Source organism: Dendropsophus ebraccatus, chromosome 9, assembly GCF_027789765.1.
Source record: "Dendropsophus ebraccatus isolate aDenEbr1 chromosome 9, aDenEbr1.pat, whole genome shotgun sequence".
NCBI lineage: Eukaryota > Metazoa > Chordata > Amphibia > Anura > Hylidae > Dendropsophus > Dendropsophus ebraccatus.
Window position 1 is genome coordinate 45,356,111 of NC_091462.1, and position 72,089 is coordinate 45,428,199.

Here is a 72,089-nt window from a genome sequence, read left to right on the forward strand (position 1 = left end):
GTTGGAGAGGACCAGAACGAATGTGTTGCTCTAGTGCTGGGTTCGCCTATATGTGAAAGAGTGTCAAAGCTATATATTCCCAAAGAGATGTTGGTCTAGTGGTAAGTGCATCACTTGGCCAACGAGGAGATTAAAGTTCAAATCCTGTCGGGGGACAAAGCACTCATTCAAATTAAGTTTTTATTCGAGTTAGATAGTTCCTATTGGTTATATAGATGCGTTTTAGTGAGTGTTAATTTATCAATTCACGTGGAGGAGGAGGGGATTGGAGATGTCATTACGTTATTATTTCTGTTGCTTCGTTCAGCCCATTGGGCTGTAATGTATCCATAGAATAGATCCAGAACATCTCTTTTTTTACCAGGTTACTGTATCTGCTGTTACAATTCTCAGGTATTTGTTCGACCGGATATATTTTGAGGTCCTTAAAGCGTAACTGTCATGTTTTTTTTTATTGCAGAAATCAGTAGTATAAGCGATTTTAAGAAACTCTGTAATAGGTTTCATCACCCAAAAAAGCCTCCTTGTGTACTCAAGAAGCAATCTCCCAGCCTCCCCCCCTGACTTCTTATCTGTGCATTATCAGGCAAACACGTCTTCATTACAGAGAAGCCAGTGAAGACGGGCTCTGCTCTCTCCATTGTAAGCCTATGAAGGGGGGAGGGGCTGAGGGAGATGAGGGAGCAGGAAGAGGTGACATGAAGGTCAGCTGTTTGTAGACTCTCTGGGCACCTAAAACGCTAAATTCAGGTGTCAGAAAGGTCAGTGCTTATCTATGAACTTACTGAGAGAAGATTGCAGGGTGTTGTGCTTTGCAGAAATCCTCCGTGCTCAGTCACTCCTAACAGCCCCTCCCCTCTCCATAGCCACATAATGGACACAGAAATCCTGCTTCATTTGATGTGAGGGGGGAGGCTGGGAGATTGCTCTTTCAGTACAGAAGGAAACTCTTTTAGTACATAAAACCTATTACAGAGTTTCTTAAAATCGCTTGTACTGTTAATATTTAATGTTTTCAGAAAAATGACCCTGAAATGACAGTTACGCTTTAAAATTACAATTGTGTTTCTCTAAAAAATGCAGTGAAACACTATGTTTTAGGAACCCTCTTTTGATGTTGGCTCTATGGTTATTTAGCCTAAGATGTAGAGGTTGCGTGGTTCTTCCCACGTATTGTAAATTACATGTACACTGGTCGTTTTTTGTTTAATGTTGAACACTTTACCTTTCTTGTTGGAAAAGTTGGTTATACCTGTTTTAATTGAATCACAGCAGAGGCATCTAGTGGAATTACATTTATAAACTCCTTTTACATTTGATTCATTGCACACTGTTGCTGTATGTTTCCTAATTCGGCTTGAGGCTAGTATTCCTTTTAGACCTGGGGCTCTTCTGTATATGATTATTGGTTTATTTGGAATTACTTTTTGTAATAACGGATCCAACTGTAATATGTGCCAATGTTTGGTCAGGATGTTTCTGAGATGTTGGTGATCCGTAGTGTAGGTGGTAATAAAGTTCATTGATGAATCAGATAGTCCAGGTGTCTCTTTCTTTTCTTCCTTTTTTGTAGTGAGGCATTCCTCCTGTGATAGGGTAGCCACCTTCTTAGCTGCATTCTCAATCAGTCTCTTGGGGTAGCCTTTGGCTAAAAATCGGTCTTCAAAGCGTCCCATGAACAGGTTCGCGTAGGCGGTGCTGCCCTTGTCCCCTCGTAATACGAGGAACTGCCATAAAAGAAAGGTTCATCCTTTCATCTAAATTACATTAGTTTAATTGTTAATTGTCACCTTCAAAACACCCAATAAACTTAAGTTATCAGTAAATTAGACATCAGTAGATTGGACAACGCTTATTCTATATCTGTTTTTTTTTTATAATCTTTCTTTGTGTGGTGTCCCAGCACAGGGTGCTGTCTATGACCTCTTATTAAGTCATGTTCACACAAGTGGGAGATGGTGTGCTGTTGTACTCTCTACTTGTCTTATACTATGCATGGCTGAAGGAGCAGAAGGGTTAAATTGTGTCACATGTTGAATATTAACCAATCACAGGTGCAAGTTCTTTACTGTCCAGTCCCATCTTATCTCACTCACACACTCTAGTGGTCGTTTACACAGACAGATTTATCTGAAATATCTTTGAAGCCAAAGCCAGGAACAGACTATAAACAGGGATTAGGTCATAAAGGAAAGACTGGGATCTATCCTCTTTTTAAATCCATTCCTGGCTTTGGCTTCCAAAATCTGTCAGATAAATCTTTCTGTGTAAATGCACCCTAAGCCCCACCACTCACAGGAGGGCTAACATAGCTCCTGAAGGAGGAGTAAGTTGTTGGTGGGAGAAGTTAAAAGGTTTGGAGAGTTAGTGGCTGGAGGTCCAAGTGGACAGATGTGTGAGAAGCAGCTGAGTCACAAAGTTCTCCTACTAAACCCTAAGACAGCTATGCAGTGCTAAGCTCTAAAAAGGGGAGAGAAGCAAAACAGGAAACACCTTGCCCATGCCAGAAACCTCTCTAAAACATGCAGGACAATTATCTAAAGTAATAGGAACTGACCCCAGTGGGACAAAGAAACTTACTTTAAAGAAAGGTCTACGTATCCTACTGCCAAGTGCAGGACAACTGGGTAATTCTGGGAGTCTGCTACACCCAGATAACTGATGAGGCTCGAATCACGCACCTAGGATGGGTAGCCTTCAAATAAAGGAGTCTAAGTAGTCCTCTCCATTATATTTCTGAGCTAAGTAGTCCTCTCTATGCATCAACATGCCCAACTTGTAGGCTTACAGCAGTGAAATACAAAGGAGTACAAAGCTACAAATTATATATTTGGAATCAGTATCCTTTATATCTGACTTGCAGATGAATTTAGTTTAGCGTTTTCAGGAACGGTGGGTTTGTGGGTGACAGAGTCCCTTTAAATTATTGTTGTTAGTTCTAATCTGTGTAACAAAAAATAAACATGTATAGAGATCCAGCATTTCTCCATCTTAGTGTTTGCATGCAAGGACACAGAAGTGTTTCATATGCATGTTCAGCTGGACAGAATCAGCCTCTTCTCCAAGGATCTCTCGAAATCTGTAATGATAAAAGATTAATTCATCAAAACAATAGAAATTAATATAACTTCATGTGTATTAAAAGAGAAAGTCCGGGGTAACAAAAACTCAGTCCTGGCAAGGGGGGGGGGGGCGGGAACATAATAAAGAATGCATATTTACCGCTCCCTGTGACTATGCTGCATGGCGTCCCGCTCCAGAGGCACCCATCAGCATTCTGCAGCTCTCAGCTCTTCCACAACATGACCCGGTTGATGGATGCCTTGCTCAGCCAGTCAGTGACTGGGGCGGGACACAGCTGCAATCACTGATTAACTGATGGGGCATCCATCAACCGGGTCAAGCATTTTCCTACGAGTTGTGTCATCATCTGAATCGGAGGAAAAACTTTTGCGGCAGGGGTCCAGGACCTTTTAACACGGCAATTCGCAGGCACGTGGAGAGGTAAGAAGTGGTTGCTTATTATGTTCCCTCCTGCCCCTACTAGCTGTTAGAATAAAAAAAAAAAAAAAAAAAAAAAAAGTTGGACTTCTCCTTTAAACTTTCTAATATGAAATATGGTAGGTCTTCTATTTTAAAAAGCATTTATATCTATATGTTATTATCCATTGTACAAATACCTTATTTTCCTGGATGTTTACATGGGACGTTTACCATATGCCACTGCTAGATTCTTCTTTATGTCAGTCAGCTCTAAGGTATATTGTATTGGGTTCTCTAATGCTTGCCTATGACAATGGCAGTATTACTTTTTGTCCACAAGATGTTCCTAGATATTTTTCTACTACTCATTGCAAGCACATTGAAGATCCCATGGGTTAATTTATTCTCTGTATAGTGTAACACTGTGGGGGACATTTATTAAGTGATGCATAGGGCTTTTTCTGGTGCAGAGGGCCCATTTGCGAATAAATTTGTTCGAAAAAGCTTGTTTTGCGAAAAATTTATTTACAAGTGGGCTTTTTGCGCCACTTGTTGCCAAGGGGGCATAGTAGGGCATAATAGGGGGGGCAATAGAAGTTATATTGTGATTTCCCTACGTCAGGGTTCTTAGAGAAAAGAGGAAAACCAAATAAAGTAACCTCTAAAGTTGATGGGTTGGTAGGTAATATTAAATACATTGAAAATAATAAGCAACAGATTATCATGAAAGTATGTCTTTATACTGTACCTCTTTTCAGTAAGAATAAGCAATTCTTCAGCTCCTTTTTTATCTTTCTCTACAAATGCCTGATACGGATAACCCGACTCGATAAATCCCATTATTTCAGGAAGAGATTTCTGAAATGTCATTGGTATATCTGTGATCCTTTAAAAGAAACATGTGTTTCAGTATACAGTGAAACCTCACAAGAGAACCACTACTTTGAGAAGACTTCTCCCCTTCCAGACATTTTTTTTTCCCTTTGTGACCAATTTTTTAACCATTATTTCCTATGGACAATACCTCTATTTACTTTTTGTACTGATGTTGTAGCTCAGTCATGTCAAACCCTGGCCCGCAGGCCAAATCTGGCCAGTGGTGCCATTATTTTTGGCCATGCTTTTCCATTGCTGTATTAAATTTGGCCCACCTGATGTTGCAGCATATTATAATATGGGTGGTCCTTAGAGCTGCTTGGACCACCCATATTATAATCTCATAGGCCCCAGGCAGTTTTAAGCCTGTGGCCTGAAGGTATTTCAGTAGTGCCCCAACGCTGGCAATGTGGTGAAGTCATCGTGCGCATCCTCCAACAGGTGCCTCCTGCAGCCTTTGGAGCCGCAGGAAGGGTGAGTCCAAGCTAAGGGGGCAGTCATGAACAACTATCATAGGGGCTGGCTTCTATTTTAGAGACTATTCTTGAGGACTGGCTTCTACATAAGAGACTATTGCGGTGGGCTGGCTACTATATAAGAGACTATTTTAGGGACTGGCTTCTATATAAGACACAATTGGGGAGGGCTAGCTACTATATAAGAGACTATGGGGGAGGGCTGGATTCTACATAAGACACAATTGGGGAGGGCTGGCTTCTACATAAGAGACTATTGGGGAAGGCTGGCTACTATATAAGACATTTGGAAACGGCTGGCTGCTATATAAGAGACTATTTTAGGGACTGGCTTCTATATAAGACACTATTGGGGAGGGCTGGCTTCTATATAAGACACTATTGGAGAGGGCTGACTTCTACATAAGAGACTATTGGGGTGGCTGGCTACTATAAAAACTATTGAGGAGGGCAGACTACTATATAAGAGACTATTTTAGGGACTGGCTTTTTTATAAGAGACTATTGGGGAGCGCTGGCTACTATAAAAAAAAACTATTGAGGTGGGCTGACTACTATATAAGAGACTTTTAGAGACTGGCTTCCATATAAGAGACTATTGGGGAGGGGTGGCTACTATATAAGACAATATTGGGAGGAGTGGTTACTTTCTAAGAGACTTTAAGGGACTGGCTTCTATATAAGAGACTATTGGGGAGGGCTGGCTACTATAAAAAAAACTATTGAGGTGGGCTGACTACTATATAAGAGACTTTTAGGGACTGGCTTCTATATAAGAGACTATTGGGGAGGGTTGGCTACTATATGAGACACTATTGGGAGGAGTGACTACTTTCTAAGAGACTATTTGGAGAGCTAGCTACCATATAAGACACTATTGGGAGAGCTGGCTTCTATATAAGACATTATTGGAAGGGCTGGCTACTATATGGAACACTATCGGGAGGGCTGGCTACTATATGGGTCATTATTGGAAGGGCTCGCTAGGGAGGACATGTGGTGAAAGGCAGTGCCAGGAACGGCGCACACTTCTCTGACAGTGCCAGAAACGCTGCATGCAATCTTCATTAAATATTATGGTTGGCCCGCGACTTTGTCCAATTTTTTTATTTTGGCCCACTGTGTATTTGAGTTTGACACCCCTGTTGTACCTGAAAAACCCCTTAAAAAACAGAAGTAGGACTTATATTGCTACCCGGCATCACTGACAGGGAGGGACTACGGAAGTAGGATGAGAGAGGGTCGAGGGCAGAAGAAGGAGGTGTGGATTAGCTGGAAGGAGGAAGAAGGACCATCATAGCATCCAGAAACAGCACCCACAGTGGACTGATGGCGCTGTGCAAGAAGTAACTCAAGCAGCCACCAGGACCTACCCTGACTCACCCCCCTCCTTTTGTGGTGATAGCCAAGGCCCACCACAACTCTCAGCACTTGAGCCACTCTCCGGTGCTGACAGTTAATTCTATAAATATTGCGGTCAGCACGACCGCAGCATCAACACCAGAGAAAGGGGAGGGTCGCGAGAGAGGGGAGGCTGACAGGGAGAGAGGGGAGGCGTATCCCAACGGTTTACAGAGGCTGCAGAGAGAGAGAGGGGAGGGGTGGCCTGGCTGTTTACAGAGGACACAGGGAGAAGGGAGGGGTGTTCTGGCTGTTTACAGAGGACACAAGGAGAGGGGAGGGGGTGTCCTGGATTTTTACAGGGGCCACAGGGAGAGGGAAGGGGTGCCCTGGCTGCTTACAGAGGTTGACACGGATAGAGGGCAGGGCTGGCAGAGTGCACTGTCGCGGTCTCTGCCCCCTCCCCCCTCTTCCCTGCCACTGGCAGCTAATACCAGTGATGTACCTTAAAAGAATAGTGTATAAATCCTGATACCAGTGATGTGATAGAACGGTGTATGCAGCTGATACCAGTGATGTAACAGAATGGTGTGTAGATCCTGACACCAGTGATGTAATAGAATGGTGTAGATAATGTCTATGTGTAAATTAGCATTTTTCAGCCTTTTTTTTCAAGTTGTTCAATAGAAAACCTAAAATCACATGATAAAGAATCACATGACCTGTACTGGAAAAAAATGCAGGGGATGAAGCACTAAAGATAAAAATGCCTTTATCAATTTATACTAAAATAGGAAACTGGCAGAAATATGGCAACAAGCAGGAAAAACTGCCATTATTTTAGGTGGTTTTATAACTTTTTTTCAGCTCACAAAAACGCTATGCAAAATTTATGTGTTAGGGAAGCCCGAAGGGTATGTGGAAAATTGACCTCACAGCCCTGGACTAGGTCACTGGTCTGAGGCCTGGCTTAGTACTCAGTCAGCTGAAGTGCAGCATATTTTGAGGATCTTCACCTTACAGCTGAGAATTGCAGTGCCTAAAGTTAGGGTTAGGAAATACACTATCTGAGATTACTTGGAGATAAATTGTGAACCAAGCAATCGTGTGCCTGCTTTGGAGAAACCTTACTACTTAATTTAAATGTTCTCTGGGGAGCAAAAGATGGCTAATGCCTCCTGCTCCAGGGGCTCACTTTCTGAGATTCCATGTTTTGGAAGCAAGTTTTACGAGATGTGGAAGGGCAGGGCTAAGTCACAATTATTGCCTACGCCTGCGCGTGATGTCAAATAGCTGGACACTGTCTCTGCTATTGGGAAGACACTGCAGCTATTGGACATGTCTGGAATAAAGTGGCCATGTATTTGTAGATCTGGATAACCCCTTTAATTGCCAGCAGGAAAGTAACCGGCTATGCTTTTATTTATGAGGATCAAGAGCCCGGTCCAGATTCCCATTGGACCAGCGCTCTGATCCTCAAGGTTCTGGACAGGCAGAGGCATGTGTCAATAAGAAAACACTGCTCGGCTGCAGCGATCAAGGCTAGCAGTGAGCAGTGTAACTCTTGCATTCCCAGGAGGCTGAAAGGCAAGCGGGTGTGTCAGCCAGATTCATGACACTATCCAGTAAGGTTATTCTATTTATTTTACTGGGATTCAGTCATCTCTTCTATTGCACCAGCACCTATACACATCCGCTACACACCTTGGGCCATTTTACCCTTTCTGTAGGTGGCAGTAACGATAGTTCAGGTGGGTCGATTGCCACTCAGGACTACCATGACAAGAGCCCAAGGAACCCATCATAGCCCAGCAGGTCACTGACCATTTTGGGGAGTACAGCTAGCCTCTATAAAAGCAGGTACCAACATCACACCTGTGTGCTGGACTAGCACTGGCGTCACGACACTACCAACTTTGGCTGAGCTGTACCATTACACCGACCAACCACCACAGAAGTGGCGTCACTAGTAACAACTTAGCATGTCACTGGTCAAGTTGAAGTGCATCACCACAATACCCATCTTCGCTTTGATCACTCCCCAAATTTTTTTACCCTAATGTTGCATTCACATGTCACTCCAGTGTTGCTGAGTAAAACAATCAGCAGATCTTTACGCCCTTCAGTACTATGTAGACTTTAGGAATTACTGTATGCAGTTTCAGTCTTGAACTAAGTAGTTACGCACTGAACTGTGTATTATCCACTCGCCCCATAGTAATAAAAGGTGGCAGAAATAAAGCTGCGCATCCGCTAAGGGTTATAGGTAACAGAAACCAAAATGCAACCATTAATGGATGAATGCACTATGAGGCTATGTTCCCACTACGTTTAGAGACCGGCCGTTCCGTGACCCGGCCGGATGATCTTTCGGCCACAGGGTTCTGATGAGGGCACATCAGCGCGCGCCCGCATCAGAACCTCCCATAGCACACAGTGAAGCAAGCGGACGGAGCCGCTCGCTTCACTGTGTGAACTGACAGGTCTTTCTGCAGCCGGAATTCACTGAATTCCGGCCGCAGAAAACTGACATGTCAGTTGTTTGCAGTGACGTATGGGATCCCGGCCGGAGTGTGTACGATGTGTGTACGCTCCGGCCGGGATCCCATAGCTTAATAGGCTGTGTTCCGCTGCACTAAAATTGCGGCCGTTGTTGCCATTGGCACCAACGGCCGTAGTTTTACGTAGTGTGAACACAGCCTAAGGCTTGGTAACCTGCCTTTCAGCAACAGATAGCAGCTGATAGTAGCTGTAGAGGTTTCTTATATGACGTTTAGAGGACATCATCCTCTGTGATATATACCCCATCAGGAACTCTTCCTATAGCTTAAAAGCACTCGAGAAATCACAAGAGCACTTAAAACATCACCCAACAAGTAACCTATCAGGAACCATTGTGCAAGCTTTAAGGACTATTGTGATATCTTAAAAACCCCAAGAACAGTATGGGTCCAGTTACCATGAGTGTCTTGAAAAATGAGACACGAATGTTAAGATTCCTCGGCACAAGTGCCAGGGTTTAAACCCTACTGCTATGTTTAACAAGAAGGGAAATCTCTTTGTGAACCATAGTCATGGGGATGTGTGTCTGGATAATCCTGATCTTGGGGCATGGGTTGCACATTGGATTGTGGCGAGGCATTAAGCTGGTGTTGACAATATGGGCTATGTTGGTCGTGGACATGGGCACTACATTAAAACATTTGGGGAAGGTCGGGGCGAAATGTATCAAAGGGTGAAAAGTTAAACTCGCTCAGTTGCCCCTAGCAACTTCAGAAGCAACTTCAGATTCAGCTTGTCAGTCCTCACACATTTCTTGGAAAATGAAACTTCGAAGCTGATTGGTTGCTAGGGGCAACAGACACAATTCTACGTTACACCTGTTTGATAAATCTCCCAAGGGTTTTAAAAATATATATTCATTTACTAGGGGTATTTGCTAAAGGACTATACTAATAACTTAAGGGCTAAAATTACTTTGTATGTAAAAAAAAAAATAAGATTGCTTAAAGTGGGGGAATAATTTATTGGGGACTTGGCTTGGGGGGAGACTGGAATTTGCCCTGTGGGTCACGGTTCTCCCAATCTGTTCGGTGGTGGCACTCCATATGTTGCTGCATGGAAGTGGTGCCAGGGTTTCGATCCTAACTCTGACCCACTTTCAGCTAGCAAATGTTGCAGGTGAAGGAATTGTCTCTTCCGTTACTTGAACGGAACAGCTGCCCCACCACTATGCTCAGTCGGCGGTTTTTCCTGAGGTGGCACACTGTCAGGCTCCTTCTGCAGGGCTCCTCCTGACTGCTGCAGGGCTCCTCCTGACTGCTCTCTCCTAACTCCTCTTCAGCAGCCATACAGTACGAGCCCACCGCTGCCTCGCTCCCATCATTGCTCTCTCTTCTGTTATGGCTGTCTCAACATCCGATGCCTTCATGAGAACTTAAACATCTAAGTTGTCTGGGTCCATCCATTCTAAGAAACTTAGCAGCAGTTTCTGTGCAGATGGGATTGGCACTGCAGTGCCAGAAGGTGAGGGGGAGGTGCTAACATCACAAAGGACCCTGCAGCTGATTGGACAGGCTCTAGGGATTATGGTCAATATCTTTCTCCTGCCCAGTGACGCTCCAGACAGCTATCATTTGCATCCACCATGTTTTTTTTTTTTTTTTTTTTTAATTTTCTTAACAAATCCGTTTGAGTTCGCTTCGCAGAACAAAGTGCATACTAAGGAGAGGATAGGGGGGGGGGGGTGGACTGAGGAAACACCATGGAAAGGTATACCAAGGAAGAGGGAAGGGGACACTGGAAGGGGGCATAACAAGGTGGAGGGAGGGGGCACTGTGGATGGGGGTATACAAAGGAGGATGTGGAGCACTGTGCCTAGAACTCAAGGGAGAATTCTAGGCAGGGGGCTTTTTTGCCAAAGTGTCGGGGAGGATGAAAGAAAAAAAGTGCACTTAGGTGACACCTAGCTTACAGCCGCTGGCTGGCTGAGCGGACCTGGAATGTCCCAGGTCCTTTCTCTAACCAGAGTAAAAGAGAACAAAGACCTGGATCATGTGCAGGACCGGATGCAATAGGATGGATAAAAATCCAGTAACAGAGTAAAACCGTTTCCCCTCTCACCTGGCTGAGTTATGCTAAATTGAGGCATAACTCTCTATGTATATACTCAAAAAGGGAACCAGTATGCAGCCTTCCTACAGACCCACATCAGGGCGTAGCAAGATGCAATCCTCCTCTCCCAATTCCAGCAGGATTAACAGGCGCAACTACTCCCAACAGATGAAGGGTTTTTATGATTATTAAAATAATAAAAACATATACTGTATAAAAGGCTAAGCATTACGCGTTTCTAGACCGGACCTGTCTCTTCATCAGATTAAATGGCCGGGGACTAGAGCTGTGGTATACCTCAGCACTGGAGCCAGGTAGGTACATGCACATTATTTCTTTAATTCTTTCCGGCACTTCGGCAAAAAAGTCCCCAGCCTGTAATGCTCCTTTAACTTTTACTACTAATATCCATTAAAATTTCATCAGCAAAATCTCACACATAATGCAAAGTAATATCAAAAATACCCTTTTAGCTGATTTATGAGCTCTATCCTTTAGCCTTCTTCTGATCACCCAAAGAACAGAGAACCAAAACTTGTAAACTGACTTCTGTACTGTACAGCACAAGATGAGTTCAGCATGCACTCCTGACCACACAGCTCAACGAGAAGCAGACAATAATTCAATAGAGAAGCAGACAACAAATAAGTAAAAACTTACCTCTCCTTGTCTTTTAGCGGAACAGCTTCATAAATATTATGGTAGTGAGAAAAAATTTGTTCTATGTTTTTATCATAAAACTGGTAAAAAGTATCTAACACCTGCAAAAAAATAAAAACTATTATAAAAATGTATATTAGGGTACCTATAATAGGACCCCTATATACAATGGTGTATGGAGAGGCTTTCACCGGCACTACTCCTGGCACTTAATCAATAAATCAGCTGGACCCCTATATACTTATTTGTCCATAAGCACAACTCCAAAGTTTATACCTAACAAAAAACAACAATGCTGGACAATAATTCCAAATATAACAAAAGTATCTCTTTATTAATTACATACCAAGAATAAGAACAGTTTTATCTAAAATTGCAGGAAGCAAGTACATACATTGGAGGGATGATGGGCAGACAAAAAATTAATTACATATACAATAATGCATACGTATCCATATGTGTATACATGGCTACATATATACCTGGTGGGAAAACAACACATGAAATGAAATGAAATGAAAACAGAAAAGAGAACTGCGGGCTACAAGAAATAACACAGTACTACTCAATGGGTAAAAAAGTCCGCACTTGTGCCCCAGTCAGTGACTACACATGACCAATACTAGACTCCTCACCACCTGAGCTCAAAATAGAGCTATTGCCCAACACCACCACTCACCCATTTTTTTTAATTTTTTGTCTGCCCATCATCCCTCCAATGTGTGTACTTGCTTCCTGCAATTTTAGATAAAACTGTTCTTATTTTTGGTATGTAATTAATAAAGAGATACTTTTGTTATATTTGGAATTATTGTACAGCATTGTTGTTTTTTGTTAGGTATAAAAAATGTATATTAGGGTCAGACTAAACCATAACCCTAAAACTACAGTAAGAGACAGCCCTTTTTGGAGCAGATACTGGTGCCATTCAATGATGAAATGCCTGTGCTAAGAAAAAAAAGAAAATCAAAATGGATGTTGCACATTAGAGATGAATGCAACTCAAGCATGCTCAAGTCTGATTGTTTGGCATTTGAATATTGGTGGCTGAAGAAGTTGGATGCAGCCCTAGGCCTTCCTGGAAAACATGGATTCAGAAATAGATTGTATCCATGTTTTCCAGACCTTTCTAGGCCTTTATCCAACTTGTTCAGCCACTGGTATTCAAATGCTGAATGGCCGGACTAAAGCATGGTTGAGTTGCGGTCATCTCTATTGCACATGTTCTGTATAGATTATTATTTTTTATTTATAAAGCGCTCTTAATTCCAGAGCGCTATACAAGCAATAGGGGGTAACAAACAGGAACATTACACGATCAAAACACATTACATGAAGGAAAATGGCAGACAGGTACATGGGGGGAGAGGACCCTACCCGCGAGGGCTTACAATCTATAAGGTACTGAAAGAGAGATAGGAGGTAAAGTGCAGCCAGTCAAGTGTGATGCTGAATTGTTATAGGTTGTAGCATAGTTTGAACAGATGGGTTTTCAGGTTACTTTTGAAGGACTTGATGGTGGATGAGAGCCGGATGTGTCTGGGTAGTGAGTTTCAGAGTATGGGGGAGGCTTGGGCAAAGTCTTGGAGGCGGTAAGGCAGTATTGGCAGTACAGCTGTCAGGGGCCCAAGCTCAAATTAGCATCCAGGGGGGCCCGGCAGTCCAGCCTCCCTGTATGTGAGCTCCTGACAGCTGTACCGCACAGGCAGGAAGACAGAGGGCCCCCTCCTCACTCCCCTGGACCCCTCCCCCGCCCCTCAGACCTTCTCTGGTTGCTTCCTACTGTGCTGGGATGTCTGGAGGGGGAGGTTAATTGTGATTTTGTATGTACTGACCTATCTTTTATTTTTTTAAAAGGTGGCCATACAATAACTGTCTTTCCCGGCCTCCCCAAAAACATGAGGGCATGACCTTAAAGGGTACCTGTCACAAAGTTGATGGCTCTGGTGTGGTGTGCATACCTAGACGCTGCTGGGAGATTGGGTTCCTGCGTTTTTATTTTAATTAATATGGCTCGTGTATGGAGCTCAGCTGGCAAGCGACGTATCCAAAACAACCCAGTCCTCCAGAGGGATCTGCACGCCACATCAGAGACATCAGTCAAAAATACATCCCATAATTTTTGTTAATGGGGGGGGCCCAGGCACTTCGACTGTATGGGGCCCCAAAATTTCTGATGGTTGCCCTGGGTACAGACAAGGGGGAGCCCAAAAGGAGGTCACTGGAGGATCGAAGGTCCCATGAGGGATGGCAGTGGGATATCAGGTCAGAGATATATAGAGGGGACAGTTTGTGGATGGCCTTGTATGTCAAGGTAATAGATGGAGGGTGGACTCTCAGAATGGTTTGCTCTAGCGGACGTAAGAATTCTCAGTCTGACATTGGTTGATGAATTCAAATATAAGCAAATTAATATCCACCTAAATTACCATTAGAACAAAGGCCCATCATATCATCAAACCTATAACATTTAACCTTTCGGGACAATAATTTAGAGCTTAGAGATTGAACACTAAACAAATGCGGACACTAGTGAAATGGCAAGACAAGCAACTGTATATTACCTCTGATATTACTGCAGTTAGTTCATGTGACACATCCTTATATTCAATCTGAATGGCTGGATAAAAACCATGTAGAGCCAGGCACCCTCTTGTCTTCAATACTCGAATTGCTTCACTGAAAAATTCATCTGCTGTGAACCAATGAGCGGCAAGAGCAGCAGTCACTAGGTCTACAGAAATATCCTTTACAGGTAACTTCTCAGCTGGTGCCACCCTATGGATAGAAGAGAAATATTTGCCAATGTGACTAATGGAATCTAATCCTTTCATTATATCACCAATATTAATAATTCCAGTGTATTACTCACATGTACGACACATTGTTTGCTACAGTATGTTGTTTAGCCAAAGTTATTTGGGATTCACTGATGTCTACTCCCAGGACCTTCTTGAAGTGAGGAGCAAAAGGCAAAGTGTAACGTCCGGTCCCACAGCCAACATCCACCGCCATTTCAAGAGGCCTCCCATCTGTCTGTTGATAGTGGCACATGTAAATGGTAGGTACATAGAATTATCATTTGGTATGTGTTGTTTTCCACTTTGAACATCCTTTTTAAAATACAGAGTTCTAAGGAATAATTTTTTACACATCATAAATAGCACCATAAAAACCTCAGGATCCATAATGGGAAATATTTGACAGAAATAATCATAATTAGTGATGAGCAAACTGAAACTGTCAAGCTTGAGTCGCTTACCCTGGTTCTACAATCTAGAAATGCAAAATAAGACTTAGGACACACTCTTTTTTTCTGGCTCAATGTCTTTTTGTTGAAAATTATACATAAGGGTACAAACCCACTTGACGTATTTGCTGCGTGAATCAGTCTTAAAAATAAGCAGGCAAAACGCAGGTTGGCTTTATACAATTGTTCTGTGTTAAAATACGCAATTGCGTATTTTTGAAGCGTGAAGCTACATGTGTTTTTCGCACAGGTTGTTAACAACTGATGCTTTGCTAACAACAAGCTTCACACTTCAAAAATACGCAATTGCGTATTTTAACGCAGAACAATTGTATAAAGCCAACCTGCGTTTTGCCTGCTTATTTTTAAGACTGATTCACGCAGCAAATACGTCAAGTGGGTTTGTACCCTAAAGCAGTTCCATTACATATAGAAATAAACACATCACCACAGTGCTGTAGAAAATAGGGGACCGGTCTTTACGCTGCAGCCGCAGTGCTCTTCACTTCCCTTAGTCCATCGAAGACTCTCACTCTCCTGGGGAGCAAGACAGTAACATAAAACGCCACTACATTTCGGTGACCTCCCAAAGACCGTGACTATTGTCTACAGCACTGTGGTGATGTGTTTATTTCAGTATGTAATGGAACAGTTTTGTGCATAATTTTCAACACCATTGAGCAGAAAACAGTGTGTCCTAAGTCTTTTTTGTATTTCTGAAAGAAGAAGGATTACATGACCTGAGGATAGCCCCAGGGCTGATTCTAGTTCCTCTGCTGTCGGAAGTGAACGAGAAATCCCCCCCCCCCCCCCCAAAAAAAAAAAAAAAAAAATCATAAAGTTTTTCATAGAGAAAATCAGCAAAGCTGAACATATACCTCTATATAATTGTCATACAGTTACTAAATAATACTACCATACTGTTGCTAAACAAAGCCTACTGTACTGAGTCCAACATTATAAAATGTGACCACATATTACCACCCCACCATAGTTACTAAATATTATCAGCAATATTACCAATATTAACACTACCCAGGTGACAAAAATAATATCGCCACATCCAGTCACATATTACCACCACCCAGGGGCGGATTAACTTTACCATAAGCCCCGGGCTGTTCACCAAGCCTGGGCCCCCCCACCCCACTGTAACTATGGCAGCACTAGCCTGGCTTTCATAGTACAGGACAGATAATGTCATGATGTCCTGATTTGTGCAAAATTGCCATAAAAAAACAGTGATTTTTTGCCAATCATGGCAGAAGTGTAGCCAGGAGACAGTACACCACTGAAAGTATTAGTCTTTTTGGGTGGTCATGGGCCCCCCAGGAGCTCAGGGCCCCTGGCTGCCGCCCAAAACGCCCCTATTATAATCCACTACTGCCACCACCTAATGACCGAAAACATACCACCAGCACCAGAGTTAGTATAAGATAAGATAATCCTTTAATAGTCCCACCATGGGAAAATTTAGTGTGTTACAGCAGCATAGGTATTACACATACTAAAAGGTAAAGTAAAGGCATTACGATTAAGGTAGACAAAGAGAAGAAAAGGTAAGAAAAGATACAATAAAAGAAAAGATACAATAAAAATCATTACACTATTTGAGTTCTTTTTATGGAGTGAACTTTGCATGCGTCAGTGTTGGTTGTAGGCTGCAGGAAGGAAGGACTTCCGATATTGCTCCTTCTCGCACTTTGGGTGAATTAAATGGTCACTGATAGTACTGCCCAGTGCTATCATGGTCTCGTGCATAGGATAGGAGTCATTCTCTAGTATTTAGCTGACCACTGACAAAATCCTTCGCTCCCCCACCACCTGAACTGATTACAGGGGGCTTCCAAGGACAGAGCTGGCCCTTATGATCAGCTTGTCCAGTTTGTTCCTATAGCTGGTTGATATGCCACTTTCCCAGCAGGCCACTCCAAAGAAGATGGCTGATGCCACTACAGGGTTAAAGAAGGTCCTAAGGAGTGCCCCCTGGACTCCAAAGGGCCTCAGCCTCCTGAGCAGGTAGAGCCTGCTGTGGCCCCTTTCAGTACAGTGTGTCCATGTGATCAGCCCAGTCCAGCTTATTATTGAGGACCACACCCAGATATTTATACGTGTTCACTGTGTCAATGTCTGTCCCCTGGATGTCCACTGGACATGGAGGAAATGTGCACTTGCGGTAATCCACCACCATCTCCTTGGTCTTTCCAGCATTAATCCTCAGGTGGTTCCGCTGATTAATCCTCAGGTGGTTCCGCTGGCACCAATAAACAAAATCCCTGTTCACCTCTTTGTACTCCCTGTCATCTTTACCTGTGATGAAGCCTACTATTGCAGAGTCATCAGAGTACTTTTGTAAGTAGCAGGTAGGTGAGTTGTACCTGAAGTCTGCAGTGTACAGTGTGAAGAGGAAGGGAGCAAGAACTGTACCCTGAGGTGCCCCTGTATTACAGATGACAGTATCTGACACACAGCCCTGGCTCTCACATACTGAGGTTAATTTGAGAGGTAATCTAGGATCCAGTTTGAGAGGTGGAGATCCAAAAACAACCAAAGAAATTGCACAAATAGATAAAGAAAATATAACAAAAGTCTTTATTTTAATGTATCAATTCATAAAAACACGTAGAATAAAGTATGGGATAAAACACAGAGGTCAAAACCAGAGGGGGAGGAAGATATCAGTGTGGTACATTGCAAGATTGAATAAAGATTAGTAGATAAGGTAGATGTTAATACAACATCACCATCTAGTGGTCACTATTGGTATGTTGACCTAGCCCTCGTAACTAACAATATACAGAGAAAGTCAAACCAGTAAATTGGTATCCTAACTAAATTAGTTAAAATAAATAAAATTGAATTGAGAGGGGGACTGTATGTAACCCCTACATGGTTTATTCAATCTTGCAATGTACCACACTGATATCTTCCTTCCCCTCTGGTTTTGACCTCTGTGTTTTATCCCATACTTTATTCTATGTGTTTTTATGAATTGATACTTTAAAATAAAGAATTGTTATATTTTCTTTATCTATTTGTGCAATTTCTTTGGACGTTTTTGGTATAATTGTTGCACTATAGGACATTTTTGGCAGGACTTTTGTTGAGATGGAGATCCATTCCAACAAAGGCCAGCTTTTTTTCTCAGTAGCCTCGGCTGTTTCACAGTGTTCCCCGGTTTCTCCAGGTGAGAAAGGGCTCTGTGTAGAAGGTGGATGATGGCATAATCCACCCCAATGCCCGGCCGATAACCAAATTGGAGAGGGTCCATGGCTGGGCTCACTAGAGGGCGGAGATGTGTGAGAGCCAATCTCTCCAAGACCTTCATCAAGTGGGATGTCAGTGCTACAGGTCTATAGCCGTTCAGGTCTCTTGGATGTGGTGTCTTTGGAACTGGTACCACACTTGATGATTTCCACAGTTGTGGTACCATTTCTAGCTTCAGGCTCATATTAAACATATATGTAATAATACCACACAGCTGGTCCCCACAAGTCTTAAGTAGCCCGGCACTAATGCCATCTGGCCCTGCAGCCTTTCCAACTTTGATCTTTCTGAGTTCCTTTCTCACCTGGGCACTTGTGAAGATCAGTCTGGAGTCAGATAACTGACTGTAAAGGCTGATCGTCCGGGCAGCCCATAGGATACAGCAGCGTCTGCTGCCGACGCTCTTATTCCACGGAGCGACGGCAGCAGATCGTTGCCGTATCAGTCGTTTGTTTTTCAACATGTTAGAAAACAAACGACTGCAACGATCAGCCGTCGTGAACGATGTCGGCTGATCGTTCCTGTCAATTCCACATGATGATTATCGGCCGTAACGGCCAATATCGGCCAAATACGTCCGATAATCGTTTCGTGGAATAGGGCCTTTACATTCATTGAACCGGTCGGTGAGAGCTCCCAGCAGGAGGTGAGGTCCCTGTTAGGGTACTATTACACGGAACGATAATCGGCCGAATCGATAATCGCTCCATGTAAGAAATACAACGATCAGCCAATGACAACGATCATCGGCTGATCGTTGATATAGGTTTGGACCTATTTTCATCGGGCGTTGTAGCAGTGCGCGGCCGGCAACTGACAATATACATTACCTATCCATGTTCCAGGGCTGCTGCTGCGGTCTTCTTCTCCCCGGGTTCTGCGCACTTTAGCTTCAGAGTGGCCTGTCAGCTGACAGGCCGCCCGGCCAATCACAGGCGCGGTGGTCCCGGCCTGTGATTGGCTGAGCAGCCTGTCAGCTGACAGGCCACTCTGAAGCTAGAGAGCTCAGGACCCGGGGAGAAGAAGACCGCAGCAGCAGCCCTGGAACCGTGGATAGGTAATGTATATAGTTAAGCAAGGGCTGCAAGGACATCGGTAACGATGTCCATGCAGCCCTTGTTTAATGATTATCGGGCCGTGTAATAGGTCCAGTAAATGAGCGCTGATCTAGAAGATCGCTGCTCGTTTACAGGTATTATCTTGCCCCATCGGCCCTTGTAATACCACCCTTAGTGTAGGAGAGGGAACTGATGCTGGGGTGGGAGGAGCTGGTGTGTGATCAAACCTATTGAAGAATAGATTGAGCTCATTAAGCCACTTTGAAATTGACTTTTCCAGACCTCACTAATGTTCCATTTGTTCTTCCATCTTTCTCTTATAATTGGACTTTTCCTCCCGGATTCGACGCCTCAGCTCCTTTTGCACATTGATTAGTCTTTCCTTATCTCCTGACTTAAAGACCATCTTTTTCTCCTTAAGAAGAGCTTTTATATCAGCATTAATCCAAGGTTTGTTGTTAGAGAAACACCTCACCCATTTTGTGGATACTGTGCTGTCCACACAAAAATTTATGTAGTCTGTTATACAGTGTGTGAGGCCTTCCATGTCCCCCCATAGGAATCCTGCAGCTCTTCCTATGCAGTTGTTTCAAAGCAATTCCTCAGAGCCTCATCACTCTCTTCGGTCCATATCCTCACTGTGCGGGTGACAGCTGGTTCTCTACGTACAAGTGGCTTGCATACAGGTTGAAGGTGCACCAGCTTGTGATCTGATCTTCCCAGGGGTTGTAGGGCTGATGAGTTATATGTAGGGATGAGCAAACTTTTGAAAAGTTCGGTTCAGTTTGATCGGGCAAACTTTCGTGAAGTTCGGATTTGTCCGAACCGAAAACGAACCTTTCTCTAACGGCTGAATAATTGCAGCTACAATAGTGGGAATGTGATAGGGTATCGTTTCGTTTAGTTGCAGTTGATATTACAATGAAAAAAGTGTGTGGGGGGGGGGGGGGGGGAGTGCAAAAATAATGAGAAAAAATAATAATAATAGGAATATAAATATTATTAATAATAATAATAATAATAAAATATGGTGAATAAAAGTGCCAAATATTGGAAAAAAAAAGTTTACAAGGAGGATGCGGCAGCACTTGATTGCACCCAGCAGCAGGAGGCAGCAGTTGATTGCTTGCCTCTCAGGCCAGTATTGTTAAGAGACAAGTTGAGCAGCAGGAGGAGCCAGAAGTTGATTGCTCACCTCTCAGGCCAGTATTTTTGAGAAGAGACAAGTCGAGGAACAGGAGGAGGCAGCAGTAGATTGCTCGCCTCTCAGGCCAGTATTGTTGAGAAGAGACAAGTTGAGCAGCAGGAGAAGGCAGCAGTTGATTGATTCCAGTCCAGTATTATTGAGGAGAGGTTACTTGAGGAGGAGACAGCAGTTGATTGATTCCAGGCCAGTATTATCGAGGAGAGGCTACTTAAGGAGGAGGAGGCAGCAGTTGATCGATTCCAGGCCAGTATTATTGAGGAGAGGCTACTTGAGGAGAGGCTACTTGAGGAGAGGCTACTTGAGGAGAAGGAGGAGGCAGCAGTTGATCAATTTCAGGCCAGTGTTATTGAGGAGAGGCTACTTGAGGAGGAGGAGGCAGCAGTTGATCGATTCCAGGCCAGTATTATTGAGGAGAGGCTACTTGAGGAGAGGCTACTTGAAGAGCAGGAGGAGGCAGCAGTTGATCGATTCCAGGCCAGTATTATCGAGGAGAGGCTACTTAAGGAGGAGGAAGCAGTTGATCGATTCCAGGCCAGTGTAATCAAGGAGAGGCTACTTGAGGAGGAGGAGGCCGCAGTTGATCCATTCCAGGCCAGTATTATTGAGGTGAGGCTACTTGAGGAGAAGGAGGAGGCAGCAGTTGATCGATTCCAGGCCAGTATTAACGAGGAGAGGCTACTTGAGGAGGAGGAGGCAGCAGTTGATCGATTCCAGGCCAGTATTATTAAAAACAGACTACCTCAGGAGCAGGAGGAGGCAGGAGTTGATCAACTCCAGGCCAGTATTAATGAGGAGAGGCTACTTGAGGAGGAGGAGGAGGCAGCCGTTGATCGATTCCAGGCCAGTATTACTGAGGAGAGGCTACTTGAGGAGGAGGAGGAGGCATCAGTTGATTGATTCCAGGCCAGTATAATTAAAAACAGCATCATCGTTCCTAGCCCGACGAAGCGCCGTAGCAGGCATGAAACATTGTTGCTCTCCTGTGAACGCACCTGCCTTTCCACCTTCCCTCTCCCCGCTGCTCCGATGTGTCTGCAATAAGCCACCCGCATCTGTGAAGTTGGTGAGTTTGAGACTCTATTTCTCTACATTGTTATAATTAAAAACAGACTACTTGAGCAGCAGGAGGAGGCAGCAGTTGATTGATTCCAGGCCAGTATAATTAAAAACAGACTACTTGAGCAGCAGGAGGAGGCAGCAGTTGATTGATTCCAGGCCAGTATTATTAAAAACAGACTACTTGAAGAGCAGGAGGAGGAAACAGTTTATCGATTTCTAGGCCAGTATTATTAAAAACAGACAAGTTGAGGAGCAGGAGGAGGCAGCAGTTGATCGATTCCAGGCCAGTATTATTGAGGAGAGGCTACTTGAGGAGGAGGAGGCAGCAGTTGATTGATTCCAGGCCAGTATTATTAAAAGCAGACTACTTTAGGAGCAGGAGGCAGCAGTTGATCGATTCCAGGCCAGTATTATTGAGGAGAGGCTACTTGAGGAGGAGGAGGAGGAGGCAGCAGGTGATTGATTCCAGGCCAGTATTATTAAAAACAGACTAATTCAGGAGCAGGAGGCAGCAGTTGATCGATTCCAGGCCAGTATTATTGAGAAGAGGCTACTTGAGGAGAAGGAGGCAGCAGTTGATTGATTCCAGGCCAGTATTATTAAAAACAGACTACTTGAAGAGCAGGAGGAGGCAGCAGTTGATCGATTCCAGGCCAGTATTATTGAGGAGAGGCTACTTGAGGAGGAGGAGGCAGCAGTTGATTGATTCCAGGCCAGTATTATTAAAAGCAGACTACTTTAGGAGCAGGAGGCAGCAGTTGATCGATTCCAGGCCAGTATTATTGAGGAGAGGCTACTTGAGGAGGAGGAGGAGGAGGCAGCAGGTGATTGATTCCAGGCCAGTATTATTAAAAGCAGACTAATTCGGGAGCAGGAGGCAGCAGTTAATCGATTCCAGGCCAGTATTATTGAGAAGAGGCTACTTGAGGAGAAGGAGGCAGCAGTTGATTGATTCCAGGCCAGTATTATTAAAAACAGACTACTTTAGGAGCAGGAGGCAGCAGTTGATCGATTCCAGGCCAGTATTATTGAGGAGAGGCTACTTGAGGAGGAGGAGGCAGCAGTTGATTGATTCCAGGCCAGTATTATTAAAAACAGACTACTTCAGGAGCAGGAGGCAGCAGTTGATCGATTCCAGGCCAGTATTATTGAGGAGAGGCTACTTGAGGGGGAGGAGGAGGAGGCAGCAGGTGATTGATTCCAGGCCAGTATTATTAAAAACAGACTACTTCAGGAGCAGGAGGCAGCAGTTGATCGATTCCAGGCCAGTATTATTGAGAAGAGGCTACTTGAGGAGGAGGGGGCAGCAGTTGATTGATTCCAGGACAGTATTATTAAAAACAGACTACTTCAGAAGCAGGAGGCAGCAGATGATCGATTCCAGGCCAGTATTATTGAGGAGAGGCTACTTGAGGGGGAGGAGGAGGAGGAGGCAGCAGTTGATTGATTCCAGGCCAGTATTATTAATTCAGGCACGATTCATCTTCACAAAAGTCCGCATCTCAACACTGTGGCAAGAGAGCCTCGTTCTTTGCGGTGTTACGATGTTACCCACCGCACTGATTACCCTCTCTGACGCCACACTACTAGCTGGGCAGGACAGCAGAGCCAAGGAAAACTCTGCCAGTTGAGGCCAAATCTCCAGTTTCTCTGCCAGCAGAGCAGTTGATTGCCAGATGACAGAGGACTGTGGTTTGCTGCCAGCCATGGGAGGTCTTGCTGGTTGTTCACTGCCACCGCTGCCTGAGGGTCCCCTCTCAGGACCAAGGCTTGGAGGTAATGGACTCTGCCTGGTAGGTTGTCTTCTACCCCTCCCTCTTGTGCCTCGCTTCCTTGCACCAGTGGGATGTTGCTGTCTCGGTAGCACCTCAATTTCCTCCCCTGATGATGCTGAGGATAATGGTGCTTGGGGGCGCCACGTCCGATCAGCGACATCATCATCACCACCACTGCTACTGTCCTCCAGTGGCTGGGACAGGATCTCAGGTGTGGCACTGGATGCCCCTCCCTGGCTTACAGTGAACACCTCCTCTGCAGTCTCAGCACGTTCCACCTGCTGACTTTGGGGGACTACTACTACCTCCTCCTCATCATCATCATTAAAAAGTGGTAGAGAATCCAAAGGCAGATCAAGATTTGCCAAGAGTTCCCTGGCAGAACGTGCCCCAAAGGTGAGTGGCATAGTAATAACAGGGGATGGGGCAGAGGACTCTCGCTGACCGTCCCATATTAGTGTGGTGTCAGATGATCTAGCCGACCTCGTTTGGGAGCTTTGGGTGGTGGAAGTGGAGGATTGGGTAAGCCAATCTGGAACCGCTGGCTGCGTGGTTCTTACAGAACCACTGGGTGTCTGGGGTAGCTGCACCCTGCTGCCACGCCTGTTGCCCCGGTTGCCACCGGGCCTGGTGCTGCCACTTCTCCTACCCTCACCGCCTGTTGCAGTCCTTGCCTGTGAAGTGCTGGATGTAGGAAACTTGGACATGGTTCTTTTATTGGGGGAAAATGAAAGAAGCTACTGGCCACAAGGCACAAACTTTCAGTGGCAATCTTGTGGGTTGGCGACACCCAGCAAAGTAGCAATGTACAGGTAATCACAAACATTTGTTTTTTTATTTTTTTTTACTTTTTTGTGTATTTTTTTTTTCCTTTTTTATGTTTTTTTTTGTACTTTTTTAAACTTTTTTTTATGAACTTTGTGGTTGCAGGCAGCTATACGGGATTGATAGCACCCAGCAAAGCAGCAATTTACAGGTTATCACAAATGAACTCTTCTCACTTTTCTCTGTCTATTTTTTATCTTCCTATCTCTCCCTAGATATCACAAGTTTTTTACTTCTTATCTCTGCCTATCTCTCCCTCTCTCTACCTCCCTGTAGCTATCTACTTGTTTGCCTATGTATCTATGTGCTTTCCCTCCCTAACTAGCACGGAGCTCCTCTCTCTCTGATGTCTAGACACACAATGAGAAAGAGCATGGACGCTCAGGCACTTCCTGTTCCTGGAGTGACGTCACACACCTTGATATTCACATAAAAACAGGATAAAAGGGATTATAGGAGTAATAATTCCTTGTATCCTCTTCCATTCTGTGAAAACAATACAGTTTTGCGACGCCGTTGCGATTTTAACGAACTTCGTAACAAATTTTTTGAAAGTTTGGTTCGGTACCGAACCAAACTTTTTGCAAAGTTTGTAACGAATCTGGTTCGTAACAGTTCGGTTCGCTCATCCCTAGTTATATGCCTCCCTTGCATTGGGAGTCCAATGTTTTATTGTCTCTTGTGTGCTTACATACTGTGTAAAACTGGATAGTGTGGATGATGGAGAAGCATGGTTGAAGTCTCCAGACACGAGAAGGAGGGCTTGGGGATGTAGCATCTGCAACTGGCTCGCCGTGGCTTGTAGGACCTCACAGGCAGCCTGAGCTTTTGCAGAAGGGGGCACATATGCAGCTATCACAATAACATGCGATAGTTCCCTTGGTAAATAGATTGGTCTCATGCTCACAGCTAGCAGTTCAATGTCCATACAGCAAGTTTGCTCCTTAATCACAATGTGCCCCGGGTTACACAATCTATCATTCACAAATATCGCCAGCCCTCCTCCTTTTCTCTTACCGCTTTCCCTTGTCCTGTCCGCCCGAAGGAGTTTGAAGCTATCCAAGGAGACAAGAGTGTCCGGAGTGACTTCGGTAAGCCAAGTTTCTGTAAACAGCATCATGCTGCACTACCGAAACTCACAATGATGCCTGGCCAGCGCCACCAGTTCGTCCATCTTATTCGCAAGAGATCTCACATTGCCCATAATGATGGAGAGGAGAACAGGTCTATAACATCTCCTCCTAGCCCTGCGAAGGACTCCAGCTCTACAACCTCTTCTTTTCCTCTTTATTTCCTGGGGGATGTCTGGTCTGGTAGTATGCAGCCCTGCTGTGTTCCTCAGCTGCAGCAGCTGCTCCCTGGTGTAGACAATAGACCCCTGGCTCCATACAGGGTCACCCTGCTATATCTCTGCCTGTTTGGAGCTCGGTGCTGCCATCAGCTTGTGGTATGTGCCTGTAGTTTTGTTGTGTATTTGAACCTGACCTGAGGACGCCCCGTTCAGGGGTGAAACTAGTTGTGTGGCTGTGTGTTAGGTTTTAATTTGCTATTTTCACAGTCACATTTCTACACCTGATGTCTACACCTGCGCCTGGCTCACTTGAAGGGTATCCCTGTCCCAGATGGCCTCTGCTGGGTCTCTCTGTGTTTTCCTATTGCTTCATTTCTCGATTTGGCTGTGAATGACCCGAAGCACAAGTCATCCAGGTGAGCGTACACTTGTTCACCTTATCCTCACTCGCTTTGTTTCCCACGCATTACTGCACTAAACGGCACCCCTACTCTCCTTTCTCTTTTCTATTTAATGGCAAATAGCAGCCGTTATTTCAAAACAACGGCAATTAATTTAAAATAATGGCAATTATTTGCCAATAAATGGCAGACATCCACAAAATTTCATACTGTAGTCTTTCTGTGTTTTTAATCCACTCCTGGGTTTGGTTGCAAAATACTGACTAAAATACTGTGTGGGGAAATAGGCTAATTCTAGATTCAGATACCAGAGAAACATCAAGCCTGATGTGCCACTAAAATGCTTCCCTGCTTTGGATTGCATCTTGATATGCTCAAAAAGAGTATACCAGATTGTGAATTTTAGAATGCAAAAGGACTATGAACTAAACTCTTGATATACCGGCGATTGTATTGTAACCAGGCTGAAAGTCTATTCATAAACTTCTGAAAATGCAATAGCTATATGTGTCTTCTGTATTTAGTAGAAAGTCATTGAAAGTGGAACCCTCTCCGATGTGCATGCTACATTGAGTATACACAGATATATTAGTGTGAATTTAGAATGTATAATTCTAAAAAAGAAACTTTAGCATAGTATACAGGTATTTGGTTAAACAGACATGTCAGGAGACCTGACAGGTCCACTTTTAGGTTATGTTAACACATAGCATTTCAGTCAGTCATCTGGTCAGTAACGGCCAGTCACAGAACGGCCGGTCTCTAAAAAGATCATCCCATGAACTTTCACGCCCCAAAGTTCTGATGCGGGCGCATCCGTGCGTGCCCACATCAGATCTCCCCACAGCACACTATGAAGCTTGCGGCCAGAGCCACTCGCTCCATAGTATGCACTGACAGTGCATTCTGCGGCCGCGATTCACTGAATAGCGGCCGCAGAAAACTGACATGTTAGTTCTTTGCGGCACCGCTAAGGGATCCCGGCCGAAGCGTATACTATGTGTATACGCTCCGGCTGGGATCCCATAGAAGATAAGGCAACATATATTTCTGTAAAAAGTACGGCCGTTGTTGCCAATCTCCACAATGGCCGTTCTTTTACGAAAATATACGTTGTGTGAACATAGTCTTTCTGTGCTTTCAGTCCACTCCTTGTTGTTTTGGTTGAAAAAAGACTGACCAAAATACTGATGGAAGTACTATGTGTGAACATAGCTTTAACATTACATAGCGATAAGGGCAGAATAATTTATTTAATAATATTTCTTTCCATTATACTTACTTTTTCTTTCACGTAGGACAAAACTGTATTAATGACTTCATTGGAGGCTGGAACCATATACTTTTGATATAGTGAAGACAATGTCATCTTCTTAAACAGATGGACTGCCATGATAATATAAAAAGCTGTTGAATAAAAAGGAACAAAATGTACAAAACATTAAAACACATATTCAATTCCTACTTGTTATACCTCTTTAAAACTTTAAAGGGGAAGTGCGGGCACAATAATTTTAAGATATGTTATTGCCAAACAAAAGTTATAAAAATTACTAATAGACCATTACTTAGGGGAACTGCACTTACTACAACATGGCGTATTTAGGTCTCTGTAAAGTTTTTGATTTCACGTCACATAAACTGCCAACTCCTGCTACAGTTTATGTGACGTGACGTCACCGACTTTACAGAGCCCAAAAGAAGAAAAAAGTTTTTAACCGTGGATTCTTTATGTAAGGTGGCTTCCTCCCAGTCCATTCTAAAAAGAAAAGTTAGTTTCTGCCAAGATAGGTGCAGGGATGGGGGGGATCGGCGAGAGACACTCCTGTAATATCAATTTCCTAGCAGCTGAAGATATACTGTAACGAAGAGAAGCTTTTTTGGCTTCTTTTGAGCAGGAGTGGGTGCTGCAATATATGTGGCCAAAGATGGCCCATTTGGGCCAACTATTGAGGACACAGCAGTACTAATTTTGCCAAGACTTACTAAATGTGGGCCACCGCATTGATGCCCTGGAAGGGGACCATGATGATACCCGAATGTATATTAAAGATCTACATGTCACTATTACTGACCAGCACGCAGCGATTTGTGATTATCAAAGACACTTGGAAGATATTGACAACAGAGGGCGGAGACATAATATTAGGGTGCAGGACCTTCCTGAACAGATCCGTGACTCAAAGCTTAGGCCTACACTAGAGGACTTGTTCAATCAGATGCTGAAAGCACCACGTGATCACAGGGTGAAAATGGAAAGGGCTCACCGTGTCCTTCATCCTAAAGATGCTTCCTCATTGCCAAGGGATGTCATTTGCTGCATTACAGATTACTGTGTGAAAGAAGCTTTTATGTCACGAGACAGAGAACTCAGAGACATAGTTTATGAGGGTATCACCCTGCAGCTCCTTCCGGACCTCTCCTGGGTCACATTGCAAAAGCGTAGACGTTTCCGCCCCCTCCTTCAAATCCTGTGTGACCATGAGATACCTTACAGATGGGAGTTCCCCTTCAGTCTTACCGCTCGACGGGATGGCAGGTCAGCCACATTGAAGGTGGCGGCTGACCTCGACCGCTTCTGCTCCACATTGGACATTCCATCTCCACGCTTGCAAGATTGAGAACTTCTGCCTCCGTCCCCTCCTTCTCCACCAGTGTGGACGGCGGTCCCCCCTCAGCAGAAGCGCCCAGCCCCGGAGACGTCTTCCAAGGGTGGACCTCATCCTAGGAATTAATATGGTCCCAGACTGTGTAAAGCTTGCCTGACCTATTTACTAAACCTCTGACCCCGCTGTTTATATCTACTAACCATTTCCAGGTTTATTTTTCTTTCTTGTTACTCCTCACTAGTAGCAATGGAGCCTAGCTTGCTGGTGGATTATGTCTTCCGCCGCTCGGGTTCCCTCGAGCCGGCGTGTTCCCCTTCCTATATCACGTTTTGAACCTCTCTCCATCTTTTTCCTTCTATTCCTCCCTCTTCTGGTTCTTCTCCCCCTTCACCCACTGTATTACCTGCCGCTCGCCCTTACTGGCTTGCCCGAAGGGTGGGGTATATGCTTAGTAGACTTTACCGTGATCGTCCTTAATTCTTGGTGGGTCCGGGTGAGGCACAGGTGGCCCCCCGAGTATATGGTTTTACTGCAGTTTGTTACATGTGTGTGTTGTTATTTGTCTTTGTCTTCCCTCCCTCATGTTTCTTCTTTTTTGTTTCAGATGTTAGGGTTTCTTTTGGCGCATTCTCTCGAGGACAGGAGCGGTCTGGCTGATGTGACTCTTTGGTGGTTGGAGTGTTTCCCTGAATTCTTTTCCCAAGACAGGGCTCGCTGGGACTCTGTCTTGATGTCTTCACTGTCCCTTGGCAAGGGGCCTAGGTACATATATAATTGGTGGGTTCTTTCTCTCCTCTTGTCTGGTGCACCTACTGACGTTCAACGTAAAGGGCCTTAACTCCAACATTAAAAGGAGATTGCTCCTCATGGAACTAAATGACTTAAAGGTGGACATAGACTTTGTGCAGAAGACACACCACGACAGGTCCTCTACGTTTAAGTTTGCCCAATTTAAATTCCCAAATGTATATACTGCTACCAATGAAAGGAAAACAGCAGGGGTAGCTATTATGATTCGTAATTCTGTCCCCCTTCATGTAGAAAGTGCCGACCTAGACCCTGGGGGGCGATATGTTATAATTCAGGGACAGTCCGCGCCCTTTGTCCTTAGGGATGGAGTGGGGGTCCTACGATGTCATCCTGACGAGATAGCCTCTGTCTTCTCTGCTTATTACTCCTCTCTCTATTCTCTACCTAACACACTGCCCACGGATAGCCAGGCACGTACCAGTCTGCTGGGAGACTACCTGAGCTCATGTAACCTACCTAAACTAACAACGGAGGACTTGGGGGTGCTTAATAGTCCGGTGTCAGGGGAAGAGCTGGCAGAAGTTCTTAAAGGTCTCCCCAATGGGAAATCACCCGCACCGGATGGTCTCCCATACTCCTATTATAAGTGTTTCTCGGATATCTTGTCCGTACCTTATTTCCTTATTTAATTCCTTTATGGAAGGACGCCCATTTCCCCCTACCATGCTGAACTCGTTTATCACGGTTATCCCCAAAGCTGGCAAGGATCCAGCGGATCCGGCCAGCTACAGACCCATCTCCCTGCTGACATAAAATTGACCCATCTCCCTGCTGACATAAAATTGTTCACCAAACTCCTAGCCCTGCGGCTGAGTGGTATCCTGCCTGATCTGATCCATAAGGACTAGGTTGGTTTCCTGCTTAACCGCCAGGCAGGAGATAACACCAGATGTACTATCGATCTGGTGGACGTTTTGAATAGGATTAAGTCACAGGGGCTTCTTCTCAGTTTGGATGCGGAGAAAGCCTTTGACAGGCTGAACTGGGAGTTTCTTTTTATGACTCTACAAAACTATGATTTCTCGGGGGCCTTTCTTCAAGCAGTGAGAGCGCTTTATGTGGGTCCTACTGCTCGAGTGAAATTACCGCATGCTACCTCTGACTCTGTCCGGATTCAAAATGGGACGAGACAGGGGTGTCCTCTTTAACCCCTGTTATTCGTTCTTAGTATCGAGCCGCTGGCGGCTGCTATCAGACTGTTTTCTGATGTACGGGGCATTCAAGTTAGGGGTAGAGAGTTCAAACTCTCGCTCTTTGCAGATGACATAACCTGAGTTCTCTGCTGGAGACTTATGGGGTGCTTTCGGGTTATAAAATTAATTCCCACAATACTGAGGCCCTCCCAGTGAATCTCCCAGAGGTTGTGGTCTCCTCCCTACGGGCGGCTTTTCCATTCAAGTGGGTGTCCACCTCCATTCGTTATCTAGGGACGAATAGCACCCCTCTTTATCAATCCCTCTATGGTTATAATTTCCCCCCTTTGTTTCAAGCGATTAAGGCAAATCTTAATAGGTGGTCTACCCTCCCCCTCTCCCTATTGGGGAGAATTATTGTCATTAAAATGAACATCCTTCCCCGTTTCCTTTATTTGGTGGAAACTCTCCCTGTGACTATCTCCCGTACAGCCCTCCGGAAGTTTCAAGGGGCGATACTTCGATTCATTTGGCAGGGGGGTCAACACAGAATCTCGCTATCTGTGCTCCGAGTCGGTAAAAACTCGGGTGGCTTGGCGTTACCTGATGTTTATGCCTACTATCTAGCTACACACCTAAGAATTATCCCCAGTTGTACTGTCAGACCAGCTTACACAAAGTGGATGGAAATAGGAAAGATCTGGTTGGCCATCATCCATCCTTGTCAGTTGCTGTGGGCGCCTACTGTGAACGCACACTACTCCCCCTTGCTTGGTTCCATGAAACATACAATTGAGGTGTGGTCCAAAGCGTGTACTTCCTTCCCTTTACGTTCATCCCCCTTCCCCTTGGCACCAATAATATATACTAACTTAATCAGTGATGGTTGTACTTAAGAAACCATTGCTCCCTGGCAGGTAGCCAACCTTTTTCATTTTGCAGATATTGTAGATCCGTTTTCCAAGAGGGTTCTGCCTTTCTCAGTGTTGAGAGAAAGGAAAGATCTCCCTCTGAGGGCAGCGGCCTATCATGAGAGACTCTCCTACACAGCAGCAGAAATGACGGGCTATGCTCCCTTCCCTAAACCTACAGCCTTTGAAAGGATATGTAAATGTAATCCCTCCACTAGAAGGTTGATTTCCTCGATATACTCTATGCTCATGTCGCCCCTTGAGGGCCAAGATATTTCTCACCCATATACATTATGACTAAGTGGGAGACATACTTGGGCAGGAAGCTCCCACAGCAGATGTGGCAGTTGATTTGGTCACAAGCGGCCAGATCGTCCTCTTGCATCTCCTTTAGGGAGAACCAATACAAAATACTGTTCTTTTGGTATCATACCCCTGAGTTCCTCCATCGGCTTTACCCTGACGCCTCTTCAGTATGCTGGAGATGTCTGGGGGCGGTTGGGACCCTACAGCACATCTTCTGGGAGTGCCCTAAGCTTTCTCCTTATTGGGAGGGAATACAAGGTTTATTAGCAGCAGTATTGGGTAAAGTCTTACCCCTGGACCCAGTGACCTATATTCTTAATGTCCCACCTTAAACTATGCCGAAGTCCTCAGCCAGACTGCTCCTTCACATATTAACCGCTGCGAAATGTCTGTTAGCCAAATACTGGAGACAACTTTTGATTCCCTCAGCGATCGAGTTGGTGAACCGCATTCAGGAAGTTAGACGACAAGAGTTCATGTCGGCAGCACAAGAGCTTCGGACGGAAATGTCAACAAATTTGGACTCTGTGGGACACTTAGGGCCCTATTCCACAGTAATGATAATCGGCCGGATCGGGCCCATTTGGCCCGATTCGGTCGATTATCGTTCGGTGAAATAGAGAGAACGATAAGCCGATGATCGTGTCATCGGCTGATCGTTCATTTAGGGCCAGACCTAAAATCATCGTTCCCCCAGCGCGCATGGCTACGGTTGAATAGCGGTGCGCGGTGGGCGACCGACGATTTGAAAAGGAACAGCAGCAGCATCATCATCATACATTACCTGGCTGCAGGGCTTCTTCTCTGCGCTGTCTTCATCCCCGGGTCCCGCGCGCTCTATCTTCTGAATGGCCGGTCAGCTGACGGAGCGCTCAGCCAATCACAGGCCGGGACCGCCGCGGCCTGTGATTGGCTGAGTGTGGCCTGTCAGCTGACCGGCCATTCAGAAGATAGAGTGCGGGGGACCCGGGGAGGAGACGTCGCGGAGGACAAGCCCTGCAGCCAGGTAATGTATGATGCTGCAAGGGCTGCAAGGACATCGGTAACGATCTGGCCATGGAATAGGCCCAGTAAACGAGCGTCGATCTAGCAGATCGCCGCTCGTTTACATAGTTGATCGGGCCCTCCTCGGCCCGTGGAATAGGACCCTTACTATGACTTATTTCATAATAGGCAAACGGTTGCACCTGTTCCTTGAGTTACTACATGCTCTTTTTGTTCCCTAGGTTGTTCCCCCCCCCCCCTTTTTTTTCTAGTCTTCCTCCCCCCTGTCTGTCGTGGTCTTGTCTTTGTCTTCTTCTTCCCCAGTTGGAATGTTGATGTTTATTTGCTGACGTGAAGCAGCATGGCTGTTCTATGATCTATGTATAAGTTATATAGGCCTTAAGGCCCTTGATACCTGGATTATCTCCGGGTTTACTCCTTGTGTCGTACTACTTAAAAACTTTTAAAATAAACAATTTTAAAAAAAGAAAAGAAAGTAAACATCATGGCGCAAAAAATGACACCTGACACAGCCCCATAGACCAAAAGATAAAAGCGTTATAAGCATGGGAATGGAGCGATTTTAAGGAACGTATATTTGTTAACAATGGTTTGAATTTTTTACAGGCCATCAGATACAAGAAAATTTATACACGTTATATATTGTTTTAATTATTTAATAAATAATTGTTTAACGAACATTGAGGAACATGCATAACAAGTCAGTTTTACCCCAAGGAGAATGGCGTAAAAACACATTCCCCCCAAATAAAAGAAATGCTTTTTTTTCCATTTCACCACACTTTGAAGTTTTTTCTGGTTTTGCAGCGTACTTTATGCAAAAATTCAGCCTGTCATTGCAAAGTACAATTAGTGACGCAAAAAATAAGGGCTCATGTGGGTTTCTAGGTGGAAAAATGCAAGTGCTATGGCCTTTATGGCCACAAGGAGGAAAAAACGAAAACGCAAAAACGAAAATTGGCCCCTGCCTTAAAAAAGGCGACAACATCCTAGGAAGGATAGAAGCTACTGTTGAAAGGCCTGGTCAATCCTGCCTTCAAAACGACTACAACATCAAATAAAAGGTAGAAGGCACTGGTGAAAGGACGGCAGAGGACACCCGTAAGAGGACATCCACAGATAATATGGTTCGAAATGGACAAGACAAGGATGCTAAATTGAATTTGACTATGTATTTTACTGTAGCAGTTGGGGTAACATTCCCTGCATAATGTGACTCCCCACTTCTCCCCCCCACCGCTGTTTCGACTTTGAATTTGACTGTAGCAGTTGGGGTAACTTTTGCTGGTTGACTTGCAGAAATGCGCACAGATGCGGTGCACCTTAGTGAGCAAGTCAGCCAAATTGGGGTAGGTTTTAAGGAACGGCAGCAACACTAGGTTGAAGAAGTGGGCCAGGCATGGTACATGCGTGAGGCTGCCGAGTTGCAGAGCCGCCTCCAGGTTCCGCCCCTTGTCACACGCAACCAAGCTCACTGCTAATTACACAGGGTAATTAGCAGTTAGCTTGGATATGGCTTTAATAAGACTAAATAAAAAAATTAATAAACGTCAGCCTGTCAGCGTTGTTAGTTGACAGGCGGGTGTGCTTATTAGCTTATTATTGATGATGCCACCAGCTGCACTGAAGACCCGCTCTGACAACACACTAGGGGCAGGGCAGCCCAGCACCTCCAAGTCAGAAAGTAAGAAAGACAGAAATCTGGAAATATACTAGTGGTCCCAATAGTTTTGGGGGGGCTGTGACATACAATCTAGTGGTGGCTGTACCAATACACTCTGTGACACCCCCTTTACACTGTGCAAGCAGTAGTGAACTTAGATATGCCTTGCGTAAGAAGTACAGAAATCAGAAAATATAGTAGAGGGCCCACTAGTTTTAGGGGGCTATGAGATACAATCTGGTGGTGGCTGCACCAATACACTCTGTGACACCCCTTTTACACTCTGCAAGCAGTAGTGAACTTATATATGGCTTGAGTAAGAAAGACAGAAATCTGGAAATATACTAGTGGTCCCAATAGTTTTTGGGGGGCTGAGAGATACAATATGGTGGTGGCTGCACCAATACACTGTCTGACACCCCCTTACAATGAGCAGTGAAGTTCTATGCAGGTGTACTACAAATCACTGTAATACAATGTACTATAGCAGCACCATCAGCCACAAAATCATAAAATACTACTGAGCACTTCTTAGGGGTCTGTATGCAACACCTAATGTCCCCTTTCTGCCAGCAGCCGATCACCACCGTGTGCTGCTGAAATTGTGGTAGCTGCACTGCAAGTCCCAGCCAGCAGTCTATAGTAATATAATTTAAAATTGATTTAAAGCCCTTACAAGGGCTGTTTGGTTGTTTCACTAGTATTCCCTGCCTACTGGAATGCTAATTCCCTCCCTAACGCTCTCCCTGACAAGTAGCAGCTCTGTCCCTGATCCCTTCCAGCATGCATGTGAGCCGAGCCTTGCCGGACGCGCTTTTTATATGTCAGGGTCATCTGATCTGGCAAACCAATCACTGCTATCGACATATATGGGTCCCATGTGATCACAGGATGTACCAAAGAGTCTCCTGCTTGTTTACTGGCTGAGAAATAGAAGCCAAACTTACAGGAAATGGATGAGATTTTCTCGAGTATCGCGAGATGCTCATCCGAGTAACGAGAACCATCAGGTACCCTAATGCTCGATCGAGTACCAAGCTCAGACGAGCATGTTTGCTCATCATTAAACAGCTATATATTCATTATATTATATGAATTTAAATAATCTTGATTTAAAATATTCATTTTATGAACCATTAAATGTATAAAGGATGTAATATAACTCAGTAAATATTTTTTGCAATGATATATAAAAAATATTAATTTCTGATGATTGATGAAAAACTATTTATATGAGAGGTACACATTATAAACAATACAATAGGAATAATTTACTTTTTAGTCTTACTGCATATAACCACACAAAAATCCTCACATAATAAATAAAGTATCTTTTACCTTGTACACTGCTAAGGAGTCTTGTGATAAGCAGCAAAGTATTTGCAACTGCTAGATACACATATATATATATATACACTCATCGGCCACTTTATTAGGTACACCTGTCCAACTGCACGTTACCACTTAATTTCTAATCAGCCAATCACATGGCGGCAACTCAGTGCATTTAGGCATGCAGACATGGTCAAGACAATCTCCTGCAGTTCAAACCGAGCATCAGTATGGGGAAGAAAGGTGATTTGAGTGCCTTTGAAAGTGGCATGGTTGTTGGTGCCAGAAGGGCTGGTCTGAGTATTTCAGAAACTGCTGATCTACTGGGATTTTCACGCACAACCATCTCTAGGGTTTACAGAGAATGGTCCGAAAAAGAAAAAACATCCAGTGAGCCGCAGTTCTGTGGGCGGAAATGCCTTGTTAATGCCAGAGGTCAAAGGAGAATGGGCAGACTGGTTCGAGCTGATAGAAAGGCAACAGTGACTTAAATAGCCAACCGTTACAACCAAGGTAGGCAGAAGAGCATCTCTGAACGCACAGTACCTCCAACTTTGAGGCAGATGGGCTACAGCAGCAGAAGACCACACCGGGTGCCACTCCTTTCAGCTAAGAACAGGAAACTAAGGCTACAATTTGCACAAGCTCATCGAAATTGGACAGTAGAAGATTGGAAAAACGTTGCCTGGTCTGATGAGTCTCGATTTCTGCTGCGACATTCAGATGGTAGGGTCAGAATTTGGCGTCAACAACATGAAAGCATGGATCCATCCTGCCTTGTATCAACGGTTCAGGTTGGTGGTGGTGGTGTCATGGTGTGGGGAATATTTTCTTGGCACTTTTTGGGCCCCTTGGTACCAATTGAGCATCGTTGCAACTCCACAGCCTACCTGAGTATTGTTGCTGCATAAGTCCAATGTAAGAATTCTCGTAGCACTCAAGCTCATAAAATCATGATCCTTTATTATTCACGAACACGAATACATCCAAAAAACACACAAGATGTGTACAGCAACGCGTTTCAACGTGACCGTCTTTTTCATAGCCTATACACCAAATATATAAAATAGCTCATATATACTGTATATATATATATATATATATATATATATATATCAAAAAGTAAAAACAAGAAGTAAGTTCCACACTTACCCCCTCCTCCAAACCAGCGTCTAGGTGAATGTAATGCGCATGTGTCAAATCAAGACGCGCTTGTAACACCTGCATTCAGGCGCTGTGGTGGTGGGGCAAGGTAATCCTCCTAGTGGATGAACATTACACACTGCACTGCAAACAGAAAAACAACTGGAGATAGACATAAACATTTAGTGTCGCAACATTGTAAATAGCTAATAAATATACATTAAATCAGTTTTGTAGTTTAGTCCTTTAGGGAAGCGAGTGTCCAAGTTTAATATCCAGAAGGCTTCTCGATTGAGGACCTTCTGTGACCAGTTTCCTCCTCTGCAGTCTTTGTAAGCTTTTTCCAGACCAAAAAATGAAAAATATTGCAAGTCCCCATTATGTACAGTTATAAAATGTTTTGCTGCACCTGATACATTTTCGCCTCTGCGGCCAATATCATAAATATGTTCTGCAATGCGGGTTTTTAGTCTTCTTGTGGTGCAGCCTACATATGATTTACTGCAAAAAGAACATGAGATGACATAAATTACATGATCTGTGTTACAATTTAAAAATGACTTAATATGAAAACTCTTCTTTTGATCATCTGTGTTAAAAGTAGCAGTCTTCTTTGCATATTTACATACATTACACCGAGATCCCCCGCATGGAAAGAAACCCTTTTGGGAGAGCCATGTTCTACCCCTATTCACATGTTTTGGTATTGTGGGGGAAATTAGATTACCAATCGTGATCCCTCTTCTCGCAACCACATCACATCCTCCCTCTAGGATCCTGTTTAATTTCTCATCTTGGTACAGGATGGGTAAATGTTTGTTAAAAATCTTTTTTATTTCAGAAAACTGTAGACTATATTCTGTACTGAAAGTTACTCTTTTATTGGATCTATCATCTCTTCTATTATCCCTACTTGATGAGAACAGCAGAGATGAACGATCCCTCTCGGCTGATAGCCGTTTGGCTCTATTCAGCATCCAGGGAGCATACTTTCTTTTACGTAATCTTTCGTCTATCCCTTTGACCTCTCTAGCATAGTCTTCCTCTCTGGAACATGCTCTCTTTGTCCTAAGATATTCTCCTTTCGGGATTGCAGATATTGTGTGTTTAGGGTGACAACTGGTGGCTTCCAAAATACTGTTACAAGCAATCGGCTTCCTATACAGGGAAGTAATAACAGTGCAATTCACCGTATCTCCCGTAAGGGTGAGGTCCAAGAAGTCTACCTTCTCTACCAAACCTGTGTTAGTGAATCTGATGTTGTAGTTATTATCATTAATGTAATTTACAAAACCCTCTATGGGCGGTACATTGCGACCCCAGATAAACAAAGAGGTCGTCAATGTACCGCCCATACCACACAATGCATTCCTTAAATGGATTTTGATCCGAAAAGAGGAACATGTCCTCCCACCACGACATGTATAAATTTGCGAGCGTGGGGGAGAAACATGACCCCATCGGGGCTCCAGTGACCTGAAAAAAATATTCGCCTTCAAACAAAAAATAATTATTTTTAAGAAGATAATTTACAGATGACAAAATAAATTCATTAATTTCATTGGAGTATAGGTTAACTTTCTTAAGATGATAATCAAGAGCTGCAAAGAGACACACAGGATTATGCATCAAATGACGTTTACAACTGGAAAAGATATAAAGCTCCTAAATCTATCCTAAAGAAACCAAAAAGAACCACAAGCCGCACAGTGAGTTTCTCATCAACAGAAATGGATACAACAGATGAGACCACGATATCTGAACCAGAAACACCACCACCATCAAATCAAAATGTGAACACAACCCAAAAGAAATCAAAAAATGCAAAAGGAGACCGGGGGGGGGGGGGGGGGGGGGGGGGGGCAAAAGGAGGAAAATCTCCAGCATAGGGTCATTGTCTGAGAAAATTAGTATTTGGGTAGATGAATTGTTACAACCTATAGTCAAGAACTGCGTAGCCTACCTGAAAGACAGTAAGGAGGTCTTAAAATCAATGTGCAATTTTGAGTGGAAAAAGTCATATAGATGGTTCTCATGTGATGTGGTGGGTCTTTATTCATGCATACCCCACGATTTAGCTTTAGTCTCGCTTGAATATCATCTTAAGAAAGCTAACCTATACACCAATGAAATTAATGAATTTATTTTGTCATCTGTAAATTATTTTCTTAAAAATAATTATTTTTTGTTTGAAGGTGAATATTTTTTTCAGGTCACTGGAGCCCCGATGGGGTCATGTTTCTCCCCCACGCTCGCAAATTTATACATGTCGTGGTGGGAGGACATGTTCCTCTTTTCGGAACAAAATCCATTTAAGGAATGCATTGTGTGGTATGGGCGGTACATTGACGACCTCTTGTTTATCTGGGGTCGCAATGTACCGCCCATAGAGGGTTTTGTAAATTACATTAATGATAATAACTACAACATCAGATTCACTAACACAGGTTTGGTAGAGAAGGTAGACTTCTTGGACCTCACCCTTACGGGAGATACGGTGAATTGCACTGTTATTACTTCCCTGTATAGGAAGCCGATTGCTTGTAACAGTATTTTGGAAGCCACCAGTTGTCACCCTAAACACACAATATCTGCAATCCCGAAAGGAGAATATCTTAGGACAAAGAGAGCATGCTCCAGAGAGGAAGACTATGCTAGAGAGGTCAAAGGGATAGACGAAAGATTACGTAAAAGAAAGTATGCTCCCTGGATGCTGAATAGAGCCGAACGGCTATCAGCCGAGAGGGATCGTTCATCTCTGCTGTTCTCATCAATTAGGGATAATAGAAGAGTTTTCATATTAAGTCATTTTTAAATTGTAACACAGATCATGTAATTTATGTCATCTCATGTTCTTTGTGCAGCAAATCACATGTAGGCTGCACCACAAGAAGACTAAAAACCCGCTGTAACGGTCTAGTGGTCTAGTCTGGGTTGGAGCCCAATAGCAATAACAACACTGGATGTAGACAAAAGTACAAGAGACTAACCTTGGTTAGTTGGAGGTCGCTACACAGGTTGCAGTGAAGTGGTGGAGACAAGCGTGGTCAGCAGTCAGCCAGAAGTCCATACACAGGTAGCAGCAATGTGTTTGGAGGTTTATACAAAGCGTAGTCAGATACTTAGCCAGAGTCCGGTGCACAGAGAGCAGCAATATAGTTGGAGGATAAGGCAGAATCGGAGTCAGATAACTAGCCAGAGTTCGGTACACAGGTAAGTAGCAACAGCAGAGCAGAGTAAGGAGTAGCTTGATTAAGGGCAAAAGCACAATAATCTCACAAGGAGGAACTGGAAAGGCTGGGTTTATATAGGAAGTCCAGGGGTGGAGCCAATTAAGGATTCAAGACTGGGAACTAAAGAAACATGATCTTGACCAATATATTCAGAACTGGAGCTGTCCAGCAAGGTTCAGTGGCTCAGTGAGTAGAGCTGCAGCCTGGAGTGCAGGAGTCACTAGGTTCAAATCCTGACAGTAGTCCCCTCCTTCCAAGATGGCCTCTGGACATCCTAGGAGCTGGTTTTTCAGGATGCTGTTGGTGAAATGCTTTTGTTAACCTAGGAGCATGGACATTTTCCTCTGGCTCCCAGGAATTTTCTTCTGGCTCATATCCCTTCCATTGAATGAGATATTGCAATTTGTTTCTAAAAATTCTAGAGTCCAGAATCTTGTCAACAATAAATTCTTCTTCCCCTTGAACATTTACAGGTGGAGGAGGTGGCTGGTTTCTTCCTGGAAAAGGATTTTCATTAAATGGTTTAAGCAGAGATACATGAAATACAGGATGAATTTTCAGTTTGTTTGGAAGTTCTAAACGAAAAGCAACTTCATTGATTTTTGCAGAAATCTTAAAAGGACCAATGAATTTTTGCCCCAATTTAGGAGATGGTACATGAGCCTTCAAATTCTTTGTGGACAACCAGACCTGATCACCAACCTGAAATGTAGGTGGAGCTTTGCGATGTTTATCCGCTGCTTTCTTGTAGTTCTTTTGGGCTTCTTGTAACATCTCTACTAGTTTTTTGTGAGATTTTTGCAACATTGATAATCTTTCAGTAACAGCAGGAATTGGAGTATTGAGTGGGAGGTTAGGAATGAACACAGGATGCAAGCCATAATTAGCATAGAATGGACTTTGAGAGGTAGAACTATGTTCAGAGTTGTTGTATGCAAATTCTGCTGTTGGTAGATAATCTACCCAATCATCTTGAAGATATGAAATAAAGCAGCGAAGGTACTGTTCAAGAGTCTGGTTGGTCCTTTCAGTCTGACCATTAGATTGTGGATGAAAGGCCGAAGACAAATTAACAGTTACTCCTAAGGCTGTACAGAAACTTTTCCAAAATCTTGAAGTAAATTGTACACCTCTGTCTGAAACCACATTATCAGGAATTCCATGTAGTCTAAATATTTCTTTGATTATTAATTCTGCAGTTTGCTCAGCAGTTGGAATCCCTTTAGTTGGAATAAAATGAGCCATTTTTGTAAGTCGGTCCACCACCACGAGGACAGCAGTCATTTCTTTAGAAGAGGGAAGATCAACAATAAAATCCATGGAAATTGAGCCCCAAGGCCTGGATGGAATTGGAAGTGGTTGAAGAAGTCCTAAAGAGGGGTATCGTGGGGTCTTGTTTCGTGCACATGTTAAACAAGAGGATACATATTTTTTAACATCTTTCTTGCAGTTAGGCCACCAAAATGAACGGAGTAGTAATTCATTAGTTTTATTGATTCCAAGATGTCCAGCAAGTTTGGAATCATGGACCAACTTGAGGATTTCAAGTCGAACAGATTCGGGGACATATAGCCTATGTTCTTGCATCCAAAACCCCTCCTTAAAAAAGAGATCCACATCATTAGGAGGATGATTAAGGAAAGAATCATCTTGGTAGCCATCTTTAAGCATTGTCAAAAATTCTTTAAAGTCAAGTATTCCTAGAAAGTTTTTAGGAGACAAAATGGTACCCTCTGACTTGTATCTCTCTTGAGACTCAGTAAAAGTCCTGGACAAGGCGTCGGCTTTGCCGTTTCTTGAACCTGGCCGATAAGAGATGATGAAGTTAAATCTAGAGAAGAATAAGGCCCATCGTGCTTGTCTTGCAGATAGCCTTTTTGCAGTACGTATGAATTCTAAATTTTTGTGGTCTGTAAGGACTGTTACTGGATGATTAGCTCCCTCCAAGAGATGTCTCCATTCTGAGAAGGCAACCTTTATGGCTAAAAGTTCTTTATTTCCAATGTCATAGTTTCTTTCTGCAGATGACATTTTATGAGAAAGAAATGCACACGGATGAAGCTGCATCTTGTCACCGATTCGTTGGGATAATACTGCTCCCACTGCAGATTCTGAGGCATCAACCTCAACAATAAAAGGTAATTCCGGATTTGGATGAACTAGTAAGGGTGCCGAAGTGAAAAGAGTCTTTAGTTTCTCAAATGCAACCTGTGCTTCTGGAGACCAATTAAATGTTTTTGCTTTCTTTGTGAGATGAGTGATTGGCAAAATGATTTTTGAAAAATTTTTTACAAATTTTCTGTAAAAATTAGCAAATCCAATAAAACGCTGAACTTCTTTTAAATTGCTTGGAGTAGGCCAATCAACGACAGCCTTGACTTTACTGGGATCCATAGTCAGACCTTCTGGGGAAATTATATATCCAAGAAACTGAATCTGAGTTTGTTCAAATTCACATTTTTCCAGTTTGATATAAAGGTGATTTTTCTGTAGACGTTCCAAGACTAAATTTACATGTCTACGATGCTCATCCAAGCTATCAGAAAATATGAGGATGTCGTCAAGATAAGCAATAACAAATTGATCCAAGAAATCTCGAAACACATCATTGATAAAATGCTGAAAAGTGGCAGGAGCATTACAGAGGCCAAATGGCATTACCAGATATTCATAATGTCCATATCTAGTTCTAAATGCAGTTTTCCACTCATCCCCTGGGCGAACGCGTATAAGATTATAGGCCCCTCTTAGATCTAGTTTGGTAAAGATCTTTGCAGAGCGGAGTCTTTCCAACAGCTCAGGAATTAAGGGGAGAGGGTAGCGATTTTTCACAGTTATCTTATTTAGCTCCCTGTAGTCAATGCATGGTCGTAGGGTTGAGTCTTTCTTTTCTACAAAGAATATAGGTGCCCCAGCTGGAGATGTAGAAGGTCGAATGAAGCCTTTGTTAAGATTTTCATCTAAGTATTCTCTGAGTGCTTTTAATTCAGGTTCAGAGAGGTTATAAATTCTCCCAAAAGGAATGGCTGCTCCAGGTAGTAACTCAATAGGACAATCATAAGGGCGATGAGGTGGTAGTTGGTCAGCATTCTTCTTGCTGCAGACATCGTTAAACTGCTGGTATTGAGGTGGCAGCTTAGTACAATCCTGTTGAGAAATCTCAGCCACCTTGATGAATTCAGAAACATTTTTCTGACAGCTGTTCTTACAGTACTCAGAGGGAAAAGAAATTGTCCTTGATTCCCAGTTGATAGATGGGTTGTGGATAGAAAACCAGGGAATTCCTAGAATAACCGGAAATTTAGGAGAAGAAATCAGATGGAAACTAATGGTTTCTTGATGGTCTGGTTCAATATAGATCTGAAGTTCAACAGTCTCATGGGTTACAGGCCCAGATGATAAGGCTGATCCATCTACGGTTTCCATATCAATAGGCATGGCTTTATTTCTCCTCTCAATGCTGTGGTTAAGTGCAAATTCCAAGTCCATGAAATTTCCTCCTGCCCCAGAATCCAACATGGCTGAAGACTGCACCTTATAATTTCCAATGGTGATTTGTATCGGAATGATAAAGTGAGAAGATGGTGAACATGCCTTCACATTATCTATAGTTATAGAGGAAATAGGATATGCAACATAGTCCAGATGTTCAAGATCAGGGTTACTTACAGACTTGGCACCAGTAAAGGCTATGGTCCTTTGGACTTTGTTAGGACAGTTGATTGCATAATGACCTTTACTCCCACAATAGAGGCACAAGTTTTCGGTACGACGCCTCTCTTTTTCTGCTGTAGAAAGGGGTCTCCGGATGGCATCAATTTGCATGGGTTCAGGTGCACTTTCTGAATCTTTCTGGGTGTTTAATGGTAGTTGATTAAAAGAAAAAGTAGGATTGTTTCCAAATACCTGCAGTTTTTCCTTTCTTCTTTCAGTAAGTCTCTGGTCAATTCGAATACACAGTTGAATAAAGGCTTCCAAATCATCTGGGGTCTCTACTCTGGCAAGCTCATCCTTCACTTGCTCTGATAGTCCTCGGCGAAACTGGCTTCTTTGTGCTGCTGGATTCCATGTAGTATCAGTAACCCAGCGTCTAAATTCGGCTGTATATTCAGCAACAGAGCGTCTACCCTGACGTAGATTGTGCAATTTAGTTTCAGCAGTGGCACAACGATTTGGATCATCAAAAACTTGATTCATAGCAATAATAAAGATTTTTAGGTCATTGAGAATATCACAGTCCTTTTCCACATATGGAGAAGCCCATGCAAGAGCTTCATCTGTCAAGAGATTAATGATAAACAGAACTTTTTTCTTGTCACTAGAAAATGAGGCAGGTTGCATTTGAAAATATATACGGCATTGATTAAGGAATCCACGGTAACGTTGACGGTCACCATTGAATTTTGATGGCAGCGGCATGCGTGGATTTGAGTCAGAGCCACGTACATCCAGAAGTTGTCTTTGTAGCTCAATAATGTCCTTTTGTTGATCCAGTACTACAGTTTGTAATTTAGAAAACTTTTCTTGATAGGTAGCACCAAATGCTTGTAATTCAGCAACTTGTTCCCTCAAAGTTGTCAGAGCAGACTCCATATTTTAGGTGAGATTATTCTGTAACGGTCTAGTGGTCTAGTCTGGGTTGGAGCCCAATAGCAATAACAACACTGGATGTAGACAAAAGTACAAGAGACTAACCTTGGTTAGTTGGAGGTCGCTACACAGGTTGCAGTGAAGTGGTGGAGACAAGCGTGGTCAGCAGTCAGCCAGAAGTCCATACACAGGTAGCAGCAATGTGTTTGGAGGTTTATACAAAGCGTAGTCAGATACTTAGCCAGAGTCCGGTGCACAGAGAGCAGCAATATAGTTGGAGGATAAGGCAGAATCGTAGTCAGATAACTAGCCAGAGTTCGGTACACAGATAAGTAATAACAGCAGAGCAGAGTAAGGAGTAGCTTGATTAAGGGCAAAAGCACAATAATCTCACAAGGAGGAACTGGAAAGGCTGGGTTTATATAGGAAGTCCAGGGGTGGAGCCAATTAAGGATTCAAGACTGGGAACTAAAGAAACATGATCTTGACCAATATATTCAGAACTGGAGCTGTCCAGCAAGGTTCAGTGGCTCAGTGAGTAGAGCTGCAGCCTGGAGTGCAGGAGTCACTAGGTTCAAATCCTGACACCCGCATTGCAGAACATATTTATGATATTGGCCGCAGAGGCGAAAATGTATCAGGTGCAGCAAAACATTTTATAACTGTACATAATGGGGACTTGCAATATTTTATATTTTTTGGTCTGGAAAAAGCTTACAAAGACTGCAGAGGAGGAAACTGGACACAGAAGGTCCTCAATCGAGAAGCCTTCTGGATATTAAACTTGGACACTCGCTTCCCTAAAGGACTAAACTACAAAACTGATTTAATGTATATTTATTAGCTATTTACAATGTTGCGACACTAAATGATTATGTCTATCTCGAGTTGTTTTTCTGTTTGCAGTGCAGTGTGTAATGTTCATGTTTATCCACTAGGAGGATTACCTTGCCCCACCACCACAGCGCCTGAATGCAGGTGTTACAAGCGCGTCTTGATTTGACACATTTGGCGCATTACATTCACCTAGACGCTGGTTCGGAGGAGGGGGTAAGTGTGGAACTTCCTTCTTGTTTTTACTTTTTGATATATATATATGAGCTATTTTATATATTTGGTGTATAAGCTGTGAAAAAGACGGTCACGTTGAAACGCGTTGCTGTACACATCTTGTGTGTTTTTTGGATGTATTCGTGTTCGTGAATAATAAAGGATCATGATTTTATGAGCTTGAGTGCTACGAGAATTCTTACATTGGACTTATGCACCTTACGTCCAGCAAGCTCCTGGACTTTGTCTGCACCGCTCTAGATGCTATGGGACACTTTTCTTTGAAAGGTATGGACCAGAATTATTAATAAGCATTATTATGGTTGAGGGGTGAACCTACTCGTTTACAGTGAGTATTGTTGCTGACCATGTCCATCCCTTTATGACCACAATGTACCCAACATCTGATGGCTACTTTCAGCAGCATAATGCGCCATGTCATGAAGCTAGAATCCTCTCAGACTGGTTTCTTGAACATGACAATGAGTTCACTGTACTCAAATGGCCTCCACAGTCACCAGATCTCAATCCAATAGGGCATCTCTGGGATGTGGTGGAACGGGAGATTCGCATTATGGATGTGCAGCCGACAAATCTGCGGCAACTGTGTGATACCATCATGTCAATATGGACCAAAATCTCTGATGAATGCTTCCAGCACCTTGTTGTATCTATGCCACGAAGAATTGAGGCAGTTCTGAAGGCAAAAGGGGGTCCAACCCGTTACTAGCATGGTGTACCTAATAAGGTGGCCGGTGAGTGTATAATATATATATATATATATATATATATATATATATATATATATACTTTTGGGCATGTAGTTCAGAGCTGATTGAACCAGTTTTGCCACTTTATTAGTCATTATTCTTTTTCCAAAAAAAAAAGTGCTTCCGTGCTTTGGTCCAAAAGTAAAGTTGCAAAACCTTATTTTTATGTATCTATTACGTAGTTACATAGTGCATATAAACAGAGCCCATTAGCGAGACATCCACGGCCTATGGCAGTTTTACAAGCAGTTGCATGGCAGGTCCCATGGCAAATACACAGTAACAATAACATATTAAAACAATATAATGTTAAACATTAACCCCTTGAGGATTGGGCCAATTTCGTTTTTCCCTCCTTGTGTCATATATATATATATATATATATATATATATATATATATAAAAATATATATATGCCATTATCTGCATTTAAAAAGCCTTTTCCCAGGTCCCTGCCCCTCCTTCCTCTTTTCCATCCACTGCAAAAAATCAGGAAATTGTGACTTGTTGCATCAGACGTACCCAGTCTGTTCTAGGGAGAGGGGAGGGGGGAGTTAGCCGACAGCAGAAAGCTGAGAACAAAGGGATTACAGACAGGAGCTGGGTGAACGCTGTAATCAGAGCTCAGAGAGGTCAGTGCTCACTGTCAGAGGAGATACAGGGTGATGTATTTGTAGATTAACTCTTTGTTGTCCTGTTTTGGTCTTTTATTTAGCTCTCTCCATAGGAGAACAATGAAGACAGGGGGTAGAGCTTCAAACTTTTTTCGGCTAATAAACCCAATTACAAAGTTTCTCAAAATCGCCTGGACTATTGTTTTCTAAAAAAATAAAAAAAAAATTCACGACAGTGACACTTCAAAAGGCAATAGCACTTGCAATTTATCACCTAGAAACCCACATGAGCCCTTATTTTTTGCGCCACTAATTGTACTTCGCAATGACAGGCTGAATTTTTTTATAAAGTACACAATATGTAACACGCATAACTTTTCTTTTATCTGATGGCAAAAATATAACAAAAATATGTTCCTTAAAATCGCTCCATTTTAACGCTTATAACGCTTTTATCCTTGGGTCTATGGGGCTGTGTGAGGTGTATTTTTTTGCTCCATGATGTGTTCTTTCTATCGGTACCTTGATTGCACATATGCGACTTTTTGATTGCTTTTTATTACAATTTTGCTGGATTTGATGCGACCAAAAATGCGCAATTTTGCACTTTGTGATTATTTTGTGCTTACGCTGTTTACCGTGCAAAATCAGGAATGTGATAAATTAATAGTTCGGGCAATTACGCACGTGGCGATACCAAACATATTTATTTATTTATTTTTATTTATAACATGGGAAAAGGGGGGGGGGTGATTCAAACTTTTATTAGGGGAAGGGGCTTTTTATTAGAAACAACACTTTATTTTTATTTTTTTCACTCATACTAGAAGCCCCCCTGGGCTGATCTCTTATTGAGATGTATGCTGTATAGGATATACAGCATAGATCGATGAGATAGGCAGCCGGAAGCAACCGAATGCCAAGCCGGGATCAGCTCCATTACGGCGCAGACCCCGGCCGGCAGCAGACACAGGGATCGCTCCTCAACGTCCCGGGAGGGCGATCTCCGCCACTAGACACCGGGGAACGGCTGCATCAGGTCCCCGGTCTGAACACCCTTAACGACCGCAGGACCTAAATATATGCCCACGGTCGTTAAGGGTTTAAAATGTATTCTGCAGAGTTTTAACAAACCTGAAGTGGACAAGATGACGAAAAAAAGGCAGCAGATTCCAAGAGGGAACAGTTCAGAAGATTTGCGCAGCTTGAAACTTACACAGATGAAAAGCGACCAGAATAATGGAATAGGAAGGGCTTAGATTTCTTGCACTAGATAAGTAAACAACTTGTGTACAGCAAACAAACAAAAAGTACTCTGCATAACAGAGGAAAAAAAACATAACAATGTACATTCATTTTTAGTATTTAATTCTAACAGGCTTATTCATTATACCATACAATTCATTATACACTATAAAGGCTATGTTCACACAACGTCCAAAATTTTGAAAAGGCAGCCGATTTTGCTATTTAAAAAAATGTCCGTGTTGGTCACGATTTAACTGACTGCAATGGCAATGCATTGAAGTCTATGGAAAGACGGACGTCCAATGCACACAATGTATTGAATAACGTTTTTTCTCCCTTTTTACTATTAAATTCAGTAGACTTTTCAAATAAGCCACACCCAAAGGCCAGTTAGTAACCCCGAACTAGAATAATGTACCAGCAGCCATCATTGCACTAAGGGGAGGCCAGAGAACTGACGTCCGTTATTTTGGACTCAAAATGACGGACATAATTTTTTAACGGAACTGAAAAGACGTTGTGTGAACATAGCCTAAAGCTATGTTCACACAATGTTATTTTTGAGTATAGAACAGATGCTGTCTGTAATGGAATCAGTGTCTGTTCTTTACTGCAGGTGTGGCATTACATTGACCTCATTTTTATCCACACATCGTTATTTTAATGCCTGTTCTTTAGAATGGGTGTTAAAATAATGTGCATGCCTATTGTTTGTGGAAATAATAGCTGTTCACGCAATGTAAAGTCGGCTGGCACAGTATAACAAAATTAAGGTCATGTATTGTTATTTTATATGGAATGTTATTTGCTCTATCTAAAAGACAGCTTGGAAGAAGCCACAGGTCACCTTTATTCCAGGCCTTATTCACATGTCTGTATTTTTGTCCATAATTGTGGACAAAGAGTACAGTCCCAAAGTACAGTCCCTATTGACACAACCTTTATTTTATCTGTGATTTGGCCGTGATTTGTGCTGCAAAAAATACATGTCCTAGTGTGGGCTATAATTGAGGCATGGAGACACCAATAGAAGTCTATGGGTTTGTCCCTAACTTGTAGAAAGTCAGTGCAGATTAGCGAGAAGTAAAATATTAGAATATTCGAAATTCTATGAGTAGACCGCGATACTCGACTATTTGATCGAATATCGAATCCCATTAAAGTCTATGAGAGAAAAATACTTGTTTCTTGGAAACCAAAATTCCACCACTTGGAGGTCAACAAGTACATAATGACACCTCTGGAACACCTGGCTGCATCTAACACGCCAAAGTCGCAGTATTATGCCACTATCACAGCCTCTCAACAATATAATCCAAACACAATATAACCGCTATGTCAGGACAGGTAGGGGTGAGATACTGAGCCCGGACGCTAAACCGACCAACTGTCCCTACCTATTTACCTCAAACGTCCCTAGGCAGCTGTGGACAACCACAATGACGTTCCCTGCACTGAATATGTGCACACAGAACAAGACAGACAAACAAACACAAAATGGGATAGTCAAACAAGCCGGGTAAAAACCAAACGGGCAGCGCAGTACAAAAACCAGTAAGAATCCGATAGTCAAAAGTCAAAGCCAGAGGTCAGGTAACAGAGTCGAGCAAGAAGAGGGAGTTAGGACGGGGATGGCAAGAATAGACAAGAGGGAGCTGGGACCAGGGTATTAACCTAATAGCCAGCGCTGAGAGACTGCCTCAGCTTTGTTTTATGCTGACCAAGAGCCAGGTCAAGATCCTCATTGGACTGGCACTCTGATCCTCCAGGCTCCAGACAGGGAGAGAAATCAGACTACTCAGCTGTGAAAATCAAGTCTGGAGGCTTCTGTACAGAAATCAGAAACTATAGTAGAGGGACCACTACTTTTTAGGGGTCTGTGGGAAACAATCTTTTGGTGGCTGCACCTATATACACTCTGTGACACCCCCTTTACACTGTGGAAGCAGTAGTGAACTTAGACATGCCTTGCGTAAGAAATCAAGAAATATAGTAGAGGGCCCACTAGTTTTTAGGGGGCTGTGGGATACAATCTGTTGGTGGTTGCACCTATAAACACCTATAAATATAGTAGAGGTCCCAATAAAATAGTACTGAGCACTTCTTAGGGGTCTGTATGCAACACCTAATGTCCCCTTTCTGCCTGCAGCCGATCACCACAGTGTCCTGCTGAAATCATGGTAACTGCACTGCAAGTCCCAGCCAGCAGTATGTAGTAATACAATTTAAAAATCATTTAAAGCCCTTAAAAGGGCTGTTTGGTTATTTCGCTAGTATTCCCTGCCTACTGGAACGCTAATTTCCTCCCTAAAGCTCTCCCTGACCAGCAGCAGCTCTGTCCCTGATTTCTTCCAGCATACATGTAAGCTGAGCCTTGGTGGCCGAGATTTTTATATGGCAGGGTCAAACGCTGCTATCGACTTGTATGGGTCCCACGTGATCGCAGGATGTACCAAAGAGTGTCCTGCATGTTTATTGGCTGAGAAAAAGCCCTGAAACTTACAGGAAACGGATGATGAGATTTTCTCGAGTATCGCGAGATACTCGTCGGAGTGACAAGTACCATCGAGTACCCTAATACTCGAACGAGTACCAAGCTCAGACAAGCATTTTCGCTCATCACTAATTGTTAATATAATTACCTGTACTTTAATGTACCCTTTTTGTTCAATGTTTATGTAAAAATTTCGATAAAAATAGATTTGAAAAAAAAAAAAACCTGCAAGTGGCATCAGCAGTTGGAATGTATAAAGCCATATAGCTGACATGAAGGGCTTGAAAAAATAAGTAGGTGTAAAGTTGGGCCCTATCAAAAGTGTCTACATTTGATTGTTGCCAGAGTTTAAGATCATGTAGCACACGCTAATAGGTGTCAGGGCCAGTCACACCAAACACACGGAGACAGTGAGCCCTGAACTCAGCCCCGCCCACTGTCCCTACCTAATTGCCGCAATCTGCCCTAAAATGGCAGTGGACAACTTGGTGGCGATCCCTGGCCTGGATACGTAAAACAATAGACAAGACAAAATGAACAAACACAATAAGAATGGTCAGCAATACGGGTCACAACAGTCTGGCAGCAAAAGTACAAAATAGGATCCAAAAGTGTAGTCAGAAAACAGGCAATAAGGTCAGGGTCAGGCGGCAAGCAAGGGAGGTCAAAGATACTAAGCAGGAGAAGCAAAGAAACAGAACCACAATCAGGCAGAGACTAAGTCAATAACCAGCAAAGATATCCCAGACTGAGGTAGTTATATAGGAGGCCAGGGTTCTGATCCAGAACATAATTGGACCATCCCCCTGATCTCCAAGCACAGACCCCTGAGAACAAAACAGATCCACTGGCAGGATGACCTGTCAGTCACAGCAGAACCAAAACACAGGTTAACCATGACATGGCCAGACAGAATTCAGCAGGTGAATTCGGGTGTGTCTCCCAACAAAAGTGAGCATATAAACCAGTGTTCACACACTGCAAACAAAAACACAAACAGAATACAAGAATTTCAGCGCCTTCTCGGCCGCACAGCATGAGCCGAGGGGCGCATAATGCTCTGTAAAGATACTATCCTGACAGTACCCCCCCTTTTATGAGTGACCTCAGGACCCTCACAGGACTCAACTTCACTTAGAAGATTGCCATCTGACTCCCATTCATCAGAAGAAGAGTCCATGGCATGGAGAACAGGTTTACTGACGGAACGAGCAGAAGAACATGATAAATTCACATCAGATATGGGCAAATCAGTTACAGTAGGACTTGAAATATTTATTTCACATGAGGGTACCTGTGCGCCCAAGTGACTATCCTGGGAGTCACCTGGACGCCGATGATCCAGGAGCCGGTTAGCTTGCTGCTTGGGACGCTTGTGGCAGAAATTGATGAAGTGGCTACTGTCACCACAGTAATAACATAGACCGTTATGTCTACAATGTTCTCGCCTGGTCCTGGCGTCTAATTGTCCAAGCTGCATGGGCTTGTCCTCATGTATATCAGGGATAACAATAGAGTGTTTGACAGAGCAGGGGACAGAGGTTTTAGAAGGGTCATTGCCTACTTTCTCCCTATGTCTGTCATGAAGCCTACGGTCTATGTGAATAGCCAAATTCATGGCCTGCTTTAGGGTGGAAGGATCTGGATGTCCTGTCCAGGCATCCTTAATGCCATCAGATAACCCCTGCTTAAATTTGCATCTAAGCGCAGGATCATTCCATCCGGATGGAACACACCACTGGCGGAACTCGGCACAATACTCCTCCACTGGTCGCTTGCCCTGTCTCAAAACTGTCAACTGCCTCTCAGCTGCTGCTGCCCTGTCAGGGTCATCATACAGTAATTCCAATGCAGAGAAAAACTGATCCACAGAAGACAATTCAGTGGCATCTGGAGGCAAAGAAAAGGTCCACTCCTGCGGAGGTCCTTGTAAGAGTGACATAATAATGCCCACTCTCTGGCTCTCATCCCCAGAGGACCGGGGACAAAGTCTGAAAAACAACTTACATCCCTCTCTGAAGATTCGAAAGGCCCTTCTCTCGCCCTTGAACCTATCAGGAAGCTGCACAGGAGGTTCTGGGGGAACAGCAGCAGATAGCATGGCATTTTGGCCCAGGAAAGACTCTACCTGCTGCACCCATTGCGTAAGGTTGGTTGGCTGGTTGAGACTTTGCATTTGCTTAACCAGAGCTATCATAGGGTCCATAGCAAGGTGGAGAGAGAGAAGAGAGGAAAAAAAAAGTAAGGCTGGTTATTCTGTTAGGAACCGGACAGCAGGACAAGACAAGACAGTTAGCCCTAAGCTCAGCCCACTGTCCTCTACCTACTTGCAACTATCCGCCCTAAGATGGCGGCGAGCAACTGGGCGGCATTTCCTGCACTGGCTAGGTGGAACACAAATACAAAACAGACAGACAAACACAATGAAGAATAGTCCACAATACGGGTCACAACAGTCTGGCAGCAAAAGTACAAAATCGGATCCAAAAGCGTAGTCAGAAAACAGGCAATAAGGTCAGGGTCAGGCGGCAAGCAACGGAGGTCAAAGATACTAAGCAGGAGTCAAGAGAAGCAAAGAAACAGAACCACAAGCAGGCAGAGACTAATGGTCCTTTTACACGGAAAGATTGATAGTTCGTTTTTGCACAATAACGGACGAATTCGAACGATAATTGTACATGTAAACGCAGCGAACGATCAAACGACGAGCGAAAAATCGCTCATTTCGATCTTTCAACATGTTCACAAATCATCGTTGAGCGTTCGCAAAAAATTCGCAGATCGTTCAGTGTAAACAGTCTTTCAACGATTTCACCTATGTGTGAGATAGGCTTAAACGATCGCAAAACGATCGTATAGCGAATTTTCCGTTGATCGTTATAAAAAAAACATCGTTCTTTCAAAATCGTTAATCGTGCGATCGGGCGAATTATCGCACCGTGTAAAAGTACCATTAGTCAATAACCAGCAATGATATCCCAGACTGAGGTTAGTATATAAGAGGCCAGGGTTCTGATCCAGAACGTAATTGGACCATCCCCCTGATCTCCAAGCACAGACACCTGAGAACAAAACAAATCCACTGGCAGGATGACCTGTCAGTCACAGCAGAACCAAAACACAGGTTAACCATGACATGGCCAGACAGAATTCAGCAGGTGAATTCGGGTGTGTCTTCCAACAAAGGTGAGCATATAAACCAGTGTTCACACACTGCAAACAAAAACACAAACAGAATACAAGAATTTCAGCGCCTTCTCGGCCGCACAGCATGAGCCGAGGGGCGCATAATGCTCTGTAAAGATACCATCCTGACAATAGGTATGTAATATGTTGAAGGATACAAACAGGCTTGGATGAAGGTTGCAGCTCCCAGTAAGTCCCAGTCATCAGGCGAATACTAGTCAGGCAGGTGTTGTGGAAAAGATCCTTTAAAGTTCCAGCTCCACTGCAGTCAGTAGTCAATCCCAGAGCCAGCAATTATCAGAAGGGTTCTCACAAAGCAGTGCCAATGAGAATTTGCTTCAAGGGCTGGACATTTCCCCAGCAATGTCTTCTGTAATATCTTGGCTGCAAGTCAGCTTTGAATCAGCAAGAGAGCTTCTGTCAAGCCTAGCGCTTCTCCCAGAGTCTCAGCTGCTCTGCCCTGAAGATCTAAAGATTCAGACTCCACTGGTTTACAGGCCACACAGCAGTCAGGAGAGCAAGGGGGGACGGGGGCAGCCTATGATAAATCTATGGGATTGTACCACATTCCACTTTAAAGAGAGGTTAGGAGAGGATAACTTTGTTCTAGACTACAATAATGATGTTGCAGACCCTACATGAAATCTCGGGCCCCAGATGTCATCGTCATCTTTAGGGAATGAAGATGTATTTGTCACACCAAGCCAGCATCAGGTCTCATCCACAGCTTGTCATTCCAAAGGCAAAAGAGGAAGGGGTACAGTGTCAGATAGTCTACTGGTGTTCGGGAAGGCACACACACTCGAGGGGTAACCCAAGGCAGTGGCAGGGCTTAACAACAGTCTGGCCTGCTATAAAGAACCGCGCACTAAGGTCAGTATTATGGCAATTTTTATGTCTCGGAGGCTACCATCATGCTATCTTTAGCATCTGTGACCATAAAATGGGTTGGGTTTGGGTAAAAACCCAGGTACTACATATATGCGTCAGCAACGCCGCCTCCCCATTGCCTGGAAGAACCTGGACCGCCATGCCACTTTTTACCCATAAACAACAACAGGTGCAGTTACCATAGCGCAACTCCATCTCTGCAAGTAAGGATGATTCAATTTGTCACGAGACACCAATTTCAAATTCGCTAGGATAAGTTATAGGGAAAGAGTTAATGAACTATATACACTACTATATACAACACATTACAATATATTTATAATAACCTATAACTATCTAAATGTGAACTTCCAGGCTCATTTACATTGTGCATATTGGGCTGAAAACCTAAACTGACCCACACAAACGTTGGTAGAACATACAAGCTCTTGATAGACATTACCCGGTGTGGGATTTGAACCCAGGACCACAGTGCTGCAATGCTAACCATTGAGCCAACATCAGCCAGCTATCAGCTTCTCGGCACTTGCCTGTGTCTCTTTAAGAAAACTCCTCATAAAAATATTTGCCCACCATAAGTATTTACTTTTTTTTAAAAATATCAAGTAATGTTTCCCCTTTTCACCCCCAATTATACGATAATCCAGCAGGAAATACACAGTCAATTTACATTCTAAGAACCACATTTTTAGACTTACTGCCCATGAGCTAGATAAATTAAACCATTTGCAATACATGCATATTAGAGATGAGCGAATAGTGAAATATTCGATTTGATTGGATTCGATTCGAATAGCTCCCGATATTCGACTTTTCGAACAAATATCCAATCCCATAATAGTCTATGGGAGAAAAATCCTTGGGACCTGGAAATCAAGATTCAACCACTAGGAGGTCACCAAGTGCACAATGAAACCTTAGGAAAGGATGCCAACATCTCTGGAATGCATATGGGACAGCAGGGGAAGCATGTCTGCCAGGCTGGGAATTGCCATCACTTAGCTGCCCCCACCAGAAGGATCGCTCAATATTTACGCCTCCTCTTCCTCCTCTGCCTCCTCTTTGCTCCATCCTCGCTGGACCAATGGGACGCACACAACTGCACTGCTAGTCTCGCCGACAGTGTGGCCAACAGCCTTCTCCTCCTCTTCTTCCTCCAGGAATCAACGTTGAGAATCTGACAGGAGTGTAGTGTGACTGTCTAGTTCTGTCACGTGTCCTCCTATCCCGGCCTCCTCTGCGCTCTCCCTGATGACGATGAGGGATGCTTTAACAGTGCATAGGAGTGGGATGGTTACGCTCACTATGGCATCATCGCAGCTGTCCCTCTTGGTGGACTCCTCAAATATCCTTAAAACTTTGCATAAGTCTACCATCCATGGCCACTCATGGTTGGCAAACTGAGGGAGCTGAGTTGGAGGCAACTGTGGGTTTTGGAGCTGGTATTCCATGAGAGCTCTCTGCTGCTCACACACCCTGGACAACATATGATATGTAGAATTCCAGCGAGTGGTGACATCGCCTGTGATGGGGCAAACGCAGGTGTTTTCGTAGCTTTTTAAGGCTAACAGCCGCCACGGTGGACTTCTGAAAGTGGGCGAATAGGCGCCGCAGCTTCACCAGTAGCTCCGGCAGGTCGGGGTAAGTCTTTTAAAAGTGTTGCACCACCAAATTAAAAATGTGGGCAAGGCATGGAATGTGTTGGAGTTCTCCAAGCTCCAGAGCTGCCACCAGGTTACGGCCATTATTACACACGGCCATGCCTGGTCCCATCTCCAACGGCGACACCAAATCAGTACTAGCAAGATAAGGGCTATTATCCCACACTGAAAGTATACAGCCGTATACCGGATATCGAATTGATTTTGAAAATAATTAAATTAAAGGGCTGGTCAACTCCTTCACAGTATGCAAACTGCGCAAATCAGTAGAAGCAAGTTAAGAGCTATTAACCCACACTCACAGTATACAGCCGTATACCGGATATCAATTTGATATTGAAAATAATCAAATTAAAGGGCTGGTCAACGCCTTCACAGGATGCAGACTGCGCTAATCAGTAAAGGTAAGATAACAGCTATTATCCCACACTCACAGTATACAGCCATATACCGGATATTGAATTGATTTTGAAAATAATTGGCTGGTCAACACCTTCACAGGACGCATGGCCGAGGTGGTCAAGTTGCAAATCTGTAGTAGCAAGATAACAGCTAATATCCCACACACAATGTATACAGCTGGGTACACACTTTGGGGGACATTTATTAAGTCCGGCGTTTTCTGTGCCAACTTAAAAATGTCCCCGCAGCTCTGACACTAAGGAAATTTATGTAGAGGTGCACTGCCTCTACATAAATCCTATGCGCACAAGTGCGCGCGCCAAGAGACCTACGCCAGCTCAGAGCTGGAGTAGGTTTCCTGACTATTTTTTAGCTAAACAAATCATGAATAGAGCAGACTCGCCTCCCCGTTCTGCCCCCTCCACACCCCGCCCCCCTGGTGTACGGGGCGGAAAGTGGCCAGATGCGAATATTTTATTCGCAAAACGGTCATTTTCGAATACATTTTATTTTCCGCTGAAAAATACCCATTTTTCCTTAATAAATGTCCCCCACTGTGTTTACACACTGCCTGTGTCACAACAGCTTGTAAATCTCTGTTTTTCTATAGTTTTAGCCCTAACAAGGGCTTTTGAGGGTCCCTTCCTACCTAACTTCCCCTAAAACCTTCCTCTCCCTGCTTTACAGTCTGTCCCTCTCTAGCTCCAAACAGCAAGTGACACGAATCTCAAATCACTATTCTTTTATTCAGGAGGTCACATGGTTTAGCCAGCCAATCACAGTTAATGTTTTTTTTTTTTTTAAATCCCTGCCTATTCCTATTGCCTGTCCCTCCCCCCTGCATGTTTATTGGCTGGAAAGAAAGCACCAGGGGATGTGAGAGGACGAATCGAATTTTTACAGCATTTTGTCTTGATTATTCGACTGCAGTCGAATACCTCGAATAGTGTACTATTCGATCGAATAGCTGTTCGATCGAATAGTATTCGATCATCTCTAATGCATATATTATCCACAGCAGCTCAATGCCTCCACAAAGTGGACCATGCAACCCATACCCCAAAACAGGATTATCCAGGCACAAATCCCCATGACTATGTTTCTCAAAGAGGGAATTTCCCTTCTTGTTACCATAGCCATGGGGTTTTTAGTCACTGGCTTTTGTGACAAGTAATAGTAGAATTCGTGTTCCATTTTTAAGGACACGCATGGTGATTGGCTGATAACTGTTTTTGAAGGTTTTACAATATCAGAAGGATAGTTAGATGTGTTGCACAATGGTTAAACAAAGGGTTTTTATTGTGTGAGTTTTTTCACTATTCTCCTGGTTTCTTGAGTGATATAAGGCTATAGAATTGTTTCGTCACACAGTATATATCACGGAGAAGGATATCCTTCAACTGTGATAGAACAACCTTCTAAAGCTACTACCAGCAGCAATTTGTTGCTGAAAGGCAGCACCTACTGACTTGGTATAATGCACATACTCAGAATTTGTATAATGCCACACCAGCCCCCACTTACTTAGTATAATGCACACCCAGAGACTTGGAATAATGCCCAGCCAGCACCCAGTAGCTTGGTATAATGCACACCCAGAGAATTGGTATAATGCCCCGCCAGCCCCCACTTACTTGGTATAACGCACACCCAGTGACTTTGTATAATTAAAAAAAACAGCACCCAGTTAATTGTGATACTGGACACTGGCTTCCCAGCTGCCACACTAAATTAAAACTCTCTCCCCTACAATTGGAAATGAATGAGACCTACTTAGTCAACTATTTATATATTTAAGATTTTGATACAAGGCAAAACAGACTGGGTGTGACAGATAATGTTCCATTATGGTGCAATCCTAACTTTCCAGAATTTCAACATCACAGTTTTCAACACAGTGAAATAGCTGGATTAAACAGTGAATAATTTACGAGCAAGAAATGTATTCAGAAGCTGTCAACATCAGTACAAAAACAATATGTACTGTCCTCCAGGGTGCTGTTCCAGTACCATATGATGTATCGTACCGATTGCACAAGCATTGGTTTTGAGATCTCTCTACATATACGTTCATGTTTACACAAGTCTCTATAGCAAGAATGATTTCTCTTTTTTATAGTTCTATTGATGGCATACTACATAAACTGTAACTGTATGCACCTGTAACTACCACTACAGAGGCTCCTAGTCAGCCAAGTGCTTCAAGGCCCAACCACCACTCTCAGAGCAGTTGTCAGCCATGAGGCAGTAGGCAATGAGTTGTCACCAGTATGGAGAAAGAAAGGGGTCAAACTACTGAAGAAAGCAATTTTGCTAATGCAAAGCATTTGCAAAATTGCTTTCTTTTGTATTCCCTGTCAGTGCACCTAAGAAAAGATTAGGTGACGTGAACACTAGAGATGAGCGAACCTTTCAAAAGTTCGGTCTGACCAGACTTTCGGATTTTTTCGGAAAGTTCGGTCCGACCGAATTTCAAATTTCTTCGGATTTCATAGTTTAAAGCATCTATATGATACGAGGGTAGTGTATTTAATTGAATTTAGGGCTCTACATGTCAGTAACATCATTATCTTTTCGATATCTCAAAGTCAATTTTTTTTTTTAGACTTCAATATTCACCATTACAGGGTCTATGCAGGAAACTCACCATTACAGGGTCTATGCAGGAAAAAGGTCACAAATGCAGTGAAGGAGCAGCAATAGTCATTTGAGGCCAGTGAAGGAGCAGCAGTAGTCAACATGGAGGCCAGGCAGGAGCAGCAGTAGCCAACATGGAGGCCAGGCAGGATCAGCAGTAGCCAACATGGAGGCCAGGCAGGAGCAGCAGTAGCCAACATGGAGGGCAGACAGGAGCAGCAGTAGCCAACATGGAGGCCAGGCAGGAGCAACAGTAGTCAACATGGAGGGCAGACAGGAGCAGCAGTAGCCAACATGGAGGCCAGGCAGGAGCAACAGTAGTCAACATGGAGGGCAGGCAGGATCAGCAGTAGCCAACATGGAGGCCAGGCTGGATCAGCAGTAGCCAACATGGAGGACAGGCAGGAGCAGCAGTAGCCAACATGGAGGCCAGGCAGGAGCAACAGTAGCCAACATGGAGGCCAGGCAGGAGCAGCAGTAGCCAACATGGAGGCCAAGCAGGAGCCAGCAAGGAGGCAAGGGCAGGCACACCAGTAGTCAACCTAGATGCCAGTCAAGGCACACCAGTAGCCAACCTTGAGACAAGGGCAGGCACAGCAGTAGTCAACCTAGATGCCAGTCAAGGCCCAGCAGTAGCCAACATTGAGGCAAGGGCAGGCTCAGAAGTAGTCAACCTAGATGCCAGTCAAGGCCCATCAGTAGCCAACATTGAGGCAAGGGCAGGCACAGCAGTAGTCAACCTACTGTAGATGCCAGTCAAGGCCCAGCAGCAGCCAACATTGAGACAAGGGCAGGCACAGCAGTAGTCAACCTACTGTAGATGCCAGTCAAGGCCCAGCAGCAGCCAACATTGAGACAAGGGCAGGCACAGCAGTAGTCAACCTACTGTAGATGCCAGTCAAGGCCCAGCAGCAGCCAACATTGAGACAAGGGCAGGCACAGCAGTAGTCAACCTAGATGCCAGTCAAGGCCCAGCAGTAGCTAACATTGAGCCAAGGGCAGGAGCAACAGTAGCCAACATGGAGGCAAGGCAGGAGCAGCAGTAGCCAACAAGGAGGCCAGTACAGAAGCAGCAGTAGCTAACATGGAGGCCAGGCAGGAGCAACAGTAGCCAACAGGAAGGTCGGGGCAGAAGCAGCAGTAGCCAACATGGAGGCCAGGCAGGAGCACCAGTAGCCAACAGGAAGGCCAGGGCAGGAGCACCAGTAGCCAACATGGAGGTCAGGCAGGAGCACCAGTAGCCAACAGGGCGGCCAGGGCAGAAGCGGCAGTAGTCATCATGGAGGCCAGTGAAGGCCCAGAAGTAGCCTATATGGAGGCCAGTGAAGGCCCAGAAGTAGCCTATATGGAGGCCAGTGAAGGCCCAGCAGTAGCCTATATGGAGGCCAGGGCAGGAGCAGCAGTAGCCAACATGGAGGGCAGGCAAGAGCAACAATAGCCAACATGGAGGCCAGGCAGGAGCAACAGTAGGCAACAGGGAGGCAAGGGCAGGAGCGGCAGGAGCCAACATGTAGGCCAGGGCAGGAGCAGAAGTAGTCAACATGGAGGCCAGTGAAGGCCCAGCAGTAGCCTATATGGAGGCCAGGGCAGGAGTGGCAGTAGCCAACATGTAGGCCAGGGCAGGAGCAGAAGTAGTCAACATGAAGGCCAGTGAAGGACCAGCAGTAGCCAACATGGAGGCCAGGGCAGGAGTAGCAGTTGTAATGGGGTGACATGAGCAGCGGAAGCAGAATAATGAAGTCCATGGAAAGGCGAGAGTTAGCAGGGCAGCAGCAGGAATGGTGGAATGACCAGTAAGGTCTAGTTTACATGTAGGCCATAATAGAAGCAGAAAAGGTCCTACATCTTGGTGACAACACGACCAAATCCTACTCTGTGTGATCAGAAGCAGGTGTCACAAAGTCCTTATCTATGCATGTGGCGTTCATTTTGATGAAAGTCAGATGCTCCACACTATCACAGGACAATCTGGTTCTCCTGGGACTGACAATATGACCTGCTGTGCTGAAAACTCGCTCGGATGACACACTGCTGGCCGGACAGGAAAGTATGTCCAAAGCAAATTCAGCGAGTTGTGGCCAGACATCTAATTTTCCCACCCAGTAGTCCATGGGGTTTGGGGACGTTAGGTGGCAACGTAGAGTCCAAAAACACCTGGACTTGCTGCCAATGGTTACTGCCTCCATCTTCCTCATCCTCCTCAAAGCCCTGCATATCCTCCTCTGGCCCCCCTCTGGTCTGGCAGGAAGGCTCATGTGCCTGAGTTCCTGTGCGTTCACGTCCTCCTCCTCAACTTCTTCTCCCTCCTCTTCCGCCAAAACTTCCTCCAGTGACCCAGGCTGTGACAGTGGCAAGACCTCTTCCCCCTCACCACTGAGTCGCATCAGCTCCAGTACATGAAGCATGGGTATGATGGTGGTCAGTCCTGTGTCTTGCCCACTGACCAGAAAGGTGGCCTCCTCAAAGGGTCGTAGCAAGTGGCAGGTGTCACGCATGAGCTGCCACTGGCCGAGCTCCAGGTTACACAGGGAAATCGCCGTGTCCGCCTGCATCAAGAGGAAATCAGTCAAGGCCTTCCTCTGCTCATAGAGCCGGTCCAGCATGTGAAGGGTGGAGTTCCACCGCGTTGCTACGTCGCAAATGAGACGATGGTTAGAAAGACCATTTCTCTGCTGCAGGTCGAGGAGGATGTGGTGAGAACGACTTCAATGGCTGAAATGGTTACACAGCTTTCAAGCCATTGACAGCACAGTCTGTACATGGGATGAAGACTTTAGAAAGTGTGTAACTATTAGGTTTAAAACATGTGCCATACACGGGGCGTGCCTCATACCTCCTCAACGCAGCGCAGAGAGAATGTTGCTCCCATTGTCACTCACCACGGTCCCAATTTTAAGATGGCGTGGAGTCAGCCAAGAGAGGTTTTCCGTCTCGAGCAGGCGGTGCAGCTCTTCCCCTGTGTGTCTCCTTTCCCCCAGGCAGGCTAGGTGCAGCACAGCATGACACCTCCGTGCTACACCCAAGTGGTACAAGGGAGGAACACTGGCGGTTGAGGAGGTTTTGGACCTACTGGAGGAGGTGGAGGAGGACCGCGACACAGGAACCCTGCTGTAACAATGGGGTGGTGTCATCGCCCTTCCCTGGCCAAGTTGCTGGGGGTCCGCCGGCCATATTACATTTACCCACTGAGCAGTAATGGACATATACATGTCTGTGGTTAAATGTACATGTCTGCTTACTGAATGGCTCAGCGAGTCAGCAACCTTTTCGCGAACATAGCTATACATGGCCGGGATAGCTTGGAAAAGTTGTGTCGACACGGCACTCCGCTTTCCTAATCTTTCCTTTCCTTTCCCACTATATCTTTTCAGCAGCTTGCTTCCTCTCTCTCTCCCTCTACACACTGCGTGGTGCGGTCATGTGACCGCTCCTTTTAAAGCAATACAGAAGTCACACAGGGGGTGGGCTAGTACAAGATCCCTGCTGATTCCTCCGGGAAGGACCCAGCCAAGGGGCAGCTCCTGTTAGGAAACCACCAAAACCACCATATTAAGTGGCCCTATAAGTCAATGTAATGACAAGGGATAAACCAAGGCTAGGTAACCATCCACCATAGCCTTGGTTTATCCCTTGTCATTACATTGACTTATAGGGCCACATATTAAGTGGTTTCCTAACAGGAGCTGCCCCTTGGCTGGGTCCTTCCCGGAGGGATATCTGGGTAGTCCTGTGTTTTGAGACTCTTCAATGAGGCTCCACGGGCTCCTCTTTTGCATATTCATGTTTCCCAGGGGGCAATGCACCTAGGACTTCACTGCATTGAGCGCTTTCACTAGCAGCCGGCAGTGTTGTCCTTTGGCTGGTCTCCCTAAGTTAAGCAACCTGTTTCTCTTAGGATAAGACGGATGTGATATATGTAAATGACAGCCCCTTTAACCCGCCGACACCCAGACCATACTTTACCTGGTCTGCGCTTTGGCTGCATCTGAGGCTCTCAGCTCCCATAGGTCCTACGGAGCCAATCACAATATTAGAACAGATCCCAGAAGACGGCTCTAATAGATATAGACAATTAATAAATTGTGAATCCTACTGGATTTTTAAACTATCCACCCTTACACACAAGGATTAAATGAAACAATTGAAAATACCAGATATTTCTTTTTAAAGAGATTATTTTTTGTTTTTGTTTCTGTTTTGTATTTTTATTTTTAGGTATCTTGTGTGCTGTTTTTACATATATGCTCACTTGTAATTGTGCTCACTTGTAATTCCATCTGCCTCCAATGGGATCTGCCACTCATTATGCATGTAATTAGACATCATCAGTGCTCTGCTCATTCTGGGCATGTGCACACTCTTTTTATAGATCTTAGAATTTATTTTGTATTAGACACTTGAGAAATAAGTCAGCACGACTTTGAAACACGTTGTGTTTTTAGTAAATACTTGCATTTTATACACTATTTTGCCTACCTGGACCTGCGTCCGTTGTTTTCACCCAGATTTTGGAGTGGAGGAATTGTCAATTTGAAAGAGAAGTTGTGGCTCAGCATTTGTGCCTCACTCTAGCATGCCTCACCACTCCTTCCTCCAACCTATCCTTCATGAATAATCAATGCTGCCTGGCATATTCCTAACTCAGCTGTTAGTATCTGCCAACAGAGAACTGATCTGCAATCAGATATAGTTGAATCTTCTAGCCTGTGTAAAAGATGTGGTCCAGGGGTAAGTCACCTGCCTAGAGACCACCAGCAGGTATTTCCTTTGTTCAAATCCCCTGATGGAAATTAAATATAATTTTTTTCCCCCATTTTTGTATAATTTTTAAGGCTATGTTCACACACATCATTTTTGCTCAGTATTTTGGTCAGTATTTTGCAACCAAAACAAGAAGTGGATTGAAAACACAAAAAAGGTATGCTCACACACTGTTGAAATTTAGTGGATGACAAATAATTGAAGTTATTTTTAAAAACAAAGGCGTTGTTTTGAAATAACGGCCATTATTTGCCATTAAATGACGACCAGCGACTCAAGTTCAGCAACATAGCCTTTTCAATCCACTCCAGGTTTTGGTTTAAAAATACTTACCAAAATACTAAGCAAAATATTGTGTGCACATAGCCTTAAAATTATACAATAACTAGAAAATGTAAAGTGTCAGTGTGTTAATTAGATTTGTTCCAAGATCGCCCAGGAAGCCAATCTATGCCCTTGTTTTTTTGTTTAAGGGGAAATCGCCAGGATCCCTGTATATCCCTTTATACGCTATATACCCCGACAGTTCTGCACTGTTTATGTAAATTGTAGGTTAGAAATAAACTAAAAACTCTAAACATCCTAATAGCCAAACTGAGATGTCATCATGTGAACAGACTGTATACAGAGCCAGGTTATATACAACATTGGCAGTTTTATATACAGAGCCTGGTTATATACAACATTGTCAGTGTTATATACAGCCTGGTTATATGCAACATTGGCAGTGTAATATACAGCCTGGTTATATGCAACATTGGCAGTGTTATACAGTATACAGTCTGGTACACAACATTAACAGTGTTATACTGAGCCTGGTTATATACAACATTGGCAGTGTTTTATACAGCCTGGTTATATACAACATTGGCAGTGTTATGTACTGTACAGCCTGGTTATGTACAACATTGGTAGTGTTATACAGAGCCTGGTTATATACAACATTGGTAGCGTTATGCTTAACCTGGTTGTATGCAACATTAGCAGTGTTATATACAGCCTGGTTATATACAACATTGGCATTGTTATATACAGCCTGGTTATATACAATATTAGCAGTGTTAAATACAGCCTGGCTATGTACAACATTGGTAGTGCTATGCTGAGCCTGGTTATATACAACATTGACAGTGTTAATGGAGATCCTGTATACCTGTAGTATGTAGTTGGTGGAGGGCCTGTATATCTGTAGTGTATAGTTCTGGGGTCCTGTATACCTGTAGTGTAAAGTTTGCCCCCGCCCTGCTGACTGCAGACCATAAGTGTGTGTGTGTGTGTGTGCGCAGAAAACCTGCAGCTCATAATAATAAAGTGCATACACAATCCTGCATCATCATAATCTGGCCCTCTTAGGCACTACCTTTCATCCATGATGAGGACAACACAGAAGAGGTTTCAAAGTTTCTAATACTGTATACACTCCCCCACCTGCAGGTAGCCCCTGTACTGTAAACACTCCCCCCCTTCCCTTGCAGGTACTACTATACTGTACAAACTCGCTCCCCGCAGGTAGCCCCCATACTATATACACCCCCCACCCCAGCGGGTGCCCCCATACTCTATACACTCCCCCCACTTGCAGGTAGAACCCATACTCTATACACCCCACACCTTGCATGTAGGCCCCATACTCTTCCCCCCCCCCTTGCAGGTAGTCCCTATACTCTATACACTCCACCCCCTGTAGGTTTCCCACATACTGTATGCACTCCCCCTGCAGGTATCCCCCATACTGTATACACTGCTCCCCTTGCAGATAGCCCCCATACTGTATACACTCCCCCCTTCAGATAGCCCCCATGCAGTACAAACTCCCCTCTGCATGTAGCCCCCATGCTGTATACACCAACCCCCCCCAAGTAGCCCCCTTGCTGTATACATTCCCTAACACCCCCTTACTGTATACATTCCCCAACACCAATACCCGGCAGGTAAGCCCCTTACTATATAAACTGTATATACACTGTACACTGTTAGGGTGTCTTCAAACCTACTGGATCCGCAGTAGATTTCATGCTGCAAATTCGCAGCAAGATACGCTGCGGATCCAGTGTCATTCAACACTACATACTCGCAGCGGGATTGACGGTATGTAAATTAACCCCCTTGGTGGCCGGAGCGTAACTTACACAGACAGAGGCACCAATCATCCCGCCCGCAAAGACTGCTGTTAGATCGTGCAGGCTCCCCTCCAGTGTGTTCAGCGATGTGCTGCAGCCGCCGGGCACGGCTCTCTCCTCACGGCTCTGGACGTCCCCCCCCAAAGCAAGCTGGAGCGGTGTGTGCAGCATCCAGAGCCGTGAGGAGAGAGCTGTGTCCGGCAGCAGCAGCACAGCGCTGAACACACTGGAGGGGAGCCTGCACGATCTAACAGCGGTCTGTGCGGGCGGGATGATGGGTGCCTCTGTCAGTGTAAGTTACGCTCTGGCCCTCAAGGGGGTTAATTTACATACTCGCAGCGGGATGTCAAGTATGTAGTGTATTAGGGTTGAATGGCACTGGATCCGCAGCAGATTTCGCTGCGTGAAATCCGCTGCAGATTCGGTAGGTGTGAAGACACCCTTACTGTATTTATTTCTGTGGATCTGTTGTGAGGCAGCTGGCCCTAGCAACCAATCAGATTCCAGCTCCCTTTGAAAATGAAAGTAGTAATCCTATTGGTTGCTAAGGCTACCAACTGCCGTTTCTGCTGGAGAGCTGCAGCTAATTATATCACCTGTGTTTGCAGTGTGGAGATTCTCCCATTCTTGTCTATGGGGCACTCTTCCCCCTCCCCTCCTGTACATCTGGCAAGGACAGGACCTTCGCTTTAACCTTCCTGGGCACCCAATGTATCTGTGGGCCAAATGGTTCAGGCGTTTGGAAGTCTAAATGGAACAGACAGACAGACTTTCATTTTTATGATATAGATGAGAAAAAAAAGAAAAAAGAAATATCTATATTTCATTACCATCAGAGGAATCGAACCAAAGAAAGAACTGCTGGTGATGTCTAGGCAGGTTGGTCTTAGAGTGGCACATATCAAATTTTTTGACATATCATACTGTCAATGCAAACGTTTTAATTGATCCAGGTCTGAAAGTACCGATGGTGACAATAAGCTGAGGGGAGGATTATGCTGAAAAAAAATTTATAGATGGGAGAACTTTTGAAAAGTTCAATTTGATCGCTTTGCCAAACTTATTCATGAAGTTAAGGTTCGTTTTCAACCAAACCAAAATGAACCTCATTATAATAAGGATTGCAGCTATATTAGTGGTAGTAGGACAGAATATAGGTTTGAGAGGCAGCAGGAGCTGTTACACTGAAAAAAGGGAAAATTTCATAGTGCCAAAAATGTTAATCCTCAGGCAGGGCGATGTTCCCCAAGGCTCTGTACTCGGCCTCTTCTCTTCTCCATCTATACCTCTGGCCTTGGACATATCATAGAATCTCATGACTTCAGGTACCTCCCATAGGCTGATGACACTCAGATCTATCTCACTGGTCCAGATGTCTCCTCTTTGCTATCTAGGATTTCAGAGTGTCTACCGGCTGTAACAGCGGCTGGGCGTTCCAGTTGCCGTGTGTTCATTCCCCGACGTTAGTCCTTCAGGCCTTCGAGTCAAGCTGCATGTTCCTCTGCATGTAGTACAGTTCTAGCCACTAGAGGGGGTGCGTGCACACTGCTCTGTGCCTTAAAGGAGTATTCCCCCCCAAATTATTTTTGCATTAATACGCTGCCCACCCGTAGCTTTCCATTTTTCCAATATACAGTTATTATGGATTCTGCACAGTTTTGCTGTTATCCAGCTGCATTCACCCCCACAGATTGCATAGACTCATCAGACCTCAGTCCACACCGACACTCTCCCTGCTCCTGGCCCCCACCCTCCGTGTCGGCATCACGTGTCCTCAGTCCCAGCACAATGAAGTGACTGAGAGCACTGATGGGGTGGCTGCTGTTAGAGAGGGAGACAGTGATCAGTGCAGCTGTGACTGCATCCCTCTCTAACAGCAGTCACCCGGTCAACCCCAGCCCAGAGCTCACCCCCTATGTCCAGAGCCTCCCGGCCACCGTCCAGCACTCACCCGCAGCACACAGCCCCCCGCCCCACAACCGACCGCCCCCCCATCACCCGTGGCATCCCGCAGCACCCTCCCCCCGGCAATCTCCGCCCCCCCCCCATCCCCCTGCGATTGCCCGCAGCTAGCTCCGCCCCCGGCGATCGCCCGCGGCTAGCTCCGCCCCCCGCAATCACCCGCGGCTAGCTTCCCCCCCCCCCACGCCACCCGCAATCGCCCGCGGCTAGCTCCACCCCCGCAATCGCCCGCGGCTAGCTCCGCCCCCGCAAACGCCCGCGGTTAGCTCCGCCCCCCGTCCGCACCTAGCTCCGCCCCCCTCAATCGCCCGCGGCTAGCTACGCCCCCCCGCAATCGCTGCCGTCAACGCCAACTCAGCTCTGCTACGCCGTCACCGCCAACTCAGCTCCGCTACGCCGTCACCGCCAACCCAGCTCTGCTACGCCGTAACCGCCAACTCAGCTCTGCTACGCCGACGCCGCCAACTCAGCTCTGCTACGCCGACACCACCATCTCAGCTCTGTACACTGTCATCATCTCCTTCATTGTCTCAGCTCTGCTACTTCACCATCATCAGGCAGAAGCATTGCATGATGGGAAATGTAGTTTCCTATCTTGGACATAGATCGGCTTTTAGAAAAACTTGTAACTTGAGAACGGCAGCAGCTAGAAAGATGGGAGACAGCTCAAAATACTCAGGGAGACTTGGTGAGTAAGAGCCGCTAGGTTTGGGAGCATTTCATTTTTTAGCTCTTGGGGGAGTACCCCTTTAATTATTGCTGCACCTGTGGCTTAGCCATTTAAGAAAACTTCCTGCACATGTGCTCTGCCTGAGTGTCAAGGTACTGCTGTCCTGTAAAGGTGTTTGTGCTTTTTATCTGCAAAAGCATTCTCTGCCCTGGTTCCTGTGTTCCTGCATTCTCTGCCCTGGTTCCTGTGTTCCTGTAATTCCTGCCCTGGTTCCTGTGTTCCTGTAATTCCTGCCCTGGTTCCTGTCCTGTTCCTGTGTTATCACTGAGGTGTCCTCGTTCCCTGGAGTTCCTGTTGTTTGATCCTGCACACCCAGTTGCTTCCAGCATACCTGCATCCTGTGTGCGAACCTGACCCAAGCCGTGTTTGATCCTGCTACCATTCCTGCATCTGGTTATCCGCCTTGTGTGAACTGCACCCGTGTCTTCGTCCTCAGCATCCGTGACCTGCATTCATTACTTTCATCCTGTGTGTCCTGTGTGCATTATTGTCTGTACTGTCAGTTGGCAACACAGGTTGTCCCACCCTTGCCATCTGGTCTGCTCGGACCAGCTGTTGCGTGCTTTGTCTATCTCAAGAGGCTGCAACCTGGCTTATCCTCTAGGAAAGTCTAGATCCACCCTCAGGAGTATCTTGTGAAGAACAGAGGATACGCTTAGACAACGCCCTTAGGGATAGACGGGCACGTGACACAGTGGGCTCACACCTGCTGATCCTGACATCGGCCATATCTTCCCTCTGCTCCTCTCACTTTCTAAAGCTCAACATGGACAAAACAGAATTAATCATCTTTCCCCCACCTCGCTCCACCCTGCCGTCTAATCTGTCAATCACTATCACTGGCTGCACTCTGTCCCCTGTCCCTCAAGTCCGCAGCCTTGGGGTCACCTTTGATTCGGCCCTGTCTTTTAAACCATATATTCAGGCCCTGACCACCTCCTGCTGCCTTGACCTCAAAAACATTTCCAGAATCCGCTCTTTCCTCACCCCTGACTCCACCAAACTATTGGTACATGCTCTCATTATCTCCCGCTTGGACTACTGTAACATCCTCCTCTCTGGCCTTCCAGCTAACTCCCTTGCTTCCCTCCAGTCTATCCTTAACTCTGCTGCCCGACTAATCCACCTTTCCCCTCTCTTCACCTCTGTCTCTCCCCTCTGACAATCCCTTCAGTGGCTCCCCATTGCCCAACGTATTCACTTTAAATTGCTGACCATGACTTACAAGGCCATCCACAACCTGTCCCCTCCGTACATCTCTGATCTGATATCCCGCTACCGTCCCTCACACAACCTTTGATCCTCCAGTGACCTCCTTCTGCGCTCCCCCCTTGTTCATACCTCTCACAACCGCCCCTAAGACGTTGCCCGAGCCTCCCCAATACTCTGGAACTCACTACCGCGACACATCCAGCTCTTCCCCCATGTACCAGTCTGCCATTTGCCTTCATGTAATATGTTTTGATCTTGTATTGTTCCTGTTCATTACCCCTATTGCTTGTATAGCACTCTGGAATTAAGGGCGCTTTATAAATAAATAATAATAATTTAACTTTCGCCATATCTGTCATGGCCGCGGTCATCTCTTTAGCCCTGCAGGGTGACTCACGTATGCATGCTCCTCCCCTTCCGCTGTTGGCGCACACGCACTGGCTCATTTAGATTTAAAGGGCCAGTGCGCCGTTGATTGCAGCCTGAAGCCATTCATTATTTAAATCCCGGCTTCATCTGGCTCTCCTGTTGGAGCCTCTGCTATTGCAACCTTGCATAGTGGTCCCAGATTTCCTGCTCATGATTCCTGCCCATGATTCCTGTTTGTGGTTCCTGCCCTCTGTGACTGTTGCCCAAATTCCAGCTGTGAGTTCTGCTGCAATCCAGCCTGCCTGCCAACGTGTCTCCTGTTGCACCTCATCTGCCGCCGCTAGCAAGCCAAGCCAGGGGTAGCTGTCATAGCAAGTCCAACCCATCACTGGGGAAAAACAGCGGCCCCTTATACAGCTCCCTGGGTCTGTATAAGGTGGTACAGGGGATACATGACTACTGCCATTACAATATCTGACATGTTACAGCATTGAAGATGTCAGTAGCGGATGGTATTGACTGTTTCGGTGGATCAGTGTTGTAAAATGACGCACATGGAAAACACAACAGCACAAACAAAATTCATGGAGTGGGTGCCCGTCTCACCACATTCAGTGATTTAATGACACACCAGTGGCCTGTCTTTCTTTTAGGACAGTAGTAGACACTTCAAAGTGGCAGCACCATTGTAACGGCGGTCAGGCGTTCAAGCCACCATGAGTTTACTCACCGCCACTAGCCTTCAGGCCTCGCCGCATGGAGCAGTATGTGTCATCTTCACATGCAATATAGATCTGGCCACCAGAGGGCGTGCCCAAACGCATCCTTCTTAGAGTTAAGGCTCAATGTCTTAATTGTTCCACATCTGACGCTTGGTCCTACCGCTGAGAAATTGCTGCTGGACGGTGTGAGCGTGCGATATGTAAATGACCAGAGATGAGTCTGATGTCCATAGGAAATCACTGGAGCAGTTGTAAAATAGCCTAGGCCAAAGTATTTTCGCCCGGGATGTAAAATAGCCTAGGCCAAAGTATTTTCCCCCAGGATGTAAAATAGCCTAGGCCAAATTATACCCCGGGATGTAAAATAGCCTAGACCAAACTATACTTATACCCGGTGGCTAAAATAGCCTAGGCCAGAGTATGAAATAGCCTAGGCCAAATTATACATGGTGTGTAAAATAGCCTAGGCCAAACTATACCCCTCAAAGCCATAAAGTTGTCACTTCACTGGTCTTCTCACAATTTTTTGAAAAAAAATCTCCTATTTCTGCAGGGCTTCCGGGTCACCTGATTAGTGTATGACACATCATGTGCTGATTGGTGTATGACACATCATGTGCTGATTGGTGTATGACACGTCATGTGCCGATCAGGTGACCCATAAATATTCACCCAATAATTGACTCATGTAAAGCCACCTTAGTTTCAGGATGTTATGAACACAATGGGAGACATTTATTAAGTCTGAAATTTTTTACACCGGACTTAAAAATGTCCCCGCATCTCTGGGCTATGGACATTTATGTAGAGGCGGACTGCCTCTACATAAATCCTGTGCGCGTCTGTGCGCACGGCCGAAAACCTACGCCACCTGAAAGGTGGAGTAGGTTTTCGGCGTATCTTTAGCCGGAGCAGAAGATAAGTCCGCGCCCCCCGTTACGC

At 44.6% G+C, this 72,089-nt stretch overlaps 1 protein-coding gene across 2 annotated transcripts; it reads right to left on the reverse strand.

Annotated features, from left to right (window-relative positions):
* Window positions 1-755: 755 nt before the first annotated feature.
* On the reverse strand, window positions 756-54,014 carry LOC138800934 (putative methyltransferase DDB_G0268948). Of its 2 annotated transcripts, XM_069983192.1 has the most exons (8): window positions 53,839-54,014; window positions 47,887-48,015; window positions 26,866-26,990; window positions 14,323-14,486; window positions 14,015-14,228; window positions 11,451-11,551; window positions 4,232-4,369; window positions 756-3,079 (listed from the first exon to the last, which is right to left on the reverse strand). In XM_069983192.1, exons 3-8 carry the CDS (start codon window positions 26,974-26,976, stop codon window positions 2,992-2,994), a joined length of 816 nt encoding a protein of 271 aa, XP_069839293.1. In that variant the 5' UTR covers window positions 26,977-26,990; window positions 47,887-48,015; window positions 53,839-54,014; the 3' UTR covers window positions 756-2,991. The 2 variants fall into 2 exon arrangements, with proteins under 2 accessions (XP_069839293.1, XP_069839292.1); XM_069983191.1 differs by lacking the exon at window positions 47,887-48,015 and having other exon boundaries at window positions 53,843-54,013.
* Between the last annotated feature and the right edge of the window lie 18,075 nt (window positions 54,015-72,089).

What these genes read in the sequence shown, in the direction of transcription:
- LOC138800934 (XM_069983192.1), bottom strand. Translation starts at nt 26,976, where the DNA reads ATGGCAGTCCATCTGTTTAAGAAGATGACATTGTCTTCACTATATCAA. An exon ending in TAACTGCAGTAATATCAGAG is followed by an intron (nt 11,552 to 14,014) that starts GTAATATACAGT and finishes ATTTTTTTGCAG; the next exon opens with GTGTTAGATACTTTTTACCA. An exon ending in CCGCTAAAAGACAAGGAGAG is followed by an intron (nt 4,370 to 11,450) that starts GTAAGTTTTTAC and finishes TTTCTTTTAAAG; the next exon opens with GATCACAGATATACCAATGA.